Source organism: Ruditapes philippinarum, unplaced genomic scaffold (genome assembly GCF_026571515.1).
Source record: "Ruditapes philippinarum isolate M1 unplaced genomic scaffold, ASM2657151v2 ctg286_1_1_1_1, whole genome shotgun sequence".
Lineage (NCBI taxonomy): Eukaryota > Metazoa > Mollusca > Bivalvia > Venerida > Veneridae > Ruditapes > Ruditapes philippinarum.
This window is the reverse complement of record NW_026854585.1, coordinates 19504-91592: the sequence shown is the minus strand read 5'-3', so window position 1 is coordinate 91592 and position 72089 is coordinate 19504. Positions and strand designations below refer to the sequence as shown.

Genomic DNA, 72089 nt, shown 5'->3' with positions numbered 1-72089 from the left:
GAAATTAAGAAAGTATGATTATTTTGCAGTTTTATTTAATGAAATTTATGTAGCATAAGGGAGGTAATAACAACATATTATGCAAAAACATGGACTAGTCCTGTTGTAGTTTGCTCCCTTATTCTTATTTTTTGCAATTTCTTAATATTGTTTTTCTGAAATGGTGAATTTGTCATTAACTCGTAGAAATTAACGGTCCTTTCATTGATTTCGTATCATATATTTTCAAATCTGCATCCAGACATTGGTTTAGTACCTTTGATCATCCGGAGGCAATGTTTTATTTCTTAAAAAAATGACCCATAACTCAATGTTTCTCTATGTTGTTGTTTTTACAGCTTGAGACAGCACAAAAAGTTTGTATTTTATCTAAATAAATGTATCAATTCATAGATATATATTTATTTTGTATTCAGTCACCAAAAGGATCCAGTCGGGGGAACCGACAGATGGGAGATATCCAGGTACATATTGCTACTATCTAAATAATGATGATGAAAAAATTAAAATTTGTAAATAAGGCCAGTGCCTATAGGTTTAACTACTATAACTTTTAACCACTGTTTAATAGTTTTCTTGTTCGTTAAGTCCTTAAAAGTACACATGGTGTAGATGCAATATGATACATAAATGACATAAATGACATATTACACACTGATAAAATGACGTAATGGATTATTAAGAGGCAAAAGAAAAAAAAACATTTGATTTTTTTGATTTTGATAATTTACTTTCATATACATGTAATTGTTATTCTGTGTTAATCAAATCAGTTTTATATTTCTAACAAAATTCACAAATATATAACATGCCTTTTATTTACGTTGTATTCATCATAGCTGAAGCTTCACCATGATGAACACAACAGCGAGTTCAAATGTCACGTGATTCAAGCTAGAAACCTACTACCGATGGATCTTAATGGATTATCGGATCCCTTTGTTAAACTCTACCTCTTACCCGGACGCTGGTAGGTACTCGTGCTCAAGTATGAGTATTAACTTTGTTAAGTGTCATTCATTTGGTCAATTTTTCTCAGTATTTATCCTTGATGTTTCCTAAACTGGCTGAAAGTGGTTGACCGATTACAATAAGCCTTTTTTGACAATATTTCCTGTTCTCCAAAACGTGTGGTTAGTTACGAATATTTCTGTTTACAAATTGGGAGTTAAACAATGAATTAAATCAAACTATTTATGTACACAATGGCTGATGCATATTTGATTATTATATTTTCATATTGCTGAGTAAAACATTCCTTTAATTGCAATAGCAAAGATTGTATATTGCAATCTACCGTTTTTTCTAAGACTATTAAACATGATAAGAATCTTATTTGAAACTACTTTACAATATAGCGCAATTCCTTAATTAGAGAAGAAAAAATTGCAGCATTCGCGAGTATAGAAAAATAAAAAACAATGCAAACCAATCAAAAGTGGTATTACAAACGTTCAGCATATAAATATCACGCTAATTATTGCCAAAATGGTGGACATGTATATTATAGGAATCCGAAATTGTCAATCTGCAAATTTACATACATACATAAGTATTTCAGCTTTATCATTGGAATGCAATTATAATATTATATTTTGAGTGAATGAAAATATCGAGAGTTTTGACGAATGTCCCGATCTGTGAATTACTGTTGTGTTAATATTTTGCCCTATTTGTATCTCCAAGAATGTTAGAGTAATTTCCCTTTGTTATGTAACACGCAGTCAAGGAGCTATTTGGTAAGAAACAATGGGAATTATCATTTGTGTAATCTCAAAAGCCATGTTATTGTACTTTCCGTGCAACAAAGCTTGTTCTGTTATCTAATGATTGTACGCTAATTCTCCCAACCTCAAATCTAAATATATACAGTTTCCTGCAATGTGATTGGATACTTATTTTCTCTGCTTGGCTGTTATCTTTCCATTTCACACACGTGATATGTTTCCAAAATGGCTATCTAATGTTTGAATGATCTTTCTTCTGAGCTAAACTTCGTGCAAATTGTGTCCTCTTTCTGTTTTCTATTTGTTCTTGCATAACCATTGCAGGCATGTTGATATGAAAAAGCAAAATTATAAATTGATATATAAGCACGCTATCAAATAATTCTAATGGTTTTAATCACTTCAGATCCAAAATCGACCATTGAGAAGTCATTATTTGCTTTTGGGCAACCTCTGCAAACTAGAAGGTGCAGATCTTAGGTTTTCATTTACCTCTTCCGTCCATGAAGAGGTCAAATCAAAATTAGCAACGTTTTCATTTGTCGAGCGACCTTTAAAAATCCCATGTTTCTTACATTGTATATTGTTAAAAATATCGTATTGAAGATTACTAGGCCAGTTGATGAAAGTGATAAACACAACTATTTGTTGCAAGGAACAGTGTAGATATGTGAATTGTCCGTCTTATATATATTTGCTATAAACAAGCAACTTTTAATCAACTGAAATCTTTCTACATGCAGAACATCTAATAGAACAATTAGCAATGTTAGATTAAGGACGATTATTATTTCACAATGACAACAAAGTTATTTAACTATTCTTAGTAACGCACTTAAGTTTTACCGAAAAAATCAACAAAGGGCAATATAGTTAACATTATTTATATTGGAATTCATGATTAAATACATACCTGTTGCATAAAAGTACAATAAATCATATGTTTGTAGAATAGAAGTTAAAAGTTAAAGTATTTAAATATCAATTTGTATACAGAAATACTATCTGCAAAAAAGAATGTAATATTCCTCTCTGTTGTAAAAAAATGATAAAAATGATCCACGAAAATGAAAATATCTTTTATCTCTTACTTGATATTTTGTTATAAATCCGAGGCAGAAATTATACCATTGAAAGTATCGGAGTTTCGTTGTAAAATCTGACCCGCATAGTGTTGATTATTCGTTGTTATTTTCTTCTTCTTTCTAGTGCGGACAATAAAAGACGAACAAAACATATAGCTCGAACTCTGAACCCTGAATGGAACGAGACGGTGGTGTTTCCTGATGTTCATATTGAAGAGCTCAGAAATAAAACTTTAGAAGTGACTGTTTGGGATTATGACAGATTTAAGGCCAATGACTTCCTTGGAGAAGTGGTTATAGATTTCTCAGGTACGATCAATTCAGTAAAACATCATTAGTGTTTTCATCCTATATGACATGTTCTGTTTGGGAAGACAATATTGCAGATAATATTTCGATCTTGATCAGTATATTCTATATATTAAATGGATTTACTAGTATTTGATTGACAATAAACAACTAAAGAAAGTCCTTTCTGGTCTAACAGTATATTAACTTAGGCTTAATAGTCTTGATAGACTACGATCATTTGATTGTGCTAAGGTGCTTTATTTGCTTTATATTCTATATCTTAAGATAATTTACTTTTTATACAAAAAAAATTAAGTTGTCTGAAACATGGTCTAGCTTGTAGAAGCTTTTACTAGTATTTCGTTTTGCTATTTCCTTCTTTTTCTAATAGAAACTCGCGTATTTGTGATAATGAACATCATAAAAAGATTCATTTTCTATTGCCAATATGTGGTACACCTTTAGAAGAATTTTCATCCATCTATAACCGAGAAAAAAGCCGGCGATAATCATCAATTAAGTTCTTGAATGCTTCATTCATCAGAACTAATGATAAAATAGTAGTACAAACAATATTGAAATAATTCTAATAATAAAGAGAAGATTTAAAGTCTAGTAGAACTCGAAAGAACAATCACAGGGAATATATAGATACTTAGTTATCAGTAAAAAAATGAAGTGAATCAAAGATAAAATAATTCTTCCAATATCTCCATTATTATTATCAATATAGATCAGAATGTACAAATCATAGGCTATGTTTGTTATCACGCTATTTCAATGTGGTAAAAGATTTTTGAAAAATCATTGTTTCTTCGAATTTCAGAGGAAGCATTTTTAGATAACATGCCCCACTGGTATCCCCTCTGTGGACACGAAGATGTTAAAGGTTTAGATATACCTCAGCCGACTGTTCTGCCGCCAAAACATAGCCGTGCTAACAGTGTCTCTCCACGGTCTGTGGCTGGCGATAAACAATCTGTAAGGAAATCATTTATTACAATTTTTTAAAATATTTTTGATATTTTTACTTTTATAACTGATAAGAGTAATAAATATTGCAAAAGAGAACACAACAACAACAACAACCAAATTTCATCGAAATGGTTTTTTTCAACAAATTTAAATATCTTATGGTTGCAAAATAGTCACAAGTTTTTTGTTTGTTTACTTTTAAGCTTTGGAAAGAATCAGAAATCTATCTTTTCTTAAGTTTTAAATATGAAGGTACAGTTACACATTACGAGTAAACTTTGTGCTAAAATTGTTCTACTGATGGAAATCAAAATGTTAAGATATATGACACGTACAAATAAACTTGTGTTGTTGTTTTTAAGTAGGTAACGTTACATAATAGTTAACACTAAGATTAATAGATTTTGTACTTATTCAGCAAAATTGACTTGTGTATTACAGGGTGGAGGAAGAGGTGAAAGAGGAAGGCCAGGTTTGGGAAGACGAAGGCGATCGTTTGACACTCTTCAAGATGTTGACAGTAAGTAGTTGATTTCTTAAGTTTGGTATCAAAGGGTAATGTAAGGAGTACGGTAGGTAATATAATTATCTTTTGTTCTGCTTGTATTTAATCTACATGGTAATTATATAATGCAAACGACCAAGATCTGGTTGGAATGGGAACTTTTATGGTTATTATCAATTTTTTAGACACAATTGGACATGCTGCCGTCCTCTCTTTCCTTTAATCGTCGACCGAAGCAGAATTTCAACATTTAAATACGAAGGTTGTAATGCACATCTGTAGTTGTGTTGTTATGTCGAGTATCATGAAACGTTCACTTTTAAATATTATTCAATAGATATTTACTAAAGTTGTACATGTACTATGCTTAAGCTTGAGTTAAGTATTCTAATCACAGAAATATATTGAAATCTATGAAATTCTTACTGAATTACTGTCTAATTTTGAATAACAGAATGAATAAACTATGTATTGGAAGCTGCGTTTCCTATTTCAGGTTAAATAGTAAAGTTGGCCCCTTCTTTAAAAAAAAAAGGCTGCCAGTTTTTTCATGACACTATATGTTCATTTTGTTAACACCTATAGTTTGTAGAATTTTAAACATAACATATACACTTTTCGTGAAGTCAAAACATGTTTATTTTATATTAAAAAAGAGGAAAAATGTGTTACATTTATCAATATTTTCTAATATCAAATTTGAGCATAGTATTTCTCTAAGCAGAAGTTTCCCGTCGGTTGTCAGATATAATATGTTTTCTTTGAAATCAAGACAATAATAAATAGTACATTTCTGAAAATACCGGTCTGCACAAGAACCGTTAATTATACTACAGTCTTAATTACACTCAATTATGATTAACGACGTTGCAATTTCTTCAGTTGTAATTGCATTAATTTCCCTTACTCATTATTCAAACGTCTTAACGATAGAACTAACATTCTAATTAGACTAATTACTGAACATGGAACTGCATTTGAAGAAAGTGCCCCTCAGAACATTTACAAATCTGTTTAATACTTTAATTTTGGTATTTTACCAACATAACTTAAATATTTCAAATATATGCACGCCCAAATATGAAAATAAAGTGCGCCGCCTAAAACAAATTCTTTCAATGCTTGGATTAAACATGTATTTTAAAATATCAATGCTACGTATAATTAATGAAACAGTTTAAAACAATATGGTACATTATTTTAAATAATATTTAATAATATTTAAATATTTCGGCTCAAAGGCCGAAATACATAGGGTAACTAGTGAACTAAAAATGGAAATTGTGCAAATGATAAAGAAATATGCTCAGATTTAAATTGAAGATAGATTTTTTTGTGATTCATAATAGTTAAAAGCCTCAAATCAATTTTCATTTTTGGATAATTTTTCACAATTCAGATGATTATTCGAGAAAAATAAAGTAACCAAAGGATATATGGAAGTTTGCACACAATTATTTGGCCTATATCTACATAAAAAATACAAAACTCTGTAGAAAAACACCCTAAGTGGAGTCCGTTTAAGTTCTTGCATAAGTTTCTGGTGCTTGAGCGGAAGCCAGGTCTGTTTTAGCCTCTGTACATAAGGTATAGCCTTTTACTGAATGGATTAAGGGTGTTGAAAATATTTGAATATATAAAGCTTTAATCTATAATGCAATACATTATTTTTATCTAAGTAATGCTGGTAACGAAATGTTTATTTTGAAACTTTAATATTGATTCACTTAATTGAACAAAATTGCCATTTATCAGAAAGCTATGAAGGTAATGGGCATGAACACTAGACAATGTTATAGATTGAGCAAACAACTTTTTTTCAATTATAATTTAAATAACTTCAGTTTTAAGCGAAAGAAAGTTCATACAATACATTTAAAATCATACATATATATGAGCTATTCTAAATGCTAACTAACTAACTAAAATACTAACTAACTAACTGACTGACTGACTGACTGACTGACTGACTGAATGACGGACGGAAGGACGGACGGACCGTAGTATTATTTGTTTAAACATACAATGTACTAAGTTTTTCATTTCACAGGACAAAAATAATATTAGTACAGTGCAATGATACAATGTTGCCAAAATCAATCGAAACAGAGTTAGTTTCAATCATATTAAAATGTACTACATCTCTTTGTCACAAACAATTATCTAATGTAAAAAGAGGTATTGTAAAACTTAAGCTTATACGAGGAATAAGAGTGTAAATATAATTTTAAAGATAAGGTTGCCGATAGGATATTGTTTCAAACATTATAAAGCTAAAGATCTAATTAAGTTGATAAACTGCAACGTGCCCACGTCAAAGATCTAGTTCCTGCCATCCATCTACTATATCTAATAACCCATTGCAAGCGGTTTTTACATGATTGCGCATAATAGATATAAATATCGCTTAAGGCGTTAATTGCAAAATACTGCACACGATGACGTGAATTATTAGAGAAGAACGGAAACGATCGATTCTAATTATCCAGATTTATTAAATTCGCACACAAGATTCTGACTATACAACTATCGTGCATAAAATGTATGTGCATGATCTAATATAACTCTTAAAACAAATGTCAACATATTGCATTAAATTTGAGGTAGTATGCGAAAACACGTTTAAATGTTTCGTCTGCTGAAATTATACTTTTATTTTTATGACGAAATTGCGTAATTTCTAATTGTCATTTAAAAATCGAAACTTTAATGTTACATTGCACACTTTGAGCAAGATATTAGAATGTCAATGAAAAACGTGTAATCATGATGCCAATAAAAAGCTTATTGACGAACAAAAAGTAAGTGTTTGCGTGGTGTAAATCAATCACTTTGTGTTATATACATTATCTATACATGTCCGGTGCTAACTTAGTTTTCTTTTCTTTTCAGAAGTATGACGTCGATACGTAAACAGTCACACTGGCTAGATATATCTGTGTATGTATTCTAAGTAAATTATAGATACATGTACTAACAAATTAAAATTGGTTTTTTGCGCAAGTATTGATACTTAGTAATGCAAAAAATTTCCAATATTAGAATAGTTCTTTGCATGATTAGACTTCTTATATTAATATGCAGTTATTTTCAACACAAATGGTATTCTATTATACAAAAGAGTAGATTGTCTTTGAATAAAAAATCTTTGTGAAAGTTCTGACAAACTCAAACTGACTAGTATACTATTTAACGATTCCTGACAATATATCGTTCGTATATTGATAACCTTTGCAATACTGTTTCAGGATTTTATACTGCTGTGATCATTTAAAGCGACATCAACCCGTGAAGTTGGCAATAGACAAAGGGTATGCGCATGCGTAACACGTTAGAGGCATCAGTGAAGCGTAAACGGATTTGCTAGAAATAAAGATTTTATGTTTAAAATAAACCTCTACAGTTCTCCGATTTGTCCACAGTTAAAATTGTAAATGATTTATAGCACATAAATAATGTTGTGCAATTCTATAAAATCAACTTAATTAATTATTACTGCCAATTGATATATCCGAACTCTGGCCTTTTGATTTGAATAAAAAAAGGTTTAACCACAAACATTGACACGTGTTCTTTTAACAAAAACGTTGTAGATATTTCCTTATATAATCCATTGTTATATTGATCTGAATTTGACAAATAAGGGTCATGTAGTGTAGGAAGTTACACAATTTCGAATATTAGAACTCAACAATTGTTTTAACATGAAAGCAAGACTGGTTTGCTAGAAATAACGGAATAAAAATTAAATAAATGATTCTAACGTTTCGATCAAAGATTTCATCGATAATTTCTAGATAAACTTACATAATGTGTTGCCAAAGAAAGCCCTGAAATCGCCCTTTAATGACAAAGTGAGTATTGCCATACTTTATGTCTGTAGGAAACCTTATTATTATCCAATCATAAGGATTGCAAACTATTTACCAATTATAAATGTAAATGTTCAAAATTCGTAGTCTGCGTGTATTTGTGAATACATTGTATGCTATTTCTTATTCTTATTATTTTATCTCTGCACAATTCCCGTGAAAGAAAAAAAACAGAATCAAAGAAGTATACGACGTATTTGTTCAAAAGGTGGTTTTACAATTGGAGCAAAGAACGTTTTCCTGATATACACATCTTCACCCAAAACTTAGCCCAGGGCAACTTTGTAAAAGCGTACTGTGTGTAAAAGTACTGTGTACTGTATAAATCTTCCATGTTAACAGGGTTCTGAATATAACTTTTAATCGTCTTCATATACGAGTTAAGCGTTCATTAATAAAAAAATTGTTAACATCATTTTTGAAATACTTTCAAAGGTGCTCCTCATTTTACTTATTTTTAGATTGATTTAGTTTATATCGTGTTTTGTTCGCATCAGCTTATTAATAAAATTGTTTGTATTTTTGTCTTGACAATTGAAATTTTACTTATCCTAAGAAGCACTTGATATTGAAAATAATGGAAATTTTAATAAACCTTTATACTTATTTTGAAGAAAAATATTGTTTTATCATTTTTGCTCCATCCGGAAAGTATTTGAGTCTGTAACGCATACTTTTTTTGTTTTACATGTATTTAACACAAGTCTTTTTTTTATAAAAATGATAGACTTACATATTATATATTATATAAGACCGTATTAGGGATTCATAAATTTATAATTATTATACTTCATTTTGAGATAGTTTTTAACTTGTATCATTAAATCATTTGAATTAACAGTAAACCCGCTGACATTCTAAAATGGACATTTCAAACATCCGTTTCTGGACCTGTCCGATCTTAAAATCAAAGGTAAGCCAGCAAACAGTATAGGGCCTGGTCAGACAACATGTACGTGTAGGTTGGACTGGCTCTATACTGGTTACAAAGGCTTATCATTTTCTTGTACGACAAGACAAGTTAAAGAGTTAAAGTTTCAAATCCGGTTTTGAAAACACCAGTTTATACAAAATAAGTAGTATAATTATCATATGTTAGTTTGATTTGAATAAATTTTCTTTGCAGTTTTATAAAGAATATTGTTTATATAATAATAAATACACATGACTTTTTCTTATTGGATGATGTTTGACTTGCTTCAAACCAATATGATATGCTTAGAAAAACGGAAATTATGATAAAGTGTTTGTACGCATTTAAAATATATGACAATACTAGATATTCAATAAAAGCATCATGATGTGTTATTTGTGTGTTACTACTAACCGTTGAACTTGTAGCAAAATGTTTGTAGTTTATATTGTAGCAATTTATGACACTGTTATGAGCTATTGTTACAAACATTGGGTTGGCTTTGAGCATAAATGTATCAAACAGTAGCTCTGTAATTATCTAACATGTTAAATCTGTTATATATTATGACAATGTATATTAAACTTTTACCAGTTTTACATCATTATTGTTCATAGATTATAATAGTTTTTGTTGAAAATATTGTGGCTGATAAGCTGGGGGACATGGAAGATCTCCATTCCTTTGCAAACAGCTATCATATAAATGTTACAAAGTTATATATAAAACAATGCATAATTATTAACCATTCCATTTTATCTCAGCGTTCATTTGATTAAAACATTGAAACGAGATTTGTCTTTTTATTTTTCATCAGTCAGCCAGAGGATTTGTAGTTGTAATTTTACGAGGCATAATCGGTAGGATCGTTTCCTCTACATGATTTTGTTCCCATTTATGGCAATTTTGTATAAAACAAATGAAAAAAACAAAACAAAAACATCCTATGGAAGCACTTTTTGTTCTCTTGTCCAGTATCATCTCCTAAGATTTCAGACATTGAAATGCATCTTTTTTTCAACTCTATTTATCAAACGATGTAAACCAAAGAATTTTTATTATTTTAATTTGGTAATCTAAGAGCCATCTAAGCCATTTCTTTTGATATTTCGATACACAGACTGGACGTTATTGATTTGTTCTTTTTCTGATGCCCTAGACAAAGACCATTTATTTATCACATTTGTCAGACATGAGACAAAAGAGATAGTAATAAAAGGAATACGATATTAATACATTTATGAACGCTTCATAGAAGATTTAAATAGCTTGTTACGAAGATGCTAATACACAATGAGTAGCAACCGTGAAACGACAGATTGAATAAAACAGGATCAGTATCCCTGTCCAATATGTATTTTCCCATCTATCGTTGGTTATAATGGAAATATACGAGATACTGACCTTCATAGCTATCAGGTATAAGGCAACTTAAAAGAGTTGTATAAACTCGATATATAGAGAACTGTCAAGTAGATCCTTCTTAAGAACATTTGTTATCACGAGTTTAGTTACATTCTGAGGTATTGAGTATCTTCTTGTTAACAAGATGTTTGTCAGACATCTCTAACCATTCTCTAATGGTTTATATTATCAATTAACAAGAAATGCATTAAATATAATAGCTAAAATATTAATTAACTTAATCTTGAATTTTATTGGTAAAAATGCACTATTACAGATCTCTTTGTGATTTGGAAAACTCATTATCCAAAGAAGAAGATGGTTTTTTCTATTACTTTTATTTAAATTTATCTTTGATTTTGGCTCGAAATTATGCTGGAAGAGAAACATAATGATTTATTAAAGAAGGAAAATCTTTTGTGTCCTTAGATCGAAACAAATCACAATTTTCTATACCGAGAGCACTTCCAGAGAGCATTAGTTGGTCCTCAATGAAGAATGCGGTCCTCTAGCTATATTTTATTTCAAAATTGAATTCGTCCACCAGAAAAAAAATGTATCATAATTCTAAGAAATCAGATGTGGATTATACAATAACAGAACTTTAAAAACACTTTTTAAGGACTTAGAAATTGTATTATACAATAATATCATTTAACTGCATTAACATTCAATATGTACTCAGTTTGTTTAGAACAGAAACAAATACAATGCTTGTTAATTCACCTTGGTCCCCAATTATCAAGCTAAAACATGTTTTAAAGTTTCTAGCAAATATGAGCCGCGTCACTACAAAACCAACATAGTGCGTTTGCGACCAGCATGGATCCAGACCAGCCTGCGCATCCGCGCAGTCTGATCAGGATCCATACTGTTCGCTTACCAACTCTATTACAAGTAGAGAAACTGATAGCGAACAGCATGGATCCTAATCAGATTGCGCGGATGCGCAGGCAGGTCTGGATCCATGCTGGTCGCAAACCCATTATGTTGTTTTTGTCGTGACGCGGCTCATATATTGTTGCTGGTGACACTGATGACGATACATATGCGTTTAATACATCAAAGATTGCACATACAATATCACTTCTTGAGTTAATCAAATAACATAATTGTAATAGAAGGTAATTTTCATGAATACATGTCTCTACTAAAAACTTGTTCAAATGTCAATTATTTTTAATGCTTAAGTGGATTATAGCTCGCTTAAAAGAATAAAGCACAGAGTAAAATTGAAACATTGAATAATATGAACATTTCTAAATTACACAGCACAGTCATATATGATTTAAAAAAAAACTCGTTCAAAACACACACGATCAGAAAAAAATTCACCTATCGGATATAAACATACATAATTGTGAAAAATGAAAAGAAAATCTTCGAACTAAACATGGATATAATAAATTGACATACCAGCATTGAAATACTTTAGTTTATGATATATCCGGAAGAGACCAACGTTGAGGTACTTCCAAAGATCTAAGGCGGAATTCATGCCATACCAACGCTAAGGGTCTGTCTTAAAACATATATACGACCGAAATCATGGAATACTTACATTGAAATACTTCAAAAGATGTCCGGTTGAAACCGTTACATACAAACATTAAAATTATTTTAAACAAATCTGACAGAAAACATAATGAAAATAAAATATTATATTCACTTCAACTGTAATTGCGGAAACCAATTGTGTACTTAACGACGACCAACTGGATGTTATTCGTGTACGGACGTTCATACATTATGTGACATTTGTTCAACATAAACCAGTGAAAATTTCTAATCAAAATGTCTTGTTTAATTTAGATAAAAGATTGAAAGAAGATCATTAACCATTGGATGTTTGCCCGAACAGACAGACGGACATCATCATACCTTACAAAGACCCAAATATACTTTTTCATGCGTATGAATATGTAAAAACAATAAATCTTACAAAGAAATGTGGTAATGGGTAAAGTAAAATCATTATCCCTTACGTTTCATTTCTTCAAATCATTAATTTTGTTTCTATTAAAAATATAATGAAACCTCGGGCAAATGCAATAATTTTTCAATTTGAAAAACGATGAGCAGATAACAGGACAAAAATCCATATATAATTAAGATTGTAACAAGGATGTTATTACATAAAATGTGCACTGTTTCTTCAATGGTTTGAATTAAATACTTTAAAATTTAACCGAGTACCTAGTAGTTATGTAGTTATCTTCAAGCCTTTTTTAACTAACGATACTTTTGCCTTGCCTTTTATTTCCATTAATATAATTGCGACTTCAGTTATATTTGCGACTCAATCTTAAGTTTTCAGTTATCTTATCAGACTTTACCCTTCAACAACATAGACTAGTCTCTTTTTTAAATGTATGTGTTAAAATACATATGTTTAGTAGTAGTGCTTGAGATAGAAATATTTATTATCTTATTCCATATTTATTAAAAATATAAGGTACGTGTATAATTGTAAATGTCCGCTTAAGAAAACAATTAAAATAGAAAAAGAAAAAAAGAAACTAGCAAACAAAACATTGGACAAAGGATATTTTATGAACACTTATATTTTAATTTGACATCAGTGCTTATTTTTTGAAATCACATGTTACTTGTATCTATCTTTTTTATTCAAACATCTGCTCCTGGCTAAACTTTATTGCACATGTTAAACCATGTGTGTAGCCGAAGACACCAAGTGTTGCACGAAATCATGCTTATCTCATTTTTGTTAACTTGCACTTAAAAGCATAATTAAGTAAGAAAACAATCTCCGCATATCAAGTCATTTTCCTTTACAATATCAAAAAAAAGAAAAAAGTAATAATGCTAAGATGTTTTGTTGAGCTGTTGATTGCACATATCACATACATAATGGCTTTCATCTTTTTTCTAATATTATAACCTGCTGAACATAGTGTTTTATCCATATTAATGAGATAAACGTAGCTTAAGGCATTTGAAGATTCCATAGCAAATCAATGCTCAGAATGATTTTAAGATTTGAAAAAAAAATGTTGCAAGAATAACATTTATTCCATTAAATTTTGAATTCAAAACAGATTTGTGTCAGAAACTCTGCAATTTAAGGCCTTGAAAGTATTAAGATATTAAATACGTTGATGATTCACTGAAAGAAGATTTTCAATACTTTGTTGATTGTCATCAAGTTATAAATACAGTTTACAAATAACAGATAGAATAATACTTTGTCTAAGAAATATATTATTTCGACGAATACCAAAGCTTTGATATTATTAGTAAATGCGCTGCTTTTTGGTCGACAAAATACACAACACTTACATTACTGTTATGTAGTGACTCGGATAAATCCCATATTAAACTACATTTGTCAGACAACCAGACTAAAAAGATAGCAATACAATGATCTCAAACTAATGCGTTTTAGATTATCCTTACTTTTGTCTGGTTGCACTTTACAAAGATAGAAAATTCTATGTGAAATAAGCAATTAAATGTCTTTGTCACGGCATAAGTCTTTTGTTCGGACATTTCGTTCTCCTTGATATATATGGATTAAACGATTAACAGGTTTAAATTTGAATAAAAAAGATAGATACAAATTTCGGTGAAGTACGTTACACCTTTATTCTTCCTTAATAGTTTCCATTACAATCTCAAAACAAATAAAACATATGATCGTTCATATATTTTTAAAAACAACAGGAAAGATTGTTTTCCAGATCGCAAGATCTTTACTTTTGTTGAATAAAATGAATAATGAATATGTGACTTCAAATTTTATTTTGATAATTCCAAGAACATTCCGTCTGTTATCATCCTGGTTTTATCATACAATTGATTATCTTATGTTAAGAATTTGGGCTCTATATATGTCTAAAATCTTTACTAGACAGGTCAGATTTGACTTTTATACAATTATTTGCCCAATGAAATTTATCTAATTTAGATAAATGGAACTTTCAGCATGCATCTATTGCATTCCGTATGCAGACTTATAGCAAATTGGCACCCATTGAATGCCGTCTAAGTAAAGAAATAGGTTACAAGCTCAGTTTTAGAAAGCCTTTTTAAGAACGGTGGTTATAAATTGATTTATCAATAAACCTGATAGATTACTGCACTTTTCATTTATTCAACATCACATTTATAAAAAGGCTAGCAAACATTCAACTTGAAGTCCATTTTCACAAGCCTTTGAATTTAGTAACAGTTTTTACATTACCAAGATTAGCCATAATAAAATGAGAACTACATGTATTTATAACTATCTTTTCACATAAGTTGTTTTTTTCCTGGTTAATCATTATACTATGCATGTTCACTAGCATTCAAATACAGCGAAAGATAAATAAAGGTCTTTGAAATTGAAATTCTTTATTATCCTACGCTTGTGAAATGAAATAAGATACAGTTGCTTCCAAAAACGCTTGCAAAGGTTTTACATCAGTACTTACTGAATTGGCAAAACAATGCATACCAACTAATTATGTAACTATTCGTCAACATGATCGACCTTGGTACGACTCGCAAATACAGCGAATTTCAAGAAAAAAGAGATACATTGTATAACGAAAAAAATGATCTTAAGAAAATATCAATACTGTTCACACGCAATATTCACGTGTTGGCTGATCATTATCTCTTACATTTTATTATTGCACCTTCTTTGACAGATCATTTAATTCGTGTAATGATAATGGAAGTTCATGGGAATGTTATAATCATTTCATGAATATTTTTTTCTTAAGACCTTTGTTATTGCAATTCAGTACAAAAATCAAATGTCTTTTGATCAATATCCGCCAAAACATCGAACATTAAACAAAGATTCGGTTATTCGTTATAATTTGATTTCCAATTCGTCGTGGCATCGAACATTTTTCGTGGTTTCTACTTTTAAATGCTATATAAAGACGTTAAACTACGCGTGATAATCGTGCAAAAATCAGATGGAGGTATGTTTAAAACCTTTATAATGAAATGTGCATTAATGTGCTCAGTTTGACATGCATATACATTTTAATTACTTTTGTTTTGTTCATATTGTAAGTATAATATGATATTCAATATCAAAAAGGGAGCTCAATATGGAACGCAGTCTGCACACTATTTACACACAGGCAGGTAGCACGCATACTACAAAAACCTTTGTTATTTTCAGATTCAAATTAATTTATTGATTTGTAAATATAGATTATTTTATTGTATGACTAGCAAATAGTGAAATCAATAATGCATTTAAGGGACTTAATGCATTTTATGAATTTATAAAATCTGGCCCAATACTAATGAAGGAAATTTATGTAAATTGCCTACACGATTTTAGTAAAAGATTAAAATTATTACTGTTCAGGTTCAATTAAATAAGATTTGCAGTATTTTTATTTATACCTAATTTAGCGATAGCGGAAAAAATGTATTTAGTCGATTCTTTATCATAATTGTCAAATATTGTATCACGATTTTTTGAGAAACTGTAAAACAATAGAAAAGTCTTCATTTATTATCAAAACACGATCAGTCATCATACATCTTATTTTCTTAATATTCTTTAAAAGAATAATATAGGAAAGATATCAGTCCAGACAATTTGCCAGCTCAGCCATTATAAAAGTTTGAAAGAGAAACAGAATATTGCAACTTAGATATAAAATTTGTTAATGTTCATTATAAATACTTTCAGACATAAAATCCCTTCACTGTCAAACAATGACCTTCGTTGAAGGATAAATAAATCATTATCAAAATATCAGCTGTCGTTATTCTCAGACAAATTTGCAATAACGGCAAATAAGTGAACCTTCAGGTGAACTAAGCATCTTTTGGGTTTGGCATTTTCAAACGAAAGTAATAATAAGGAATAATGTACTGATTAAATGGCGTATCAGAAAATAAGCGCATAAAATAGTTTATTGCAGAACACAAAATATCGAAGCTGTTGGCCTTGTACATTTAAAGAAGAAGATATTTAAGACATTCGTTCTATACAAGTCGATATAATCCTAGTGACCTAATAAAGGACCCGCCAGATTTGACCAAAGGGGCGTGTCTTAGATAACTTTTGTAGATGTCTACTCTGTTTTAATATATGCAAAGTATATAAGCTCTAGGACTTTTTATGACAGTTTACTATCCAATGTCTATGAAAACTAAGTGACACCCAGGATTTGGTCCCATTTTACCGCAGGGGCTTGACTCACAAAACATTTGTAGAGGTCCACTAGGCAATGCCAAATGCAAGACGAGATTGAATATACTTTCATAAACAAGTCCATATAAAATAAGTGATCCCCAGGATGGGGTAATTAAACCCCTTAGGCATCATTTAATATATAACTTTGAATGAGGTTCAAAAGGTGATGCTACATGTCAGATATCTTATCATTAGACATTGTAGTTTCTGGAAAGAAATGTTAAATATCATGTGCAATACAGCTCTATATAAACTAAGTGACCCCCGGGGCAGGGTATATTTTAATCCAGGGGCATTATTTATATAACTTTTGTAGAACTCCACTTGGCACTGCTTTGTGTCATATATTTGAGCTATTGCGGTATTGCAGTTTCACAGGAGAAGACTTAAATGTATTTAACTATATTAGCCTACGAAACTAAGATACCCCTTAGACCGGGCAATGTGTGACAACAGGGGCATAATTTGAATTTTGTAGAGACCACAAGGTGATGGTACATGTCAAAAATCTAAGCTTTAGGCATTGTAACTTATGTATCAAGCTATATAACTTTAGTAGAGAGCCACCAAAGGATCATAAATAAAATCTATTGAATAGTTAAGGGGGAGGTGTTGTTCAAAGAAACTGTGGACAACGTCGATCGACGGATACACTACCTTAAAGATAACTAAAGCTCACATCTGAGTACTTGGTGTTCAGGTGAGCTAAAACGATAAGGTAAGTTTAGGATGTGATGTATTGTGGTCACATTCAGCTCTCTCTGTATACTCTTCTTATTCTTCTTCTTCTTCTTCTTATTATTATTATTATAAATATTATTATAATTATTATTATTATTATTATTATTATTATTATACAGAACTGATGGCATTTTGTTTCCTGTACGCTAATTTTAAAACTATCTGACAAAAACCTCGCAAACAAAATATCAAATAAAAACGGCCATGCTTTAATAAACCTCAAAATATGAAAAATAGAAATCGTCATTCATGAAATGATTAAATTCAAGAACTGGCCAACATTTATGCGAAAATGGTAATTTAATAACATACTTTTCACGAGACAGAGTAAATAATGTTGAGGGAATATCAAGAATAAAATAGCCTTTTTTCAATATAACATTATTTTCAAAACATACAAAAGCAACGATTTCTTGGGAAAATTTTTACGGTCACACAAAAAAATGACAGTTATGATGTGAAAGATTATCACCTTTATAAGGTGCATTGTACACTGTATTAGGGGGTAGGAAATTAGATGCCACTATGGTTCAATTATAACGATTATAAATGACCTGATCACCGATGAAAAAAAACGATGTGAAAGATAAACGCAGTCTCCTTTAAAAAACAAAACAAACAAAAAAAAACAAAACAAAACAAAAACAATCCTGTCAGAAAAACTAACCAAATGTTATCTTGTTTTGTAGTTAATAATGAAATATTTCAAACATCTATTTATCAACTCGATTCTTATTTTGTTATTTAATTAATCCAAGAATTTCGATGTGATCAAGATAATGAAGACGATTTCATGTTACTTAAACTGGTTCTGTCGGATCCGATATGTCCGTGAATAAAATAATTTCTGCCGGAGAGTCTCCCATACGCCTCTTACCCACAAAAGTCACTACTACACAAAAACATTTTATTGCCCAGCAAAAAATTCATGGTAGCCCAGTGTGGCAGTCTGAATCACATATATTTGTCTGGTAAATATACGCAATGACATGTAATATTGAATACACATTTTGGTCATAAGTGTTGAATAGATGTTAATCAAACACAATTTCTTTTGTTTTGTAATAAATATTATGTTCAAACAATTACTTTACCTACCATTCTACCCTTCTCAAATTGTAATGGGTCATGGGAAGCGGAATTATAATGATATTTTTCTTACTGATATGATGAATTTTTTTAGATGCGTATAGTTAACCTACTTTTGATATTTTTTCTTAATATCCATTATTTTGATATTTGTTTCTTATTGCACTATTTAGACCTTTCTTCTAATCATGTGTTGTAATTATAAGGCAAGTTGAAAAATCACACACCATGACCATTACGCTAATAGTTAATGAGGTGTTTCCAATTAACACAGATTAAGAATGATCTTAGCCTAGAAGCGTAAGCTATCCAAGACGAAAACAACAATTAACAAAAACCGAAATGGCTAAAAAACACATTTATAATTTATTATATTCCAACTTTGATCTTTACAATGTCTATTAGTTTCAATACAAAGACTCTACATTTTGGAGATTTAGAAGGAAATTAATGAAACGCGAACAATGTTTTACATTTTTTTACAGAGATGTGAACACTTAAAGACAAGTAAACACACTTTAAGTCATAATTTGTTTACACTAATTCAAGCTATTTTTATTTGATTGTGTTGAAAGCCATAAAAGTATTGAAACATTCTGGATATATTATAAATCGGATTTACTGAACAACAGCACGTTATGCGGTATATAAATGCGGTATCTTATGCCGAAATATAAAATGTGTGCATTTAAAAAGAATTTGAGAAAATCTAAATGACATTTTAAGTACGATACAAAAAGAAGATAAAGTGAAATTTTGATGTAACATAGCATACTTTGTGCAATATTAGGACGCCCATAACAGCCTTGTATAGAAAAAGCTCATTAACGGACAAAACGTATGTAAAGTGTTTGTATAATGAAATCTAACATTATTCTGTTATAAATATCAGCTCTGCATAATCCTTGATAATTATATTTAATTTATTTTCAGAGGTATGGCACCCATACTTAAACAGGCACACTGACTTGATATGTATGTTTTTGTTAACTAAGCAAACTACATACTTTACAAATTCAAAATGCATTTTCACCTAATTACAGATACAAAATAATGAAAATAGTTTCATCATCAGAAAAACGTTTTTTTTTTATAAGTTCCGATTTCAAATTTTATACTACAGTTAATTTCAACCCAAAAGGTATACTATTATAAAAGCAGAATAGGTTGTTCAAAATCGGACAAACTTAAATAGAATATTATACTCTTCAACTTTTCTTCACACTATGTCAACAAACGATATAATCGTCGTGTCTAAACTATTTTGCAGTAAATTTTCAGGAGTTCATACTGCTTTAATCATTTAAACTTGAAAGCAACATCAATCCATGAAATTGGCAGTATACATAGAATATCTGCATGTACGTTATAAAAAAATAGTAAAAGTGATTAATTGCACATGGACTTTAGAGCTATACATATGTTATGTGAAAAAATATACCTCTACAAATCTCCGATATTTTTAAATTATTATCCCGGTCATAAACATTGCAAAGTATTGTCCGAAACGCAGACAAGTATTTGTGAATATATTGTAAACACTTACTTATTTATAATTTTATCCCGACAAAAATAAAAAGTATATTTCTTTTCTGAAAAAAGTCTTTTTACAATTGGGTCAATGGTACTGGTTTTCCTGGCATGCACATGTTAACGTAAACCTAGTCCTAGCCAACTCTGACAACTGTTAAACAACACCGTGTAAAAGAGAAACCGATAATTCTTCCATGTTAATAGTTGCTGAATATCATTTATAATTTTCCTCATCTACGAGCCAATGATATTAAGATGAAAATTGAAAGTAAGTTAGTGCTGTGCAGGTAAGCGTGTTAATTGTCTTCTCTTGAAGCATTTGTTTTGTTCTCCTGTCCAGTAACGCAAATGACGGTTCCGCCCAATTTTTCAAACGGTGTCAATCATTGAACAGTGATCATCATAGCGTTGGCAATATTAAGAGTTACTTTAGACATTTTTACCGCTATAAAGACTAGACGTTATTGATATATTTCTTGTTCTGATGCCCTAGACGAATATCATTTCTTTATCACATTTGTCAGACAAGAGACAAAAGAGATAGTTATAAAAGGAATAAAATAACAATACATTTCGTACGCTTCATTTAACATTTAGAGAGTTTGTTACGTAGATGGTAATTCACAGTGAATTGCAAGCGTGAAAGGACATACTAAAACAGTCAGGATGAGTCTTTCTGTCCAATATGTTTGTTGTTATCTGTCGTTAAAAATACTAGTGATATAATACATATATCGTATTTTTCTAACATATTAATATACAGGTCAAATTGAAATAGTTTTATATAGTCATGTATGATCGAAATTTCTGAGAACAGTCATTTGAGATCAGAGGGGTTGGTTACATTCTCAATTTCTTGTTCCCTTTTTGAAAATTGATCATATGGGCTTTTAAACATCATATCGGGCGTTTTAAAAATTCTCAAAGATAACAAAACTCAGTATTCTGAATTGTGTGGGTAACAACAAAATACACTTTATTAGAACTCTTGTTGATTGAAAATAATTATTTCATAATATAATAAAGAAAAATGTCTCTACCCAATTCTTATCGAAATAGGCTCGAAATTATAACAAATTGTTGTAATTTGAAGAGAAACTTACAATTCAAAATACCAAACATTTCTAGGAGTTATCATTCATAAATGAGTTCCCCTGTTCATCTGTTTATAAAATGAATAATGTTCAGTATATATTTACAATCCATATTTATAACGTCAAGGCTTTCGTTGAAGAAATCACTTGATTGCAATTCTGATTTGCGTTATTTTAGCACAAGAAATAACCGTGGTGGCCCTAAATCAGATCAATTATATATTTTCGTTACAAAGAAAACTAGTTAGAAGTTCTTCATATGGATATGAAGGAAAGATCCTTTTGATAATGACACAGTCATGAAATGCTGTTTATATACTTTTCATAATTAATAACATTAAGAATTGCTTTTGTCAGTGTAAACTTACGAAAATAGATCATTTTAAAAAAAAAGATACAACCCCCGCCCCCCCCAAAAAAAACAAAAAAAAAAAACAACACAACAACAAAAAAACAACAAATTAACAAACAAACAACAGAAAAAAAAAAACACAAAAAGACAACAACACATTTTTATTGAACCATTATTATATAAGAACCTTCATTTGTCATTGGAACTTTTAGCTTGAATTTGAATTTAGTCATTGTCCCGAACAATATGGGAATAAATATGCACTAATGCTGTTATTTTATAATAAACTCTGGATTACTCATATCACAGATATAATTTCCTTTATCTATTTTTGTTCTTTTACATAACCTATTGGAGATTGCGTGATTCGTTATTGCAAACGTAGCTAAAGGCATCTGAAAATTCCATAGCAAATTATTGCTTAAGTTGACACAAAACTTTGAACAAAGAAAATATGTTGAAATAAGAAAATATGTTGAAGTTGTTCTGTTTTAATTAAGTCAGCCTTTGAAAGAATTTATATTCAGTACGTTGATGTTTAAATGAATGTCGTACTTTCTCTAAATATGTATTATTTAGATGTTAACCGCATCTCGAATAAAAATGCACGTGTGTTACCTTAACGATCGGACATACATGTACGTACAGAAATTTGATAACGGCCATGACTAATATAAAAATTATAATGACTCGGAAAAGTCTCATTATTTTACCACATTTTTTCAGACCACCAGACTGAAAAAGATAGCAAAACAATGACATAAAACTAATAGACTGGTTTGATTTTGGGAAAATGTTCATTCTAACGGCATTTTTTAGTACAAGCAGGTAGTTTGGCTTACTTACCTATTTCGAGTACGCTGAATTCATTTTTTGCTCTACCACGGCTGTATTTTTAGTCCTTGACCTTTAAAAATCAAATTCAAAATGGCCGCTATTGAATTTTTTAATTTAACTTTTATTTTCCTATGGGCGAGATATATACATATTTTTTGGCATTTTAATTTAAGGTTTTGTTAATTTTAGTCTGCTGAAGTGTGAACGAGAAGAATAGATGCAAAAAAAATAAAATTTATTGCGGCAGCCATCTTGGAATTCAAAATGGCTAAAAATTTCCTATGTTTTATACACTGTATTATATTTAAAGTTAAGAAGCATAAGAAGGCATTTAACCAGGCATGTTTTCTTTTATAAGAAGTGCAGTGATACTTATTAAGACTTCCAAGTGCAGATTTTGAAAAACATCCATTAAAACTACAAACTTTATGGTGCAAAAAGGTCACAATTTATACCCTAATACAACCTAAATGAGAGTCATATTTGCGTTCATTTTGTCATGATGTTATTTTTATACTTCTTAGAATACAATGCATGTTCTTCAAATTATTGCGATGTTTTTTTAAATTGGATTTGTATCGCCCTGAGGGGGGACCCGCTCAAATGTATGTTCGTCTGTCTATCTGTCCGAGCGTCCTATTGTGTCAGTTACGGGTATTTGCGATCACAATTATGCGTTTAGATTATTTTAGTATACCCCCAACCTATAGGATGAATCATTGGTTATGGGAAGCAAAAGGCTGCTTTTGGAGTAAGAAACAAACATGAAGATACAGACATCTTCACAAATCTTTCAGTAAGAGCTTGTCCCTGTCTGTCCATTTTTAATCCCGTCCATATCTGTCATTTTTGGATAGATTTTGAAATAAATTGCATTAATGTGTGGCACATGGATACAATGTCATAAGAAAGACCCAGGTTTGAACCTCAACCCCTCAAGTAAGACTTGATAGTGCTTGAAAAAAGATGTGCATTTTAGTATTCTGTCATTAAGAGATGGATTTTGAAAAAGTTGAGCATAAATATACAGCCTATAATGAATTGGGAAATGATGTACTTTATATTATTACTTAATCATTAAACAGGGATACCATGAAAATTGTTTGGTTATTTCTTATGTCAATGTCAATTGCGCAAGAACATGTACTGGGACGTGTAGTGATTAAGAGCCAATTCAACAGTCCAAAGATCAGGGTCATGTCTAGCAAGAAAGACAAGTTTGTAAAAGTTCATTAGTGGGGAACCTGGTCAACAATTTTTCATGCACGACATGATATTTAAAAAAAGTCTTAGTATTTCCAAAAGTAAAATTATTATATAGGAATCGCCATCAAGGCTGGCATTTGAAAAATATTTTTTTTCATGAAATAGACTACTTTCCTGAATAATAGAGTTAATGTTTCTTCTTGTAAGAGAAATATTCCATATGGTGTTTATCCCATGGAAGCCCCTACATACTAGTTCCGAGGTTCGTGCATGAGGATAGTATTTCATTTGCTTATATAGGTAACCCGACAAGAACATGGTGGTTGAGGCCTCTGTGTTAGGACTTTTGTCGTCTATTTTGTTATCATGTGGTATTAAATTATCTTTTTGATTGACCTAGAGCAGGCGGTGTACAGGTAAAAATATTTAAATGTTGTTAATTGTATAGGCCGCCGTCCTGGAAACACAATAACTGCGTAAAGGTGAAATTTGAAAAGGTCGTGTCATGCACAAGCAGGGTTATGTCTACAGTTAAACCTCTATATCATAAATCATGATATAAACGTAACAAGATGGTTGTGTCCGATCTATAACTTTCTCCTTAATAGATGCCTTTTGAAATAATAATTCTGCATAAATATATGGCACATTGGGACAATGAGTCACATGTTAACCCATCTGATGATGTAAATCAAAGATCAAAATCATACTTTCACTTCGAACAAAACATTTCCTTAAAGTGTCTAAAAAGTCTGGTTAACGATTTTGTCATTCATGGATGAATTAAAAATCATTTGGGATAAATATGGTGCATCTTCGTAAGACAACATGTAGCGGACAAATGTTTCAAGGTCACACTTGTATTTCAAAAGTCATGGTATGAGAGTGCATTTGGGGCCATGTCCAGTCCATATATGTGTTATCCAGCAAGATCTAAGAATAAATATGTTGTACTTTGAAGCAATTTGTCTTGAGTGAGAAAAGAATTATCGCATAAAGTAAGAATTCAGACATTAAAGGTCATATTTCATTTCATATAAATATTTTGAAGGTCATTTCCGGTCATAAATTCTGTCATTCATTAGATGGATATTGGCATAACTGGGCATACATTTGTGGCATATTAGGACTACCTGTAATGCTTAAACACTAGGATGTAAAACAAGATTAACGAGGAAAGTGGCACACCCTTGTTTATCTTTGTTTTACATAATTGTCAGGATAGTGCAAAAATAAGTTTTTAGTGACTAAAATTACACTAAGAAATACCAAACTAATTTTATGGAGTGATAGTAGAAAAAATATGAGATTAAATAATTATATCGTTGCAAATGACATCAAAATAATTATGTTATATCAAAATGTAATAAGATACTCGTCAATTTCTTGAAAGATAGCCAATACGAGAACATAATCAGTATGAAGATTTGAATATATCTTAGTCACTTGAATGATTTTAAAACATAATATAGAATAAGGCGCAGCGTCCTTGGCAAAGTGACATAATTATAATGAAGACGTTGATATTAACAAAAACAATGAATGAATAAATATCAATGAATTCAGACAAAACGCACAAAATCTCGTATTATCAGTTAAGTTAATAAAATTTAAAGACATAGGCTTCGACGGCATATGTTACATGATTTAGTAGCAAAAAATCCAAAATGCTCTATCAAATCGTTCTGTGTTAATAAAAAAGGGTACACAGCAGTGAATCGTCAATATATTACTTGCAGAATTGGTATCAATTATCTGTCTAATCTTCTATGCATGTACCATCATCAAATACCCGCGGTAGACCTATAATGTTTTAATCTATATTATTCATTAACCGTAAGACAGTGCAAGCTCGTAGACCAATATTGTTCATGTTTGCGAGACTTTTTTACTCAAAGTGAAAGATAATAAAGATTAAAATAACTTTACCATTTATTTGAGTTTATTTCAATTTATAAATAGATGATCTGTTTTTAACCATGTCTAGGCATGTTTAAAGTTTGATTGATAAATAAGACCCTTTATAAAGTAGCTATATCAATACAACAATAAAAATATCGTATAAACACATCTGCGGATGTTTCTAAATTCCAAATTTCGAAATTCCCCGTTTGATATATGAATTTTGTGTAGGCCGGTGCTAGGGTACTTGGACGGTACCTTGCAATTTCAAGTAACGTCCATGTAAAGGCTCAGTCAAATCGAGCCTACATCATTTCAATTTTGCCATTTTGATTGTTTTTAGGGATTCTGTTGTTGTTGTTGTTTTTTTTCTATTTTAAATCGGGTCGTACAATATATATTGTTGCAAGGACATGCGGGCCCAGAGACATAGTTGCTGACCTGTGAAGATGACAGGCAATATTTAAAATATTTACATTTAGCATGTATAATTATCAGCCAATTATTGCTAAAAGTAATTGAAACTTTATTCCATGTAGATTAAAGGACATACGATACGATATGTACCAGAAATAATATTTTTTTAAGTAGATGGTAAAGCACAATGGCGGTCATTTTGTTTTGACCTTTAGAAGGTCAAGGACTTTGAGTACAGCCGTGGTAGAGCAAAAAATGGATTCAGCGTACCCGAATTATGTAAAAACGATTGACTACCTGCTTGTACTAAAAAATGCCGTTAGACTCTTAACGGAGGGTCTTTTCTGAAAATCAAACCCGTCTATAATGCGTTTTAGATTCCCCTTACTTTCATCTCGTTGCACATTACAAAAATACAAACATGCATGTGAAATGAACCATTAAAATGTCTTTCTCACGGTATTAGTCTTTTGTTCGGACACTTTATTCTCCTCAACATCTATTAATCGATCGATTGATAGGTTTCAACTGAAATAAATAAGATTGATAAAATTTCCCCTGAAATATGTAAACGTGTAATTTTCTTTAAAAGATTTAATAACACTTCAACACCAAAGAAAACATATGATGTGCACATTTTCCATGTTGCATTTTTTTTACTCAATATGGTATGTCGAGAAATGTGGATATTAAAGATTTATTAGTATCATTCCAAGAAGACGCCTCGGTTCTCACACTGGTTATCTTATACAATTGATTCTTATGTCAAGATTTTGGGCTGTAGATATTTCTAAAATATTACTGGAAATTTGGATGTGATTTTATACAATTATTTGTCTAAGATGTCTACCCAATGAAATTATACTTAATTGAGATAAATCGGATTTTCAGCATGCATATAATGCATAACATATGCATAGGAGCCACCTCAAACGCAAACTACTTCGTACGATTTGTTTCATTGCTACTAAAAATATTGAAATCACAGGAACTGTTTCCCTTTCATTGTTTAAACGTAACAATAATTTCGAAAAAATGAATCAAAATTATATATAGAAAAAATTATTGAAAGTTGTCTCAGTAAAACAAAAATAAAAAAAAGGTTGCAGGCTCAATTTTAGCGAGCCTTTCAAGAATAGTGGTGATAAAATTATACACCAATAAATCTGCTAAAGAAATACACTGTTCAGTTATCGTAAACGGCTAGCAAACCTGATGTCTCATTTTACAACCATTTGAACTATGTAAATTACAAATAATCATCACATCAAAAAAGATTGTGAGAGCTATTTCTTTTCAATTCTAATTGAATTTTAGTCAAATAAACGCACGCAAATCTCTATAGACAAGAAACACAATACTTTATCGAACCTATAAACCTTAATAAGCTATAATGTTACTGAAAAATAACATTGTGTGCTTTAGGATTCTTTGCAAATTGGTTGATATGCATAATTATACAAGGCTGACTAACGAGAGTGTTACAATGAATTTCGATATGCTTTATTGACTGAAACGAACTGCTTTTTCCTTAAAAGAAATGTAGTATCATGTGTATGACGAACATTATCTCTAACATTTCATTATTGCGCCTTCTCTGACAGATCTTTTATTTCTTGTAATGATAATGGTAGCTCATGGAAATGATCTCATCATTCCGTTCAAACATTTTCCTAAAAATTGTGTAATAACGTATTGCAATTCAATAAAGAACTTAAAGGAAATATCAAAAGAAAATATCAACCATGTGACGTTTCATTTAAATAAAATTAGCCGAAAATTTTTATATGAAATATCGATTTGAATAATTGAAGCTTGTATCAATTCGATTTGAATTGTTGAAATTGAACAATCTTCGCAGTTTTTAAAAATTGTATTTAAAGACGCTGATCTACGCATGATAATCATGCAAAATTAACTCGTTACAGCACACTTGTCAGTGATGAAACGAGTGAATGCACTCGCTTTACTTACATAATTATATGTTAAAAGTACAACAGTTTTGTTCTGATTGTAAGTATATTAAATATATAAATATGCTATTAAAACTGAAAAAGATAGATCAACGTTTATGGGACGTAGTCGCTACAATATTAACACACAATAAGGAGGGACACTACATGGATAATTTCAATGTGGAAGGTGCATAATAAATATACACAAGGTACAATGTTAGTGTATTATTTCCAGTGCTCTAAGTTCAGATGAACAGCACACATTAACGATTATTAATTTATATTTTTTTATGTAAATAAATAGACTATTAATAAAAATTATTTAAAATACATTAACAAAAGCCATCCTTTTAGGAAAATGTATGTATGTCACATTAACTGGCTAGACATAATGTACAGGTTCAATTAGACCAACTTTGCATCATTTTCATTATACATAACTGAGCGAGCGTTTAACATGTATTCAGTCTTTTCCTCATAATAAATGTAAAATGTTTTACGAGATTTAGAAATATAATTGGAAGTCCTTCCACAATTGGACACTCATATATATTTATTGTACAATTTATTATATAGACCTTCAATGTCATACCGGACTCAATTATAACTATAATATATTGATAAACCTCATATAATTTGCTATACCTGAGTAAAAACAGTTATCTGTCCTTCTGTCTGTCTGTCTGTTTGTCTGAAAGGTATCCTAAGGATATATAAAACTGATCAGTCATCTTAATCCAACAACATGATATCATATTACCTAAATATATTTAACATAAATTCTCAAGGAAAAATATCAATCCACATAATTTGCTAGTCTAGCCGTTATTAAATTTTGATAGAGAAACATAGACACAACGCTTGGTTAACACTTGATTAATGCTTGGTTAATGTTCATTACCAATTCTTTCAGACATAAAAAGTTGTTGAGGGATAAAAATCAAATTCAAAATATCAGTTGTTGTTAATCTCAGACACATTAATAATGACAGCAAAATAAATGGAACTTCAAGTAAAGTAAGCATTTTCGGGTCAGGAATTTCATCATGAAAGACATAATAAGGAATAATGTAATAATGATTCTACTGAAAAATAGTTCAATATTGGTTTATGAACGGACAAGATAAGGTTTTGAATAATATTTCTTTGCAAAACACACAGTATTATATATATATATAAAGAAGTTATTTTGTTTGTGATTATTTTTCCAAATACAAATAAATACATTGTACCATACAGTTCTGAACCATACCGTACCGTAGAGTACTGTACGGTACGTATCGTACACAAACCATACCATTATATTTTTTTGCCATGTAATAACATATATTTTTATTGTAATTAGGTTGACTGAATCCTGGTTATAATATATATATTTGTTAGTGGAGTGAATTTGAAATTAATGGTTTCGTTTAATAAATGCATTTCAGTAATTTAACAAAAGATTTGTTTAACTTACAATTTGCGAAGAGGCCGAAAAAAAAATAAGAACATTTAATTTTATCTTTTGATACTAACTTTTAAAATGGATTATGTAATCCTAAACTATAAAACCATCAAAACAAATAGTCTTGGAGAAAATAATTCGTTTTGATGGAAATATTGGCTTTGGAAATTGTTTGGTCTTTATGTGTTGACGAAAGTCCAGATGAGCCAAACTATTTCACAAAACTGAAACTTGAGAAATGTGTACTTAGATTTTAAGAAAAGTAAAGATTGTGCGATTTATGACTTATTTTGCTGTATTTATCGCCATATTTCTACTTCGTGACTAACGCGGTAAGGGATATTTTTTGCATATTCTAAACTCATTTTGGAAATTGACGTAGATTGTAAGTGACATTTGCATTATGTAAATTACTTAATTTGTTCACTCACAATAGCTTACATTAAAATTCATCAAATCATTCAATTCTCATGAACATTAGCCTGAATCTGGTGGCATGCTGTTTTAAATTGTTGTAAACATGATTTTACTTTAACTTTACAAACTATATTATATTGTAACGTAATTATTCTATGGAACCTATTGAAATTTTAGGGAACGAATAATGTTAATTTAAGGTAAATGAAAGAATAAATGAGCCGTGTCACGACAAAAACAGTGTTTAAAGACATTTTCTACAGTTTTATGAAAAAATAATCCTTTCATAGAATTTTCTAAATTTTTTGTATGATGAGTAAAATTTAATGACGAATTTAAAAATAAAAAGAAAAATATATGTTGACGTGTTGGATTTCTTGTAAAATGGCAGTTTCCATGGTAACCGTATATCTAAAAACTGTCAAAATAGCCTAACTGTGTTATAACGAATAGAAAATGTATAAGATAGCTTAAAACACACAACGAGCATTGTTTTATGCAAAGATAACCTTATCTAATGATTCTGTATGAAACATTAATGATAATCTGAACATATTTCTTTAAAAAATGAGTTTTCCGTGTTCCTCAACCGGACAAAAAATGAGAAAAATGAACATGAATTCTCAGAATAATTAGAGATATTGAAAAAAGTGTTTCATAGAATATTCTAATTTTTTTGTATATTGTGTAAAATTTAATGACAAATTCAAAAAGAAAAAGAAAAATATATGTTGGCGTGTTGGATTTTTTGAAAAATGGCAGTTTCCATGATAACCGTATATCTCAAAATGGTCAAAATATCCAATTTGTATTATAATAATGTATAAAATAGCTTATTACACTCACAATAAACATAGTTTTATACAAAGCTTGCTTTATCTTAGGGTCCTGTATAAAAACAAACGATAATTTGGACATATTTCTTTAAAAAATGAGTTTTCATGCTTTTTAACTAAACAAAAAATGAGAAAAATAAACATGAAAATTTTCTGTAAAATATTAAAGCTATCAAGAAATTTCTTTTATAGAATTTTCTACATTATTGATATATCAAGTAATATTTGATTCTGGATTCAAAAATAGAAATAAAATATATATGTTGAAGTGTTAGTTTTTTGTAAACGGGCAGTTTCCATGGTTACCGCATATGCCAACTGTCAAAATTACCACGCTTTCTTAAGAAATATCAGTGTTATACTAAATGTATTGTCAAATATAAAACATGTTGTAATAAGAATTTCTTTTTCTTTTGATGTTATATTAAGTAAATGATACTGAATATTTTTTTTTAACATATCTAGGGCCATAATATTTTTTTCACTCGACTAACATACCCGAACATTAAGCAAGTATTCAGAAATTTCCAAAGAAAATAATGAAATTCTGAACATTTCTTGGATATTAATTTTGTTTTTTTATTCAACACTTTTAAAATATATCATTTTAAACTTCTTTGCCCAGTTGTCTGCCAGTAATCAAGTCGCGACGCACTTTTGTCACTATACCACAAGTGGGTGGGGTAACGCGCGCAGAATTATCATCAATGCTGTCGTACTAATGCTTGGAGAAATACGTTATGTGATGTTGTCTAAACGACATTCTTATTCTTTTGAACCAATCTCCTTTTGAACATTTAGAAATATCTATTCTGTATTATTTACTCATTATTTGCTTATAGCCGAAATTTAAACACTTATCCGAATACTATTCAACTTTACCTTCATTTGAAGAGTAATTATCCGTGATTATCTTTCTTGGATGCGCATAACGATGCGCACAGAAAACTACCGAAAACGTCTTTAAAGTACAAATCACAAAATGATATATCGATTATCTTATTTTAGTTCATACAAACAGATGACACTCAACATTAAAAAATAATTGTTAAATAAAAACAAAACACATTTTCTATGTTAATGTAAATTGGAATAAAATAAACAGATAAAAACACACTTGAAATAGTTGTGTTTCTATTTCTCAAAAAAAAGTACATGTAAATCAAATTACTATAACTTCTATATCAAGAATGTGATATTGCGTGTGTTCCGATCATTACCTCTTACATTTCATTTTAACCCGCGTCTTGGAAAACTTTTGTTTCGCGAAAAGATAATGAAATCTCAGAAATAGTGATAGCCCGTGTTCTTTATGTTTTTCAAGCTGACGTAATATTGATAAAAAATTATTAGAAATAACAAAAACGAGAAGGTCGTTAATCATATTGACATGAAGATTCAGAAAATGCAATGTGACTGGTGACAATATAGCCGTTTTTATAGAATTGATTAAGAAATTACTCATGACAAGAGAAATAAGAACTTAGATTTGTTTGGAGGAAGACAAAATATGTATCTTTTAAGACATGATTATGGCAAGTCAAATAATTAGAAACAAATGCTTTGAATCGCTCTTGTTGTCTTTGGATTATAATGATTACATATTTCTTTAAAATATAATAACATAATGCTTAATCTTAATAATGTGCTTATATAAGTGTATTATTTTCAAACGTTCATGAAGTTGTAAAAAATATTAAATTTTTGAAACAAGTCAAATGTTTAAAAGATTAAACCAATTCAAAAGACGCATATCAATTTAAATTGCAACAAAGAGCAAAACATTATAAGCGGATTATAAACAAAATATCCTATTATATTGCATCGAAATTATTTACAATTTCTAAATAATCATAATTAGAAACAAAAACTATAATGAAACGAACATGAAACTAAATGAAACATTTATGTTAAACATGGATCCGTGTAACATACATGTTTACAGATATTTTACGGTCGTTTAAAGTTACGATACAAGAAAATGATGAACAGACCTAGCAGGTTCTGTTTAATATAATCGAAACACGTGATGATCAAACATATTTTGTTTTTTTTTCTATAATGTCTCACTCAATTAATCCCTAAAGCTAAACTATCCTGTACGATGTTTCTTTTACGATAATTAATGAATGAATGAAGACCTTGGGAAACATTCTGCTTTCGGAATACTTCTGCAAAATGTTTAGTTTTACAATTTGATAAACAATAAACAACTGAAAAAGGGGTTAATTTAGTAGGCGAGGTAAATGTTTTTAAGTTGCCAGGTTGAACCGTAATAAATTGAAAGCAAACATACCGATACAATTTTAATTTTGTTCCAAGTTTTAGATATTTACAATGGTTTTACATTATATGCCAAATACCTCAGAAATGTAAAATGCTATTTACAAAATTGAATTCCAGAGTTCATCTTTGCATTCCTAAAACAATGTTTACAATGTATCCATAGGAAAAATTTAACATTACTCTTCAAAGCGATTAATATATATTAAGAGGATTTGTTTACCTCTCCTTGTTTGCATTACAAGTCAAGAACCTTAAGGCCATTCTTTCGCACATAAATGGCAGTTTTTAATTAGAAATGTTATCATCTTTTCCAGCTGCATTACACACTTTATAAGGGGGTAGGAAATTAGATGCCAACTTCTTTAGATTCTGCTTAAATAGTTCGCCTATAGTGAGCGCATAATTACTTAATCATTCATAAAGCAGAAGGCTGCATTCCCCAAAACGAATTGTCAGAAGATAAAATGAAAAGATGAAGCTTCTTTTGAAACTGGCAATCAAAAACATGTATATCAGATATGTTTATAAACTTGCCTTTTTATTCTGCCGCACTTTTTGTTTGCTTTTGATTAGTAGATTTAATCAAAATTATTTGGATATTTTCATATTTGTAATGTAACAAAACTATTTTCTTATTATTCTCCGCGGATTCTTCCGTATCATAATTATTTACAAATTATTTATATATTTTCTTCAAGGCAAAACATCCGGCATTACATTGAGACTTGTTTAAGAATAATTTTATCCACTGATTGTTGATAAAGTTTTAATATTGTTTCCAGTTCGTTTAGATAACACTGGCAAAGATTATCCGAGCCGAAGACATCAATAATAACAGCCATGATTCATTTGAGCTTCATTCAAATTACGATGTATCAAATTGTTGTATTCCTATTTTGACATTCTGAAAAAAAAATCTTTACAATAGCTGTTAGATAGATTGAACAGAATTTAGATTTGTAAGCTATGAAAGTAAATAAGATAAACGATTGACAATTTATTAAATAAAGCATCATATTACAAAGATTTCACGCACTGAAAAATTGATCCTTCGTCTTTTCATTTGTATGTTTTTATTTTAAGTCAAGACCCCTTAAGATCAATATTGTTTTAGCAAATAAATGGCTGTAATTATAAACAAAATACTTCGTTAAATTTTTTATTTTCATCAACCATTATCCAAGGGAGAAGGGAGACAGATACCACCTGCTTTAAATACCGCATCAGTGGATCATATATAATGACAAAAACGTTGAGCTTGAATAAAGCAACTGATGAGAACGCAGTCAAATATGAATTTAATAGTCCATAAGAAACTAATAACCACTTGTCGCGAACAGTGTAAAGGAAGTCGGAAATAGTGATGTTATGTTTTTGTAATTGAAGATTTATACATCAACCTTTTACCTCCTGTATTATGTAATGAATTAGCCCTTCGTTTCGTTTGGAATAGTCCATTTTAGGTCTAAGGACTTAAATATCTCAATTCGAAAACTGAGCAACAAACTATATTATTAGTGTACAAAGTAGCCAAAATAAATTTTTGAAATTTGAAAAAGAAAATACTTCAAAATACCTTCCTCAAAAATATGTTGCTTTATTCCCTTAAGAGCATATGAGGCATGCATGAAATCATTGCTAAACGATAAAAGAAACGTGCTTAAAAAGCATACCATTTTGTTCCGGAATATCTCATTCTGCTACTTACACAATTCGTATATGTTAGAAAACAGAAATATTCTATAACTCTTTCATGAGCCGGTCATAACATTATTATAACACGAAACATGCATAACATTTCATTACATATAACTTTATACCCTTAAGGCCGCTTATTTTATCACTGTACCAACTTATTAACATTTGCACTGAAAGTACCACTCTTCTACCACAAAATTTCGTAAGAGTGTCGGTGCTGCACGAAATAATCCCCACCTAAAAATTCAAGTAAATGAACGACATGGTACAGAACGCATGAATTTTACATTTCAAAAATATTACGAAAGAAAGTATCTGTTTCTGTGTTCATTGTTTGAAATATGTGAACTTATGTTTCCTGTACAAAAAGAGGTTTATAGATTGTTTTCTGTATCATGCAATAATTAATGAAATACAAGAGGTTGATTTATATTCACTTGAGATATTATTTTCAATCTGATGAGGACACCTATAATGTTAATACACTAATTTATTTCCAACTTAAGTACATGTATGAATGTTAGTTATCTAAGTGGAATATTGAAGTGCCCCCTTACCTAAAGTCATATTTAACTGTTAAAGATATAGACTATACAGTTTTTATCAAATGAAAAAAGCATGTAACAGTTAAACGCAATTGATGAATAAGACATCATCAATAGGTCGGTAATAAATAATAGAAACTTCAATCTTGAATAGAGTAAAGAGAGTAACTCTTAAAGAACGAAAATCAGTACTTACAATCACACAATCACTATAGCAGATATACACTTTGCAAAAATATTTTGCTTTAAAAATAAAGAGCTTTGCTTTTACCCCATACAATTGTATAAATGCGTATATTACCTTAGTTCTTTTTGTTCTAGTCATACCATAAGAGCGTAATAGTGCACTATTTGAGACAAATAGTCAGACCGACGATTAAATAATAAAACACTTTGCAAGCAATTGGAATTATATCATTTCTATTTTCAATAGGAAGCAAAAAGGAGTTTGCTCTTAAACAATATATATGTAGCACGGCAACAAATCTAAGAAATTGTGCTGTAACATGACATATGTTTTAACATGATTGTTTAAATGTGTTTTAATGATTCTCGACAACATCTTATGGCGTAATGACACGGGGGAGAAAGTGTTACACGAAGGATGGAGTTCTTATGATAACTTGTTCAGGAGTTCTTGTGATAACTGTCACGGAGTTCGTAGGAAAACATCTGTATATACTACAAAAATACTCGTTAAAATGGTTATTTTCATCTTTCCAAAATGAGTTTTAGGTGCTAAATTAAACTTTAATGATTAAACTTGTCTTACATCTTGTATTATGTGTCAAAAACTAATTCACAGGCTAATTTTCATCGCCTCTTGCTTCAAATCTAGTAGTTTTGAGTAAAATTTCCAAATTATTTGCCAATTCACAAGTATTGATCTGTTTATTTCTGGTCTTCATCCTTTCCATACATAATTACGTATTTATAATGCAAAATTGCAAACATAAAGCACCGGCTAACAGATTTATAGCCGAATTTTCAAATGTCCCGGAGTTCTTGTGATAACTCTGAAGATGTCACAGAGTTCTTATGATAACTTTTGTTATTGCAAGTGTGTTCCTTGAGCTAAATCACGGCACGTTTTAGCGTTTTTAATTATTCATTGAGATTGTAAATCATTATGACATGAAGTACGCTCATCCTTTGCCCAAAAAATGGGATAATGGGATATATAACGTTGGTTTTGAGTGAATTTTAGTTCAAGAGATATTTTTGTTTCCCCCTGTTTCTTTTTCATAGTATTCCTTTTTGTTTGACTAAGATTTCGTAGACTTGAAAAATGATTTTTGTACTGGTTTCCTAGCAGTTTCCGGCCCCTAGCAGGTTTCTGGCCCTTTATCATTTTCATCCAGGCATACAGTCTATTTTTTCTCGGTGCAGCATCTATGTTACTGCATCAATCAGAGAAACATTTGTTTTCTATATAATACAGCAGTTATAATAGTACAGCGATTAATAAGTTTCAGAGTTTTGTCTGTTGTTTTAAGTTACATTAGAGGACTTGCGACACTTACAAGCAACACCTGGGGAATTATTCAAACTACTGGGGAATTATAGTTTGAATGCTCATGCACAATAACTGAAATCCCATTCTAGTTAAATCTGGAACCTGGAGGGACAGTTCAAATTTTTTCGAGAGATTGGTAGTTAGAGCCAACCGCAGTTGAGTTTTTATCATGTATCGTACTTTTTTTAAGACAGAGGTGTGGAAATTATCCTTGTTATACACTTATTTATTATGGTATAAAATGATACAAATTATTTAGCCTTTAGGTAAGGGAAGCATGCCTATATATTGTCTGCTTAAGAAAGGAGGTTGCTTAAAACATGTGAAACTGAGAACAACGTGTACGTTTTGAGACATTTTTGTTTTGTGGTTTAAGCCATTATACTGCTGAATATCAGTGGCTGCTGGTTCAATTTTACTGTAGATGATAGCCTATCACCAATTTATCCTTTGCAGACACTTGAGACCAACGTTTTATCCACATTTTTTGTGCAAAGGATGATCGTACTGCATTTCATAATGATTTACAATCTTATTGAATGATAATAAACGCCAAAACGTGCCGTAATTTAGCCAAAGAAACACACTAGCAATAACAAAAGTTATCATAAGAACTCTGTGACATCTTCAGAGTTATCACAAGAACTCCGGGACATTTGAAAAATCGGCTATAAATCTGTTAGCCGGTGCTTTATGTTTGCAATTTTGCATTATAAATAGGTAATTATGTATGGAAAGGATGAAGACCAGAAATAAACCGGTTAAAACTTGTGAATTGGCAGGTAACTTGGAAATTTTACTCAAAACTACCAGATTTGAAGCAAGAGGCGATGAAAATTAGCCTGTGGATTAGTTTTTGACACATAAAACAAGATGTAAGACAAGTTTAATCATTAAAGTGTAATTTAGCACCTAAAACTCATTTTGAAAAGATGAAAATAACCATTTTTGACGAGTGTTTTTGTAGTATATACAGATGTTTTCCGACGAACTCCGTGACAGTTATCACAAGAACTCCTGAACAAGTTATCATAAGAACTCCATCCTTCGTGTAACACTTTCTCCCCCGTGAATGATGCGCAAGGAAAAATGAGATTACCGGAACTAATGGTACATTATTGTTGTATCGTTCTCTAATTGATTAAGTGCTTTGCAAGTAAGTTTATATACCATGTATATACACTGTTGCTTTTCAATTATTTGAAAAAAGTATCCTATAAATATAAAACTGTTATTATTATTATAAAGACTGTGTTGAATTAATCCTTATTACACTATAAAGAAATGGACGTTATATGCAAATGTGTATTCTGGCATATTCTTCAACACCTCTTGCATGCTATTCAGTATGTTACGGAAAGTCGGTTGTTTAATTGAAGTACCCGTTCTCCTATTATGTAACTGAATTTTGTTACAAAATAAGAAGGGTCTTGAAATAATTGTGCCAATTGACTTGCATTTACTACTATAAAACCAAATAAACAGACGGGCAGATGATGATTCTCTCAACACTAAATTTATCCAGTATTTTCAAAAGTAAAATTAAATTTATTTTTATAGCATTTCAAGTTTCTCCTACGCTTTAAAAGAGATGACAAAGAGAGATAAAAAAAAGAAAGAAAGAAAAAGAAGAAATAGTAAATCTTGCCTTTATAGAGAGCAAACAGCTAAAATGTGCTACCTTTATAAAGCTTCAAAATGTTTATCTTTTTCATTATATGTTCTGTAGAAACATTTCAATATCAATGAACAGCCCCTTCATAAACATGTATCCGGTTTATTCATTAAGCTAACTTTACACATCATTTTTTTTTAAAATTACATTTTAAATACCTGAACAAAACATGTATAAGAAAATGAGTGAATGAAAGAGTATTTTGTCACCTTTTACAAGGAACTATGAACGTTAAATTATGAAGTTTGTATGTGTTTAAAAATATTGCTTTCATGCATTTACTACGTCTATTACTTTTGATTAATTGTAATATCTCAGACATTTGTCAATGACAATTATTTTTACAGTTTATTCCACCTATAACTGCACCTTGTATGAAAATGTTGTCAGGAATAAGTACCGAAATTCAATTTCTAACATGAATTTGTTAATTAAAAATAATTCGAGATAAACAAATATCTGAAGTCTTTTGAAAAAGGGAAACTACAATATACCAATCCTTCTCTCGAATGTTTAAATGAGACAGAATGACGTCAGAATGTCGTATCACAACTAAGATAACGGAATAAATAATGATATAATTTCTCTTTATCCAGCTTTATTTCTTATTATTGCTAATTTCTAATGGCAATGTATGGAAAATGTCTTTACTACGGACACTAATGGCATTGTATCTGAATTCAATAAGCACTATTCAACCATATTACTTGCTTTTAGATTTCTTCTGATTCGCAGATCTGATGAGAAATCAAATCCGAGTATTTGTAGATGACACTGCTGTCTACCTAACCATCATTTCCTCCTCAGACCACCAAGACTCCAACATAATCTAGACAATACGGTTCTGTGAGAGAAGTAGTTGGAGATGGAGTTTAACCTTTCAAAGTCTCAAGTCATTCATATCACCAAAAACAACACTATTATTAAACACCAATATATGCTATATGGCCAGGTTCTAGAATCGGTCTCGAATGCTAAATTTCCCGGTCTTGATCTGTCTGCTGACCTTATATATAATACACATATATCTAGAATAACATCCAGTGTTTACAGATCAATCGTAAAAGGGAAAACGAGAAAGTGAAAGAATAGCATATCCATATTTTCAGTGCCTAATGTGCAGGAAGAACTTGGCAATCGCTTCCTTGAACTTCGCTGACTGGACTGTAGACTCATCATGTTTTATAAGATTTACCATTATATGGTTGCAATTTATCGCCCACCATGTTTCCAAGCCCAAAATAGGTAACCATACTTATCACCCCCTTATCCCTACGTCAAATACGTGTTTCCTCCGATTACCATAAGTACTCTTTGTTATATCCTACCTTGTACTATGGAATAAACTAGCTACATTGCCAACCTGCTAAACCCAATTGTACTAGGGTTGCAGTATTGGTCTTGCTCCCAGTGTTTCACAATTGCCAGTTGCAATTATGGCATGACTAGAATACAATTTTAGTCTCATCTTCCTGGCATGTTTATAATGCATGGCATGTTTTGCCTTTCTTTACCTTAAACTAACAATCCGATGCGAGCTGAACTCTCCTGCCAATAGCACTCGCGAGATGCTGGTCAGTACAGAGATAGATGGAAAGGTATTTTGATTTTTAAATATAATACTGTGACTGACCGAGGCTGTAATGTGTTAACCTTGATGTTCTACAATAGTAGTCATTTGTAGTAGAACATTATGTTTTGTTACCGGAAATATCGCTGCTAGGAAATATTTTTGCTTCCCTCTTTGAAATGAATCTAATAATATTTCATTTTGCTTTCAAATATAAATCATTCATTATAATAAGAAGCAATTTGTTCTAGACGAATACTTTTTCATACAACATGAGATTTGTATCGTTTAGATAATAAAATCACCCAAAACACGAAATTATTGGTCTTTATGTGACCTTCTGTAAACATAGTATTGGTCCGACTTCCATACAAATGCATACTAACTTTAACTGTTACAGTACTAATTGATTAAATGAAATTGTATGCAAACGGTCTGGTAGAATCTCAATGCAATGTTTAAGAGTATGCTATTTATAACACTTTAGCTTAAAAAAGGGGTTGACTGACAATCATCACCACCATCATCATCATCTTTATCATTATCATGATCATTTTTAATCACTATCATAATACATGAGGATTTTCATTTTAGTCTCCAACAAAATATTGTAATATCTGATTAAAGGCATTTGTGTGGAAAAATACAGGAATCAGAAAACGACATTTATACTAATCTTTATTTATTTATTTGTTTTTGAAAATAGATATAAACCTTGATTTCTAGCGCGGATACGAAATATAACAAGCAATTGATGGTATATCTGATGCAATTACCTTGTTGTAGAAAAGAACATTATAGTCAATGCTAATTTGTTAGTCATTCTATCTGTTGTTTCATTAATTTTTTTAACATGCCTCAAAACCCTCGTTCCATTTCTGCAATTCATTAAACTGAGGTTTATCTAATTAACTTGAAAGCATCTTTACATCGCTTGGTTGTTTACTTTCTGACCGAAAAAGAAGGTAAAAACAGTCTGTTTACCATCTATTAACGTTTAAAGTTTACAATTTTGTTGTTATTCTCATCAAGGTTACTTAATCATTACATTAGTAGACTGCGCAGGATGTGTAAAATAAAATCTAGTTTAATTTTAATCTGATATTTAAAAAGAAAAATGAGTGTATAAATTCTATCATGTATAAAATTAAGTTGACTGTTAGAATACACCATCATGTTTTAACTAAATAAAAAATATATAAGAAAATGCAATTAAAGCTTCTATCTCACACATTGTAGTGTTGGCATTTTTGAAATAAAATGTAATAAAAAAATACATGTATTGTCCGACGAAAAAACATCTAAGTAAAGTTTTTACAAAGTTTTATCATGCTGTGATTTCAAACCGTTGTATCGTTTTATTTTGTAAATATTAAATTATAAAGACACTTGGAACTTGTCGAAAATAGATCTGTACAGTTATGCGTTTGGTAAGTTTTATTTATCTTTATCCTGCAATCGATTGCTGCACAGTATATCTTAGAACATTTTGTCTATAAAAGAGACAACAAAGAACACCATATATCCGGTTTAAACCGATTTAAAACTGACATTTATATAGTAAGTTCTACCTGCATCAAACTGTCCTATTTGCTACATATTAACGGGTGTGATATTAGGGGTGTTTATTTTTGTGTCGAGTGAAACATAAGAATCGTAAGGTCAGAGTTTTCTCGTGAAAACTGCAAATTCTATAGCCTGATTTAATTGACATTTCAATAATGAATACATCATATAGCATTCATTTTAATATTCGAATATCCGTGCAGTTTTACTAGAATCAAAATATGAATTATATAACAAATATTTTGAAAAGTTACACAAGCTTTATGTATAGGTCGTCATCACAACCGCGATAGCCTAAGCGGTTTAGCGATTACCTTAGAAATGAGATGTCTCTAAATTGCAAATCCATTTATTTATTTATTTTTTATTTATTTATTTATATGTACGATAGATTGATCGTTCGTTCGTTTGTTTCGTACTAAGATTTCTTACCCCATGCTTGGAAACGCATGGTGTGATCATACTTATCATACTAATAACAGAATTTTGATCATGTGACAGCTTTCAATCTATGTCGTTCTTGCTGTTACTCAAGTGGATCATAAGGGAAATCATTGAATCACAAATTATGGGCTTCTATAAATCATAATTAAAGGATGTCTGTGTATTTTCTGGAATGAATTATGAATTATGGTTCTTTATAATGCACTTACGAAAACCGCACTTCTATCCCACAGGCTTAATGTATTGATATAATTCATTATAAGTTGATTTAAAACATATTTGTATTTTGTATCATTTTTAGTAGAATATGAATCCATACCTGCAGCCAACGATTGTTCAATTATTTCTGTAGTCATGTATTATTGTGAAGAACTCAAGATGTTTTGAAGTTACATAAAATGTACTAATATTTCAAATTTAATTTCCTTCCCTATTTTGCAGGATAAACAACAAAGATTTGGCGCGCCTAAAACCGGTTTAAACTCCCCAGTGGTTTAACTACCACTAACCGTTCCAAGGCGGTACCCCTCTGTGTTCCTTCACGCGTTTTTCATGTCTGTGTTGTTACTTGTTTTTGAATGTTGACCTTTTTTGTGATGTCTGTCTTGTTGGATTGTCGTTTACGGTAGGTATTTTCGCACCCCTCCAATTTTTTATCCCCCACCCTTTTCACCCTTACAGCCCTTATCCCTTTAATTCCAATATGGGCCCGTTTTAGTTTATATTATTTCACACATTACATGTCCTTCTCCTTTCACCGCCCTAATGTCCACTCCAGGTTTTGGTTTGGTGCCTTCTGGGTGCCCTACTTTGGTTTGTCGGGGGCTGCGTCCTGTGAACGTTGCCTATGCCTTGCGAATCTTAATTCTTGTCTTTTGTTATTCCTTACTTTATCAAGACCATAAAAGACATGTCGAGGAAGACGAAAATAATAATTAGATACATGCTTCTGAAGATGAAAATAATAATATCAAAAAACAACCTGCCCAGCCAACATTTACAGCTGTGACTGTTAACCCTGTGCCTTATTATTAAAGTTGATAGTTGGAAAAGCCCTGTAAAAAATCAACACTTCATTGAATTTGCCAGATCACTAGATCAAAGATAACTTGACATAATAGCGATTTCTATGTTTTAAACATCAATTGTAGAACAATTTAATACATTTATAAGTTATCAATGTACTATACAAATGTGCATTTAAATGAAATATGTAATGAGCCCGAGTGAAATTCACCTTTGAATGAAGTTGAAAACAGAAATGATGTAACTAGTTCTTGTACAGAAGGTAGTTAAAATGCAATATTCCTTAAAGTAATTACATTGGATTTTTCATGTAGATATTTTCTACTTGAAAGGTCTGACGTTTTCAACTGCTGTTACTTATCCAAAGAATATGAAGGCTGTCAATTTTATTGTTCATAAATTTTCTGTTTTTTAATCAAGGTACATGTTACCGTCTCAGCAGGATGTTGTGAAGCATTCAAACGTAAAGGAAGACCAGATGAGTAAAACCCTTCTGATTGACCTTGAATCTGTATCAGATGTTGCTATTACCCATGACGGCTGGACAAGCTGTGCTACTGAGTTACTCAGCAGTTACAGCACATTTTATTGATGATAAATGGGACCTCAAATCAGCCGTACTGCAAATTAAGAAGGTGGAGGGTTCACACACTTCTGAGAAAATAGCTAAAGGTTTGAAAGGTAGTATTTCTTTAAAAATCACCTTCATTTTGTATGAATATTGCAGCTACCTAGAATTTTTTTTAATTCTACTCTCCTATTACACGTTAAAAGAGCAATAATAGTATACCTAAAGTGTTTGCTAGCATAACTTATTTGATTTTGAGCAAAGTCAAAGATAAGCTTGTAGACCCTTCCAATCTCTTAATTGTCCGCTTGGTATTTTCAGTCGGTAAATATTTTGTAAATTTCACCAGAAAATGCTTAAATAGTTTTGTCCAAAAATGAAAAAAGGGCAAGTCCATTTTAAATATTTAACTTAAGTATAATAACGCTTAAAATGTTGTAGTCTGATTTTTTAATTTTATTTAGGTTTGAATCATAATTTACAGTTCAACTTTTTAAAATTTAGGTAATTCAAATATAAGAAAGCCGCCTGAATGAGAAACAACACAGTTTCAAAATTTGTGAAAGTAAATGTTTATCTAAAAATTTCTGAATGTATAAACTGAGGAAGGTTATTTATTAGTTTTTTTAGAAGCACAAACTAAATGGAAACTTCCGACGTGATTTACATTAGTAACTGATAATGATGCTAACGAACGAAAGGCTGCTGAACTCCTTGGATGGACATGATTAAGGTGCTACGGTCACCGTATTAACTTAGTGGTAAAGCATGCTTTTGAGGTAACTGAGTTGTGCAAGATTTTAGGCAAATCAAGACGACCTGTAACACAATGGAATAGTACACTGGCAATGCTTGGCAGAACAACTTTCTGCTATTATGAGTATTATCTTTGACATAAGACTAAACAAAACTGCAATGAGCACTGTAAAAACTACTGTCTAACATCTGAAGAACATTCGGTGGTGCAGGAACTCATTTCTGTTTTGAAACACTTTGACAATGCAACAACAATTTTGTGTACATAATCCAGTCCCACTATGCATAAAGTGCTTCCTTGTATGGTAATAATAACTAGCCTTGTGAACAATATAGTTTAGGAGAAATGGCCAGGACAAAAATGAAATACGAAAACTAACAAAGGGCAATAACTCAAAATATAATAAGTGCAGAGAAGCAGTTTCTGTGCACTGCACTTCTTATCAATAAGATTTATCTTTCTATGAAGTTTCAAGTCCATAGCTTTTATAATTTATGAGAAAAAGACTGGACAAAAATAAAGTATGAAAATTAATAAAGGGTGATAACTCACAAATAAGAAGTGCAGAGTACCGCTTCTTGTACACTGCACTTTTTCTTAATGAGATCTATCATCCTATGAAGTTTCATGTCCATAGCTTTCATACTTGAGGAGAAATAACCAGGACAAAATTAAAGTATGAAAATTAACAAAGGGCAATAATTCAAAAAATAAGAAGTGCAGAGTACCAGTTCTTGTGCACTGCACTTCTTCATAATGAGATCAATCATCCTATGAAGTTTCAAGTCCATAGCTTTTATACTTTTGGAGAAATGGCCTGGACAAAAATTAAGTATGAAAATTAACAAAGGGCAATAACGCAAAAAATAAGAAATGCAGAGTACCAGTTCTTGTGCACTGCACTTCTTCTTAATGAGATCTATCATCCTATGAAGTTTCAAGTCCATAGCTTTTATACTTTAGGAGAAATGGCCATGACAAAAATAAAGTATGAAAATTAACAAAGGGCAATAACTCAAAAAATAAAAAATGCAGAGTACCGGTTCTTGTGCACTGCACTTCTTCTTAATGAGATCTATCATCCAATGAAGTTTCAAGTCCATGGCTTTTATACATTGGGAGAAATGGCCCGGACAAAAATAATGTATGAAAATTAACAAATGGCAATAACTCAAAAAATAGGAAATGCAGAGTACCGGTTCTTGTGCACTGCACTTCTTCTTAATGAGATCTATCATCCTATGAAGTTTCGAGTCCATAGATTTTATAGTTGAAGAGAAATGGCCCGGACAAAATTAAAGTATGAAAATTAACAAAGGGCAATAACTCAAAAATTAAGAACTGCAAAGTACCGGTCCTTGTGCACTGAACTTCGGGTTATTGAAAGAAGCATGCATACCAAGTTTGAAGTCAATCAGACTTATAGTGACTGAGTTATGCTCCGATCAAGCTTTAGGGGACGCCGACGCCGACAACGACGCCGCCGACGCTGCCGACAAAAGTAACCCCTATATGTCGCCTTTTAAGGTGACACAAAAAAGAAGCTAGAAGATGATGAATGTAATCCCTTAACAGTTTCTATTATTAAGAAAGTTATTTTGAAAACTAAAGGGGTACTGTTGAAAAGGACTCGGCTGGAGGATGTACCCCTCCTAGCAGCTCTGTTAAATCCAGATACCAAGAGTCTCAATTTCTTGACAGCAGAGGAACAAGTGTATGGTCGTCAGTTGCTGATGGATACTGCATTGAAGGTTGAAAATGCTGCCCTTCCAACTGTTTAAGTAAAGCAAGAAGAGGCTCTTAAAGCCAATTGACCTGACCTACCAGAGTTCCCTGACGTAGACTGGCCCTTGTTGCTGGATCGTGTGAGGGTTGCGTTCATTGAACGCCGCCTTTCCTTGTTGATCTTGTTTATCATACTTAACCATACTCCGCTTTTAATGGAATGGCAAGAAAGTGTCACATAGAAGGTTCAATGATATCCGCCGTATGAACACATCTGCGGATGTTTCTTAATGCAAAATTTCCTCTTTGAGGGATCACTTTGTTTCCAGATTTGTATGCAGCTGTAAAAAGTTGCCCAGTGTTTATTTTATTTCTTTTTCCAATCTTTTTCTGGTCGTTCGGGATCATTGATGCCAGCACTATTAAGTGTTGAGAATTGAGTAACCACTCAAGCCGGTGCTAGGAGGCGTGAGGGATGTTGCACGTATTCGTTATCCCTCATGTACAGACTCAATCAAACCGAGTCTGCAATTCTCTTGTTATTTTGTTGTCATTAATGCTTCCAAGGGATCACTTTCTTTCCAGATTTTTTAAGTTTCAGTTAATGTACAATACCTATGGACTTCCAACATTAACAAGTTTTGAACGGGTTAATGCATTACCACCGTTTGATGTAATATGCTCATATTTAATGCATGGAATATAAATAATTGCTACATAGTCCCTTTGTTTACTTAAAATAAACAAGTTTAGTATAAACATTGAGGGTTCCATGATAACTGCCGTATGAACACAACTGTGGATGTTTTTAAATTCAAATTTCACATTACCATCATTAAATGTTGAATTTTGCTTAAGCCGGTGCTAAGGGGCGTGGCCGGTAATTTGCACTTTCTATTTCCGTCCATGAACAGGCTCAATCAAACCGAGCCAACAACATTTTCAATTTTGTCTTGTTGGGCTTACTTTAGGGATTCTTTGTTTCTTGTAATATTGTATATCTGTAAAGAATGTTCAAGTAGACTAGAATAACTGATAAATGCATTGAAACAATGGCCTCGGGGTTCAAACCCCAGAAGGATCAACTCTTTCTTTTACATCATTTTTATATCTCTTATACCCTTTTGGAAAGAGAAGTTTAAAATTTTAATTATCTAATTATACCCCCGCACAACGAAGTTGTAAGGAAGGTATACTGGAATCATCTTGTCCGTCCGGCCGTCCGGACTTGCCTTGTGCCCTGTCCTGTTTTTGTTTGGGGTCCTCCTGCGCTCCTTTACGGGTGGGGGTTGCGTCCATTGAACGCCGCCAATCTTTGTTGATCTTGTTTATCATATTGTATGAAATTAAAACTACGTGGTAAAAGTATTTAATATTTTACAAAACCAACCAATATACTTTCGAAAATAATAGCGGAACAGTCCCTATTTTTAGTAAATTTTATAGATTTTTCAAATTAGGCTCTCTAAGTAATGAAAATGGTTAAACATAGGGTTTGTACAATGACATGGTTTGAAATTGTGTTTTTACACGTAGAAAATCGAGTGGGGGACAGGTTACGCGGTCGTGTCCGACCAAGCAAAAATACGATATTCTATCCGAAATATCGGTTTGTTGTTCATAAACGGTAAGTGGGGACAATTATGTTATTGTCAACGTCTAGTGATGTCACTTAGCTGCAATTTGATATATAGCTTTATATGATTTACGTAAAAATGACTGCAATTTTGACTTGTACTGTACTAGTGACATTCGGCCGATTTGGCGAGTTCAACCCCTTGTCTATATATATTATATATAGAGTATATATTTTTCTAGAATTACTTTTTTTACACTATCCCAACACTGTGCTGAGTCCCTGTGGTGATAATCACGTGATGTAATATCTTCCTTATTCTATTTGTATTAAAGTGTTTATTCTGATTTATATAATGTATATTAGCCCCTGCATGTTACTATAAATATGGACAACGAGAAATACTTGGAAAACATCTTGACACTGGAAATGAAATTACAATCGAAAGAATACATGAGATGATTGTTTAATTACTTAAAATAATTAAGTCCCGAAAGTGTATCGAGTGTCGTTAGAACAGATGAAATTAGATTTGTCAACTCATAAATTTCCTTGAAATTCTCTTTCTTATACTCGTACACAAGCGAGTGTCTGTAAGAGGTTGAAGGTTATCTCAGCGCAGTTGCTACTTAAAAAATGAATTTAACTGCGGAATTACGTCATCATTGCGGTGTGTATTCCGATATGAACCGCAACATATGACAGATATAATTAATCTCAAATAACAACCAAACTTATGACACAATAAAAGATACGCTTAGTATCTTGTCGTTAAGCAACAGTTATGCCTGAAACGGTTGGCTCTGGATTAGAGAGGTTGTACGTTCGATTCTTAATTTATTTAACATATGTTATACAGTATCTCTGAGATGCGTTGTATATCTTTATACAAATAAAGAAATATTTGAATGTACAAGTACATTGCCATTTGAACATGGTACAGACGCTTGCATAATTATATCTTAGACTATGGATGTTGACAATGTTCTGTTCACTGTCGTTATTTTCAGTATGCAATTGACATGCTAATAAATACATATACTACATCGATTTAAAACTAATTCGGGCGAATGTCTGAAGAATGATAGATAAGATTATTTTTCCCTGAAAACTGCCTTGACTTCGCGTTACAAAGATTACGTCGTTTGACCAATATGTTGGAAATGTCATGTCACGCCCCAAATATAGTCAATAAATTGAAATAATGAAACCGACAGAACAACACCAATGGGTTACCGTGCAATTACTTAGTGAGTAGTCTAGACGGAGAGTAAAAAAAGACGGACGGAAACATAATAAAATATAATATTATGGAAATATTAGTTAGTTTAAACATGTTTTATTTCAAACATTTTGCAAAAAGAACATTTACATAGTTACAATAATGAATACAATTTTCAACCGATATTCAATCAACATTTATAGATTTCTAAATATTAACTATTTCACACTATTTGGAACATTGAACTTGATTGTTTTAACTATTATTTTTTGTGATACCTGTATTAATCTTAGTTCTTTTTTTGCAAAGAAATGCGAACGGTTTACCTCCAAATCTAGTCATGTTAACGTAATCGAATAAGATTCAAGATCTTTTAAATAACATTTTTGACAAGAATGTATGAACAGCTAAACTAATAAGTAAAATATTTTTATTTATCTCGTGGCCACGAGATACTATGTCATGGCCACGAGATAGCTATGTCGTGGTCACAAGATACTTTGTCGTGGCCACGAGTTACTAAGACGTGGCCACGAGATACTATGTCGTGGCCACGAGATACTGTGTCGTGGCCACGAGTTACTAAGTCGTGGCCACGAGATAGCTAAGTCGTGGCTACGAGATACTATGTCGTGGCCACGAGATACTATGTCATGACCACGAGTTACTAAATCGTGGCCACGAGATAGCTAATTTAGGGGCGTCCGTGGCCGAGTGGTTAAGGTCATTTCAAATCACTTGCCCCTAACCGCTGTGGGTTCGAATCCCGAAAGGGACTTTGGATTCTTTCATGTGAGGAAGCTATCAAGCTAGCTTACGGAACGTCGGTGGTTCTACTCAGGTGCCCATTCGTGCCTGAAATAATGCACGGAAGGGCATCTGAGGTCTTCCTCCACCAGTAAAGCTGGAACGTCGCGATATGGCCTATACTGTGTCGATGTGACGTAAAACTCAAAACAAAGAAAAAGAAAGAGATAGCTAAGTCGTGGCCATGAGATACTATGTCGTGGCCACGAGTTACTAATTCGTGGCCGCGAGATAAATAACCAATCAGATTACACCATTTATATAAATTTAACCCTAATTAACCTAGACATGTGCTTACAAGGATACCCCTACTTCACCAGTCTGTAAAAGTGCCATTTACACAACTTGTTGACTGGTCAAAAATTATACATTTAGCGTCATTGTGACCCTGATTTTTGACCCAATGACCTCGAAATTATTAGATATCATCTACTGATTAGGTGCAATGATCTGTCTGGGTTATTTAAACCATGGCTTATCCCTTCTAAATTATTTATCTGACAAGGATTTACCTTATAGGCTATCTCCTGTCCATGGGCAGTGTCCCTTTCAAATAAAATAAACCAGGATTTATTCCTTCTCATGTTATCGTATAAACAAGGTTAACAGGCCGTAGTGCGTACAAACTGACCAATTCGATCACAAAACTGTCCCAACAAAGGGCTATAGTCAAAATTAATGTCTGATAGGCCTTGGAAGGTGACTTTCTAATATGATGATAAAGACAAGTTCAAAGTGAATTTCTTCAGTATTTTCAAAGATCAATGTTACATGTAAAAGTAAGTTGTTAAGTTTAAAAAAATCATAATATATATAGTTTATTCTGATTGGTTAATTATCTCGTTGCCACGACTTAGCTAAATCGTGGCCACGACTTAGTAACTCGTGGCCACGACATTGTATCTCGTGGCAACCACTTAGCTATCTCGTGGCCACGACTTAGTAACTCTTGGCCACGACATAGAATCTCGTCGTCACGACTTAGCTATCTCGTGGCCACGACTTAGTAACTTGTGGCGACGACTTAGTATCTCGTGGCAACGACTCATCTATCTCGTGGCCACGACTTACAAGCTCGTGGCCACGAGATAGTATCTCGTGGTCGCAAGATAATTAAAAAAAACACACACATCCGCACCCATACACCTACATTTCCAATTCATGAATACCAACAAGATCTTTAAACTATACATATTGCGAATCTTTCGAGTAGAAATATTGTTATTTGCAAGTTTGTAATACGTTTTATTAAGTTATTATTATTTATCGTTAAGTATCATTTATGTGATTATCCTGTCCGTGCTCTGCCTTGCGCTCTGTCCTATTTTTGTCGGTGTCTTCCAGGGCTCGTTCTTGTTGATATGTCGTTTGGGTGGGGGGGGGGGTTACGTACGTTCATTGAACGCCGCCTTTCTTTGTTAATCTTGTTTATCATATTTTATTGTACCTAGTAAAAGTATGCGAGCTGTAGATTGGTTTTTAAATAATATCCACATACTTAGCATTTTGAAGTTCGCCACAGTGTATAAAAAGCGATCATTATGTTTTGGAAAAGGCTATTGCTACACGGACATTATTGCAGGTATGAGATTTTATCATATTAAATATTCAAGTTTAATAGATATCAATGTATCAGTATATATCTGACAAATAAAACAACAACATGAAAAAAAACCCCATGCAGATGCAGATTCAACCGCGTGACGTTGTTGTGTTTACAAACGAAACAACAATTAACTCTCTTTAACAATGCACGTCCAATTTCTATTCATAGTAGTTTGATAATTACTAGGATGGCCATATCGTATTTGACATTATACTTTCTTCAAAAAACAATCTTTTTTGAATCATTCAAGACGAATTTTATTATTTTCTGGACAAATAAAAAATGTTTTATAACGCTTTTGATCATTATTGGTCATTTGTTTTATTTAATCGTTGAATTTCAAAGTTAAATGAATACCATTAAATTAAAAAGTGCGTGTAAGTGTTTTATTAGAGATTTAGTTTGGACATTTCCAATCCTTTGGAAACATTCATCATATTTTTTCTTTTTTGGTCGTTTGCCCAATGTGGGAGGTAGCGTTAACTTACCAAAATACAATATTCAAAACATCGCTTTATCGAAGACCTTTTATCTCTTTGACACATCTCTTTGTTGTGCTGTTACTAGAATATATTTTTAGTTCATTACCCAGGTCAGATGAGTTAAAATATATTATTTTCCTGATCTCGAGCAACCTTTCCTCGATGTTATAATTTAAAACATTATGTATGTCAGACTTACCGCCAAAGCTTGAAGAATGTTGAACAGACTCAATCAGACCGGGTCTGCAATGTCATGTAATTTTGTTGTGATTTATGCTTCCGACGGAAAACCCTTTCTCCAGATCTCTTTACGATCAACATATTATTTAGTTTAAGATTTGAAAAGACAACAATTTAGAACATAATGACAAGTTTGATCATTTTCGATCTAACAGCTTGGAAGTAGGTTCAGCCAACTTATATTAACGTATGTTTTCAAAAAGTACTTTCGTATTTGGCATGAATCATATGATTCAGAAGCCACTTTGTTTGTGCTTTGATAATTATGACAATAATGTAAATGATAGTGTTTGTCGACATTTTAGGCAATAGATATTATTATATTCTTATTTATACGAATATTATAATAAATTGACGTTCATGCTAACAACATTATCACAGTAGCTGCTTTAAAACCTATCATAATCAATAACTAGATAAAATACCGCTTAAACTAAATGTAGGTATATATAATACTTTGATACTAAAATTGTTTTAATCCACATTTGAAATATTCTATACTTATCAATTTCTGTGGTTACACATTTTCATTTGGAATGTATTTGAATAAAAGCAGCAGACTGAGGTTTTGATAGATTCAATATAAAAGAAAAAACAACTTTTAATCCATTTCGACTATTGTAAACATTTTCAATGTTGGTGTAGTCAAAAGTACACAGTGTTATCCCTTCAATCATTAATTATTTGTATGTTTATTTTCTAAATATTTTGTTCAGCTGCTTAGTCATTCTTATTCTGCAAAATACGGCACTATGATGCTTTGACCGTATCTTGCTCTTTCAAGTACTGATTTAGTCGTTCGTAAGGGATTCAGGTTTTATCTTTTTTATCCCCCACCGAAAGGCGGTGCGGGATATAGTAAATGTCTCCGTCTGTTTGTCATTCCATCCGACATTTTTGTCCGGAGCATATCTCAAAAAAGTATTTGAGGTATCAACTTGAAACTTCATTAGATGTGTAGAATATATTGAGGAGGAGTGCGGTGCACAAGATTGATATTCTGCATAAGCTTTCAGTTATTGTCCTTTGTTATTTTACAAACTTAATTTTTGACAAAAGACCTCTGAGATATCAACATGAATCTTCATAGTAGGATATATCTCACTCAGGAGGTGTGCAGTGCACAAGATAACTACCCTTCCTAATTTATGAGTTATTGCCCTTTGTTATTTTTCATACTTAATTTTTCATCTGAGTGGAGCATAACTAAAGGTATCAACTTTAAACTTCATAGGTGGATAGATCTCATAATGGAGGATTGCAGCACACAAGAATGATAACCTACCCTATTTTATTTTTCAGTTATTGTGTCAGTCCTTTGTTATTTTCAGCCATCAGTATTCACATAGGTTTCAAATCTGTAATCACTTCAGCCACCAGTTTTCATGACGGAAAGACCTCTTAAAATTGAATTATTCTGATGTACTACATATACTTTCTTCCAATGAGCAAACACATTCGGAGGGGGTGGCCATGTTAACATGGCTCTTAATACTACATTCTGATACTGAATATTTTAATGATGAAATAAAAGATTTATGATATATTTTCAGAAGTGAGAGTACAATCTGAACGATTGTCTTATGCAAATAAGTCAAATGTTTGACAATGGATGACAAACATAAAACCGATAAAAACATGCATGATATTCTCAACGACCTCGGCTTTTCAAAGGTTAAGTCTGAACAGAGAGTAAAAATATATGACAATGCAAGTAGGTGCATGGAGCGTATAACGCTTAGAAATTGGTTTGAATATTTTGAAGTTTTTGTTCTTGGAAGTCGTGGAGAAGGAATAGCTGTTGCCTTAGGTAGTGATATGGACATATTGAAACTCCAGCCAGCTGTAATGTGTTTTCAAACGTTTCCTGCAGAACATAAAGAGAAAATAGACAAATATGTTGCTACGTTTGGACTACACTTTAATGATGTTCCTGAGGGTTATGTTAAGTTGCATTTAGAAACTATAAAAAACATTCAAAAGCCCGACAAATACTATAAATTAGTTAATAGAATCAACAGCGCATTAACAAGTGACAGATATTTGAAAAATAACGAACGAATCATTGAGGCTGTAGAATATAAAGGTGAACAAGATAATGTGGAAATTACAGGTTGGATCAGTGAACACTTTCAACAAGAACAAGCCCATGGGCCTGCACAGCCGCTTCAATTTCCAATACCAATGTCTGGTCGTTATTTGTCGGTAGATAACGTACCAGCCTTTCCCTGTGAAATACCGTCATTTTTTGATGAGTGGTTAAAAAGGGTTCAAGATAAGTCCTGGCCTAGTGAAGAGACATCGATGGAAGTAAAGGAATCACCATTATTTGTTGTACCTGTTGGTTTAGCAGGAAGTCAGGAAGAAGAATTGCAATGGAGGGTATCTTGTACACTTGCAGAAAGATTGTTGGTAAGGTCCTTCAACGATGCACAGATTAAAGCATATACTGCAATGAAAATGATTTTGAAACATGTACTGAAACCTGATTGTGAATATATCACTTCCTACCAAGTAAAGAATGTTATGTTCTGGGTATCCGAGAAGAACAACAATATCCTGAAAATTACCAATTTTATTGAAATTTTGCTTGAAGCAATTGACTTTTTAAAACAAAGTCTTGAAGTTAGGTGTCTTCAGCATTACTTTGTACTTTCAAAGAATCTGATGTCTGGGACTTTGTCAGATAAAGATTGTAGATGTTTAATTGATCACTTCAATGAAATTTCAAAGGACCCAACAGGAGTTCTACGACGATGTCCGTTGATACACTTAATGTGCTCTCTACCGAAAGAAGAGGTTCAGAAACGGTTGCTGTTTAGAAATCTGCTTGTCGAAGTCGCTTCAGCAGGTTTGTCTATTGAAGATCCTGTAAAATTTGACAGAATTGAACGCTTATTTCATCTTGTAAAATCCGAAAACGATTTCTTTGAGTTCGCTAAAAGAGAAGTGCTTTCTGTTGTAAGGCAAAACAATCCGTACGGATACTTCGATCTTTTGTCATCAAAAAGTAACGAAGAGATTTTGGGTATTCTTTTGCTGGGGAAATTATTTGGTTACGACAAAGAATGGCTCGATTGAGGTGTGGGTATGTGTGTTTCACACAATGGCGACATTGAACAGTTAAAAGTACAAAACCAAGAAGCAGATTGAACTGTCGTCATTCAAATTTATATTCAGTACTTTATTACACCTTATATATTAAACCTTTTTTATCCTTAGTTGCGATTAAAAAAAACCCAGAGAATATTCTTAACTTGGATTTGTTTTTTAATTACTTTCGAGGAGACGCAGATTATATAGAATGACAGGTACAAAAGACTTGGATCAAATATCTTAGAAATCGGCATATAAACTAGTATATCAAATATTATCTTACCATTCGTAGCATCTAAATGCTTGTATCATCGGAGTAATTGACACGACTGATTTTGAGAAATTAACCTTCTTTTAAGATGTTCTTTAGGGTCATTTGGTAGTACAAGTGGTATATTGATTTATTTCACATAGTTTGGTATAAGGTGGATACCAAAGTGCAGAACTTGATCTTGACCATTGAAATGGTCATCTTAAGTGACCACTATAAGACGATACTATTGACAACACTCATGGAATCTTTCTACACGAACTTAAAAATATTAAACTATACCTGTTTCATAAGACATATAATTCTCATTTTATTAAAGGCTTTGTAACAAACTTTTTTTTCTTGTCAGACATGTTATAAGATACTTTTTGTGAGAAACATTATGCTATTATAGTTTATTACAGCTAGTTTATCTTTTTCTAAATTGTAATTCTTGATTTATATCATATTTGATATGTTCAAATGTACTAACATTACAAATATTACATGCAAATGTTTTTTAAGAGATAAAAGAGTTATAATTGTTTTAAGTCAACTGTACTCTGAAGCTTTGTTCTGAATATATATAAAAATAGTTATAATTGAGCCGTGACATGACATTTCCAACATAGTGTTGAAATTCGACATTTTACCTTTTTAAAGATTAAGTTAATACTGATCTTGTATTTCGAGTCTGCATGTTTTCGGCCAGATGAGTTTTGATATCTTAACAATTAAACATTAAACTAATCGAAAAATATTGTACAACATTAGAATCAGTACTCAATTTAATCAGGTTTAATAATCTTATAAAAAAGAACAATAAAAAGGGTTTTTCTAATTGAGGTTTCTTGTTAACTTTCATTTCGGACAAGATTTCTCACATATAGAAAGGATGTTTAATGATTTCTTAAGATATATCATATATTTTTGATTATTTAGCATTAATGTCAAGAGCAAGACTGTTAATTATCATCTGTACTCCTCAGAATAATTACAAACATTATGACAAATTCTTTAAAGCTGTAATACAGAGCTGACATTATGATACATTTCTATTCTTTATTCAATCAATATTTATTTATTTATTTGTGTATTTCTTTACTTATTTATTTATTTACTTTTAATATGAGTATGCTCCTAGAAATATTGTAAATATTGAATTCTGGATTGCTATCTTTTGTAAATTGAGATTGCTTAATGTTTACAAATATTTGAATACATGTTGTATTTAGCTGTGTTTTTACTGTTTTGTTAAGTTCACATTGATATGCTTGTATATATGTTCAGCTCTTCATGTATATAGAAGGAAATAAAGTATCTATCTGTCTATCTTAAAATGCATTCTTTTCTAAATCATTCAAAAGAAAAAGTTTCATTCTTGGATAATGAAACTTGATTTATAACAATATTGAACAATATTGGCGACGTCGTTTTCTTTGACATTAGCGACAACGTATCAATTGTAATCCATTTAAAGTTGTGTGATCATATACATGTAAAGCATATTCACGTAAAAACATTAACAACAACAAGATCTAAAGCATGATTGATATTTGTATTAAGGCATTGGAAACAGACCCGCGTAAAGAAAATGACGTCAGACGTTCAACGGCTACGCGTACGTACACTGCGCTAAACAAAAGAAGTTACAGCTTAGAGTTATAATTGCAATGAATTGTTTTATTATTTTAGCACAGTTATTTTCTTGGAACATGAAAATATGCTTTTTTATTTAAAGAACAAGATACACATTTTTAGGACATTTAGGGAATCATAAAATAATATGTAGTCACAAAAAGTTCGACAAGCTTTGTTCACGACTCAATGAGTGATATACTTGGAGTGACATCAAGTGTGTCTCACAAAATATTTAAAACCCAGACTTTCACTTTTAAGCATAAACTATTACAACGACTTTACAGAGAACACCTTTTGTCTTCTGCTTGACTGATGCAGTATGGGCCATTTTGCCTATTTTGACATCTGTTTTGTAATTTACTGGATTGTAAGTGCCGCATGCAATGTGTACTTTCTTTGTACACTTCACAATGTTTTACTTCAATACACATGTAAACATTTTCCTAATTGTTATGAAAATGTTGAAAATGTGTATGGATCTTGAGGCATGCTGCTACCATTATGTTTGATTATGTAATTTTTGTTTTCCCTTTTATTCAATATAAAGCAGGACGGGATCTCAACAACTTCAAGCGTCTTACGCACTTTACAATTGTAATATAATTATATACTCTTGTTTTTTAGTGTCCGTTATATAAAAACAATGATATCCATGTGATGTGATATTTTTCTTGTTCTTTTTACAATAAATTGTTTATTCCAATTTATATACATAACAGCCACGGCATACTGTAATGAAGAGAAATACTTGGAAAACATCTAAGTAAGTAAGCCCCGAAAGTGTTTTATGTTACAAGGACAATATGTCAAGTGTAGTTTGAATAGATGAAATAAGATTTCTCAACGTGTATTTTCCTTGAAATGTTCTTCCACGGTACTAAAGATCACGATTCAGCGAGTGGTTTATAAGCGCAGTATGTACATAATTTTTACGCTGTAAAAAAGAGCCATTTATACCTATTTCTTTAAACTACATGTACATGTATATCGGAAAACCTGTAAAAGAATTATTATATTAATGCAATAACGAATTGTGTTCATGCTGAAATACAATTTTTTTACGCGCCCTGTTTAAAACTTGCACAGTTTTGATTGGAAAAAGCGCGTGTCATATTATAAAAAATGACGACAACTTTGACTTAACGTTTCTACGATTACGTCATTTGAATGTTGTAAATATCATGTCAAGGCACATTTTTTTTACTGTTCACCTTCGAAAATTGTACAAACCATCCACTGATTGTGGTTTGTATGCGTGTAAACATGGTATAGGTTATAAATATCAACTAATAGATGTACTTTCTTTACTTCGAGATTAACGTTATGTTATTTTCTTAAAAAAAAAACAACAACATTATAGACCGCAGTTGAAGTTGCCATCCAAATTGAGTGTCCATTAAACAGAACAAAATATTTGTTTCATTAATTGTATAGTGTATTTGGGGTGTACAGGAGTTTACAGTAAATCAAGTAAATCAACAGAACAGTCGTTTGCTTGACTAATCCAAACACACATTACTTAGTGTCGCACAGACCCTTGAAATATATGGCGACAATTAAGAAGAATAACAAATTTAAGAACTATGTTTTTTATTTGGGGGGGGGGGGGGTCGAAAAATTAAAACATCAGATAAAAAATGTTACGATAATAGTTCTGCTTTGTTTTTTAAAACATTGTTGTTTTTTCTAAGATTTATTAAAAAATGAAGAAAAAAAAACAGCTCATATAAATCTGTTATTTCATAGAACAAAATTTGATCAATTAGCACTGATGTTATTTCATTTTTACTTTTTGGTTGGTTTGTTTATTTTTTTTTAACTCGCTGACTGATGCATTTCAAACAATCGCTATAAGGCACACTTACTAAAGAATCGGAAGATTGTTTGTTAACATGAAAATACAGATTGAAAAATGTGCATTATTTTACTAAAGGTTTGCTTATAATAATATCTTGTTTAGCAACCATAGCATAAAAAAACGACATAAAACACATTGGCGAAGTTGGCCCATTTCTGTCTCCGTAGATTCAATATTATGCCTCACCCAATTATTGAAACACGAATGGCGCAAAATACAGGTTGTCACGTGATACAGGTAAACACGGTTTTGTCCATGTAAAAACCTGCGCATTTGACAAAATTGAATATTTGAGTTTATCCGCGAAGGTACGTGTCACGTGACTGTTCCTGCTTAAATGTTCTGTTTTTATGTTCATACCTTAGGAGGTCACCTCTTTAACAGTCTTTATGTATCAATTGGATCTTTTTCAGATAATATAATAATTATGTAATAATAAATATGTAATTATAAAGGTATTCATTTGCTAAATAATACTAGATTCATTTATAAATTTGGAACGTGATATCTTTAAAGTCTTATAATTAAAAAATCAAAGTACATGGTAATATGATTAAAATTTGACAAGATCAACGAGTAAACTTCACAAAAAATATATGACCAACCTTGAAACTCAACTCAACTATTTATTTTTATAATTAAAGGCCTCCCATCCAAAATATATACCAAACAACAGAGAAAGCAAATGGTTATGTCAATATAATAGTAATATTTATATGTTGTTACCTACTACATTCTTATCTATAAGACGGTAGACACATGTAGATAACTTTCGAAAAAATTCATCATATTCATCATTCAAAGTTTATAAAAATTAACGAAGTGTTCTACATTAGTTCATGAATTATTCCAGCTAAATAGATATAAATTTCTAACATCGGTAAATTGACATTACTAATATCTGTTTCGTAAATTATGTCTTTTATTGCATTTACTCGCAATAGACCCTGTTTCCATTAAAAGTTCTTTAAACGTGTTCTTACCGTCATAAATCCAGATAAACACCCGGGCGATTCGTCTCTAAAAGCTAAATTAATCCAGTATAGACTTTCTAAACATATTTGTATGATGGAGCCAGAGATGACATTTCAAGAAAACATAAAGCTTAATAAAGAATTATAACTCAAAGACGATCTGCATCGTTTCATCATGCTAAATTTTTATTTCAGGCACAAGTTCAACGTCACATTTAGAGGTCAAAAGATAACATAGTATGTTTAAGGGTATACTTTGTATCCGATCTAGAACTTCTTCGGGATTTTGAAATAACTAGGCACAAATAGTCACAATAATAAGACGATATGTCAAGTACAACAAGTCAATATGTCAAGGTCAAGGTCACACTTAGGGGTCAAAGGTTAACAGAGTCTGTTATATGGTTTATTTTGTGTCCCGTCCATAACTTCTTCATAGATCAAGGGATTTTAAAAATGCTTGGCACAAATAGTCACAATGATAGGATGATATGTCATGCGTAACACATGTGTCCCTACCTCCAAGGTCAAGGTCACACGTAGAGTTCAAAGATTTAGATAGTCTGTTATAGGGTATATTTTTGTCCAGTCCATAACATTTTCATAGATCAATGGGTTTTAAAGATACTGTAAACAAATAATCACAAAAATAAGACGATATATCAGGCACAAAACAGGGTCCCTACCTCCAAGGTCACACTTAGGGGTCAAAGATTAATATAGCCTGTTATAGAGTAAATTTTGTGTCCGATCTATAACTTTTTCATAGTTCAAGGGATTTTGAAAATACTTGAAAGAAATAGATACAATAATAAGACGATATGTCATGCACAACAACTGCACCCCTACCTCCAAGGTCAAGGTCAAAGCTAAACATGATAGTTTTTTTAAATTCCGTGTTTCATTTTACTAGTATTTCTTTAATTAATTTAATGTATGTTGCATTTTCAGATCTAGCATTGATCATAATTTTGGACTGAAAAGCCAGAGATATCTCCATATCTGAATCTTTTGAAATAGCACAATTTTATGCTTCATATAAAACGTCCCCGAGAGACGGGGGACGTTGGTTACTCTGTTACAAATTCTTGTTGTAAAAGTAAAGTAACTTTGCAATAACGCCGTGCACACATTATTTTCAGAGTAATTCTAATATTGCTATTTCAGTTGCCTTTTGTCAACAGGGAAACGTAAAAGTGATTGGCCAGTACACTCAGAATGAATTATGCCATCGTGCTATATCAAAATATAAATAACGGTATCATTAAGGATACTGTTTGTCAATTAATCGGCATTATATCATATTGTTTCTAATTTCTAAAAAGATTGTATTGCTAATTTCCCAAATATTGACATTAATGGCGTTGTTTTTAAATATGATACACACTAGTACACTAGATGCATTTACAAGTTTTTATTTATTTATGCCTTTCCCATAAACAGATCTGAAGCAAACCGTGTATGGAAAATGAAAATTTACCAATAGCTGATATTTTCAGGGTTTTATATCATTTATATTCTGTTTTTGTTCGAATTTCAAACTCAATACAACCTATTCTTATAGTTTGAGATCATTAAGATAATAAAGAATACATAACTTGATCATACATGTACGTACATATTTGGTTTATACCAAATCTGTTTTAGTTTGTGTAGGTTCTTACAGACACACTCTAGAAATTCCTTTCTAGAACCAACCAGTACTGAAAAATGAGCGTAATATTTTTTGCTCAAGGAAACAACGACTCGTTCCTGAGAGGGTTTGAACCCATGCAAACAGCGATCTAAGATTACAAGTTCGACGCGAGAATGGCGTCAGTTTAAAGAGGTTTAAATTTAGATTTGACACTGGGGAGTTCAAACTGCCGTCAGTCATTTAATGTTTCCGAGTACTAATTTAAAGGTGAATGTTTCGAAAGCGTTAATCTAAATTATTTTCTTCTACTGAAATATCGAACAATTTATATGGATTATGGAATATAAACTCAAATGTGCATCGGGGACTTTTTGACCTTTGGGATCTTGCAATATAGGGAGACCTTTATTTTTTGTGCTCTTTTAAGTTATTTTAAGTAATTTTGGTTTTGTATTCTTTCTCCAGTTCTTGAAAATCTTATAGAAGTTTTTTCCGACTCTCTCCAAAAAATCAAAATCCTTTTGGTTAATTGCTTAGCGGAACATACTTCAGTTTGTTAGGCTGTTTTATTTATTACGGAAATGTCTCCGTCCGTCTGTCTCTAGAAAGTAACTTTCTTCTGTCACCATATATCTGTATAAACAGACAATCAGGCGGTCTCTAGGAATTAACTTTCTTCTGTCACCATATATCTGTATAAACAGACAATCAGGCGAAACATCTCATACACAAAGATTTGGCCAGTGTTAAGATGAAAGCTTCTTAACCTATAGACATCAATAGAAACAGAAAAGAAACACTGCATGCAAAAAAAAAAAAACATCCACAAACATTGATGACAGAACTGTTTTAAATACAAATTTTCAATAATAAAATCTGTCATATTTTGCGGTTCGGATCGGAATATCCGTCCTTCGTAGACCCGCCCATTGTGCGGTAACGAGGTTTGCCGAGTTACCGCCCATGGGCGGGTGACCGAGGGACGGATATTCCGATCCGAACCGCAAACATATGTCAGATATTTTTTCTTGCATATTCTACCATATTCATGTATTTTCCCGCGTTTGAGCGTAACGAATTAGCGGGAAAATAATTTCTCCTCATTGGTTAAGAACGGTAACAATTTATGTTACGGTTAGTTGAATCGACATGAGTCGATTTTATCTCTGGGCGGTCATTCAGCGTTAGGACAGCACATGTACAAATCATATGAAGGTTAAATTTTTTATGCAATGTCGTCGGAGGATAGAAATAGAGACACGCCAGAAAATTCCAACGCGGCGTTTAATGAAATTCTTGACCAAATTCGTGAGCAGAGACAGGAGTTAAATTCTTTGAGGGAAGATGTGCGTGGAAGTAATTTGAGTGTTGCTAACGAAGTGAAAAAGTTGAAAGACAGAGAAATACAGTGGAAAAACAAAGGGAATAAAGTGCAGTACGAATTTAATAGTGATTTGTCGGATACTTGCCAGCAAGTTTCGTGGGCTATAAGCCATCATAAGTTAGAATATGCAGACGAACTTTTGACTGAAGTGGGAGAAAAAGTCAAAAAGAGAAATAAGCTCATACGGATTGCGGATACATCAGAAGGAGGTTGGCAGACTGTACAACAATATGAGAGCAATCCCATTGCATCAGATAGTGATGATGAGTCTAAGATTTCTAAGGCGGAGAATAGGGCCCTACGGAAGAGAAAGCGTACACGTGGGTCAAAATCTTCGAACTTTGTTCCTGTTTATCCTGGTACTTCTCAATCAAGCGCACTCAATCCGAGGAGCAGTCCATTTCCATCATTGGGATCAGCCGGTACATTTGGAAACTTCTCAGGCCCAGTCTCGGGGCTTGGACGGAATAATTTTCGTGGCTACACAGCATACCAGCGTAAAGGGGCCGGAAGTTGCTTCGCATGTGGCGAGTTCAACCATTGGAGGCGAGACTGTCCGAATATGGCGGGAGGAAGGCTACAACAACAACAACCCAACTTCCCGAGTAAACAGTGAGACCGTTCATCATGTACAAGAAGATGAGTATATTTTTAGTAACTGTTCAATACACAATAATGTCAATGAACAATTTACAGAAGATTATTTCGAATATGAGCAGGGTTCTAAGCATATTCTGGTTAAAAATAGATTGAGGGAACATGTACATTTTTGGAGAGAGATAGGTGCAAGTGAGTTTGTTTTAGATACTATTGTTAATGGGTACAAAATTCCATTTTTCTCCATGCCAGAAAATGTTGTTTTGGAAAATAATATGTCTGCCAAAAAAGAAAAAGTTTTTGTTTTTGAAGCAATTCAAGACTTATTGTTAAGAGGCTTAATTGAAAAATGTGAAAGCTTGCCTGCTGTAGTAAATCCTCTTACTGTTTCAATACAGAGTAATGGTAAAAAGAGGTTGATTTTGGATTTGAGACATGTAAATAAACATCTATGGAAGCAGTCTGTTAAATATGATGATTTGAAAACTGTTTTAAGTTATTATCAAAAGGGGTGTTTTATGTTTAAATTTGACATTCATTCTGCATATCATTTTGTAAATATTTTTCCGGCACACACAACATTTTTGGGGTTTTCATGGGTGGACGAGAATGGCCATAGAAATTACTATAAGTTCTTAGTTATGGCATTCGGTTTGAGGACAGCGCCTTATTTGTTCACAAAATTAACAAGGCCTTTGATTAAAAAATGGCGTGATGAGGGAAAAAGAACATTAATGTTCCTTGATGATGGTTTTGGTTGTGCAGGTACATATGATAAGGCTAGTTCATTAGCTGGGGACATTAAATCAGATTTGATTCTTTCTGGGTTTGTTCCTAAAGTAGAAAAATCATGTTGGGTGCCTGTACAGAAATTAGAGATATTTGGTGCTTGTTTGGATTCAGACAAAAACTGTATTTTTATCCCAGAGAGACGTTTGATTAAGACAATTAATACAGTTGATGATATAGAACATGATTTAAGGGTACACCGAAGGGTACATGTGAAAAAAGTGGCCAAATTTGTGGGACAAATTATTTCAATGTCTATAGTCATTGGTCAAGTTTCACAAATTATGACAAGATACTTGAGTATGGATATCGTGAAGGCACCATCATGGTTTTCATATATCAAGTTAAGTCCTGAAAGTAGAGAGCAAATAACATTTTGGAAGCAGAATTTATCTTTTGTTAATTATAAATTTTTAAATGAAAATGTTAGTTTTTCCAAAATTGTTTACAGTGATGCAAGTAATACTTCATTTGCTGGTTATGAAGTTAGTACACTTAATGGGGTAGCACATGATATGTGGTCTGAATCTGAGGCTCTAAAGTCATCATGTTGGAGGGAAATGACTGCAATTTATAGGGTTTTAGTGTCTTTAGTTCATTTATTAAGATACCAGAAAGTAAAATGGTTTTCAGATTGTCAGTCTGCATGTATAATTGTTAATAAAGGGTCTATGAAAGCAGAATTACAAAAAATTGCATTCCAAATTTTTACAGTTTGTTTACAGAATTCCATTAATTTAAAAATTGAATGGATTCCTAGGGAATTAAATGAAAAGGCTGATTATTTGTCAAAAATAGTAGACTGGGATGACTGGGGAGTTTCCAAAGGAATAATGGATATTGTGACAGAAAAATGGGGGCAGTTGGAAATAGACTGGTTTGCATCTAGTTATAATGCAAAATTACCTAGATTTTTTTTCTAGATTTTGGAATGAAACATGCATAGGGGTAGATGCTTTTACTGAAAATTGGGGAGCTTATTATGGGTTTTTTGTGCCTCCGATAAGTATTCTTTGTAAAGTGCTGAGAAAAATGGAATTTGATAAGGCAAGAGGTGTACTTATTATACCTTTATGGAGATCAGCTAGTTATTGGCCCTTGTTATGGCAAGGGAACAGATTTATTGATAATATTGTCGATGTCATTGAGTTGCCAACTCAGAAAGAGTATTATGTTCCCTGCAGAAATGGGATCAGCCGGTACATTTGGAAACTTCTCAGGTATTTTTGGGAATGAACATTTGAAGTTCAAAATGTTGGCTCTAAGAGTACAATATTGAAATTATGCTCAGATAAGCACTGACTAGTTAAATATATAAGTGCAGATAAGTTGATTCTGGTATTCTATCAGTTGGTGTTTAAAATTATTTTATACAGAGGAGTTATGCCTGTATAATGTTTGATATTTAAGTTGAAAGTTAAATTTAAATATATATAAACTTTCATATAAGTGTATGATATAGTTGTTTGATATTGATGCATGTGACAGAAGAGTTTATGCCTGTCAATTAGAGTATAGCGGAGGAGGTTATGCCCGTTGAAGAAATATGCATTTATTAGTATATTGAATATTTGTAATGTTTTTACAATATATTCTAATAGATTGTTTTTTATAAATCTTTTTCTTCAGTTGTATAAAGATGATATTGAGGAGTTGCCGCCAGTTTTGGTTAAGAAGGCCAGTTTGATCCCAGAAGTGTTGCAGAATGCAAGGGCAGATTCTACCACTAAAGCATACAATAATGGTTTCATGCGTTGGAAGAATTGGGCTCTAACTAATTCATTAGAGGACAAAGACGTTTTACCAGCAAAACCTTTTCATTTTGCAATATACTTGTGTTCTTTAATTCAGTCGGCTAATACAGTTTGTCCTGTGTCCAAAGCTTTTTATAGTGTTAAGTTTATTCATGAAATTTACGGTAAAATTTCTCCAACTGAGTCTTTTCTAGTTAAAAATATTTTAGAAGCCGCAAAAAGGAAGTTAGCTAAATCTACTATAAAGAAAGAACCAATTACTGCTGAAATTTTAGAAAAAATGTATGAAAATCTATATGAAGTAGGAAATATTAAGAATCAAAGGATCATCTGTGCATGCTTATTAGCTTTTGCAGGTTTCATGAGAAGTAGTGAACTTTTAAATATCAAAAGGTCAGATATTGTTTTTGATATAGATTTTTTGAGTATTTTCATAGAATCAAGTAAAACTGATCAGTATAGGGATGGTGCATGGTTGGTAATTGCTAAAACTGGTACAAAATTATGTCCAGTGGTTAATTTGCAGAAATTTTTGTCATGGGCTAAGATAAGTGATAACTCGGAAATGTTTATTTTTTGTCGTTTGTTAAAAACTGCAAAAGGCTATCAGCTACGAAATCTCGAAAAACATATATCGTATACTACATTGAGGGAGTTATTTTTTGAAGCTTTTAAAAAACATGTAAAAGACATACATAATTATGGTTTACATAGTTTAAGGTCGGGGGGGGGGGGGCGCAACTGCAGCAGCTAATTGTGGCATTAGAGATAGACTGTTCAAGAGGCATGGCCGATGGGTTAGTGAGAAGGCCAAAGATGGCTATATAAAAGATACCTTATATGAAAGGTTAGAAGTATCTAAGAATTTGGGTTTGTAATTTAACGGAGGAGGGTATGCCCGTTAGATTGATCAGTTCTATTTTAGACAGATGAGTTTATGCCTGTCTAATGCATTAGAGGCGAAAAGGTTGATTTGATTAAGATGTGTAAGCACACATAAGTATGTTATGTTTAATATGTTTGAGTATTTTAAAATCTGTTATGATACATAAGCATATGTTTAGAAAAATTATAATTTGTGAAGAAATATAATTTGTAATGTATGCATATTACTTTAGTCAGTGTGAGCATTTAATTTAGGACCCGTTCTTTTGATTCAGCATACCTAAACGCTTGCAAAAATTAAACTATGTTAATTAGTTGGTTTTATGTTGTGATTTTCTTTATTTGATACAAAAATGGTACACATAGATATAATCTATATCTTTGTGTTTGTGATGCATTTTGTTCGTAGGGGTAGGTTATGGGTAAAGTAGGGGAAATGTATTTTCCCGCGTTTGAGCGTAACGAATTAGCGGGAAAATAATTTCTCCTCATTGGTTAAGAACGGTAACAATTTATGTTACGGTTAATTGATTCGACATGAGTCGATTTTATCTGTGGGCGGTCATTCAGCGTTAGGACAGCACATGTACAAGTCATATGAAGGTTAAATTTTTTAAATTTAATTAATGGGTTGAATGCTAAGAATGTTAGTATGTTCACACTGACTAAGGTAATGGCTTATATATAAGGGTACAAAATATTTTTGGTGTTGATAAAATTATTGTCTTGCGAAAGGACAATGCCATACTTTTAATGTATTAAATAAGTTTGTTTGAATATTGAACGGTGCATTATTGAATGAATCAGAATAAGTTTGTTTTTCATACTTAATATTGAATTGTATACTGTAATGTATTTGATAATTCATTCATGGATAAAGGATTGTGGGTAATGGAACTTTGAAATAGTGATATATGTTTATAAAGTGTATGAGACAGTAACATTTTATTCAGGACAATCATTTTGTGGAGTTATGAAATGAGACATTAAGTGATGATGTTTTGAATGGATTAATTTTGAGGAGTAATGAAATAAGACATTAAGTGATGATGTTTTGAATGATTTTATGAATGAGTTGTATTAATTGTGCATACCTAAACGCTTGCAACAAATTAAACTATGTTAATTAGTTGGTTTTATGTTGTGATTTTCTTTATTTGATACAAAAATGGTACACATAGATATAATCTATATCTTTGTGTTTGTGATGCATTTTGTTCGTAGGGTTACGTTATGGGTAAAGTAGGGGAACATTATATATTGAATTCTTTATCTTTTTTTCAATGAAAGTTTATATCATTACAACCGTAACTACTTTCTTACAACAGCGTATGAATTACAACTTTATGCATAACGGCAAAATGACGTCATCCTAACCGTGCCATTGTACAGCACGCGACTCATCTGGAACCCCCCATGCCAGATGAAATTTCCGGCATGGGTAAAACTCACGGAAACGCCAGTCTGATATGCAAGAATGTATAAGATAAAATGTTTAAGATGTATTTATAACATTCCAAAGAGTGATTAGTTTAGTCTGAAAATCAAAAAAAAAAAAAATCTGAACCAGCATTTTGTTTTAATCTCGTTTTGTCATTTTTTATCAAAAACTTTGTTGAAAAAATCGTTAGCGTACTTGTAAGCAAAGTGATTTAACATAGGATAAGACATAAGTTTTTTAAGAAACAACTTATTTTTCATCCAAATATGCAGAAATGCCTCTTGATTCGTGGCGTAATTTTAATGATGAAATACATAGGAAGTTTACTTTGATACAATTGAATGTAGTTCCTGAAAATCTCATAGAGGTCTATCCGACTTTTTCCAAAGAATCAAAATCTTTTTGGTTAATTGTTTAGGGGAACATAATTTAGTTCGTTAGGCTGGGAAATGTATCGGTCAGCATTCCTTAAAGTTTCTAGGAACTAACTTTAATCTGTCACCATATATTATATCTATATAAACAGACAATCAGGCGATATCATACACAAAGATTGGGCCAGTGTTAAGATGAAATATATACAAGCTCCTTAACCTATATTCATAGATAAAAGCATGCAAATACATCTTCAGAGGAGGGAAAAATCTTCAACAAACATTGGTGACAGAACTGTTTTAAATACAAATTTTCAATGTATAAGATAAAATGTTTAAGATGTATTTATAACATTCAAAAGGGTGATTAGTTTGGACTGAAAATCAAAAAAAAAAAAAAACAAAAAAAAAACTGAACCAGCATTTTGTTTTAATCTCGGGTTTTCATTTTTTATCAAAAACTTTATTGTAAAAATCGTTATCACTGTTCTAATGCGTACTTGTAAGCAAAGTGATTTAGGATAAGACATAAGTTTTTTAAGAAATAACTTATTTTTCATCCAAATATGCAGAAATGCCTCTTGATTCGTGGCGTAATTTTAATGATGAAATGCATTGGAAGTTTACTTTGATACAATCTAATTCATATCAATATGAAATATAAAATATTAAAAATATACGCATGTATATAAAAATCGGGAAACAAACTGATCCCTCGGAATCATTCAACACACCAAATTACATGAAAATTGCAGACTCGGTTTGATTGAGTCTGTATATAAGGGTTAATGAATAGGTGCAACGTCCCTCACGTCCCCTAGCAACGACTTGAGCTATAAGTTTTTTTAAAACAATACATGGTCTGTTTAGAATCATCTCAAGGTTGCAATACGTAAGTATTGAACACTGTTGTTTGAATAAATACGATACTTTGGCAATATTTGCAAATCAATGTCTACAAAATAATTAATGTCAAAAGAGATGTAAAGCGATAAACGAACATATTCATGTTTTGAGATATGTTAAATATGACCTCCTCTTGGCTGATGGATTGCCTTTAAGGGCTGAGGTACCAGAATTATCCCTGCATGATCGCAGAAGGCGACGCAATGGGTTCGAATTACTTGAATTTATACATCTCTTAGTACCAGAAGGTAAGGTGAATGATATCTTCTGTGCTGCTTTTAGTTTGTAACACACGAGGTAGCCATTACCATGTTTCTTGCGCAATATGACCTACATTGTTGTACCTTGTGCCGATGATTCGTAAACCGTACAAAATAAGCACATGACAATCACAATGTGTATGAATAATTAAGTAAGTTATTATCATACAATATTTTCACCTTTGTCAAAATATGCAAGGAGTGTCTCTTAAAAAGATACTCGGATAATGCAAAATTGCTTTTACTTGCATAATTTTTTTCGGAGTTTTGTCATAGCATCTAGAAAACATAACAATATGTTTCTTAATGAAGGTGTCGTGTTTTGGTTTGTGTGCAATAATATATGTTTTATAAATTTGCAAAAATGTAAGGAATTTTCAAATTTACTGAGACTACCAGAAAAAGTTTTATTTGCTGTCATTCGGTATGCTCAAGGGTTTACGTTATGCTATATGTTACGGGATAACAATATCAAAATTAAAAACAAATACAGCTACCAACAGTGAAGTGTGTGTGAGATTTCATGGATGTGCAAAGTAGCACGGTTCTACATTAATCTTTAAACGTTTTTTTTTATAAATAACTTGGCGCAAGTGATCATAATTATATAACAATGTGAAGAGCGCAATAATTGGGTTGCTGACCCCAAGGTCAAGATCAAACTTAAAGGTCAAGTGTTAAAATGTCTTTTCGTGTCTGCTCCTTAATATATAAACCACTGCAATGTTTTTAGGAAAACTTGGCAGAAATGATCAACATTAGGACCCCATTGGCAGAGCACAATAATCAAGTCTTAACCGTAAAGGTCAGGGTCACACTCAAAGATCCAATGTAAAACATTTATATTTCATGTACGATATAAAACGTTTTGACAATTCAAAAGTTTAAATTACTTGGCAAAAATGATCCCCATTATGACACAATCTGCAGAGCACAACATCCAGGTTGCTACCTCCAAAGTCAGGTTATATGTTGTCCTTTATTGAAGATTTTAAATAACTTGGCACAAATTCACTGCGGGAGGGGATTTTGCTGTCCTTCAGACTCCCTTGTTATATGTGTAATTATATATATTTAATTAGATAAATACATGTATAATCATAAAAAACTTTGTTTACTGAATCACCGCAAACAAAATGTCTGATAAGTGCATAATTTATTAAATCTTCATACAGGAATTCGATCGCTTTTCATTGATGCAATAGATATAAACTAAATGTCGTAGTGTTTCCTTCTTGACAGAAGTGTATCTGTTACTTGTAAATTTTGAATAAGAATTTTATGATCATTTAAGAAAATTATTTAGAAATATAACTAACAAGTGTTACACAGTTGATCAGGTATGGTAATACATTTACTATGACAACTGAAGTGAAAACGTATATTCTATATATACATTATGGGGGTCATTCAACACGTAGCTGGAATTTTACTTTTACTGAAATTAGCCAATTTAGTCAGAATCACTCAATTTTTATTAAGTTTAACCTGATTATCATCCATTTCCCGCTTCTTTCAACAACTTAAAGCTACATTAAATAAATATGTAAAAAAAATTTGCAGTCGGTCTAAAACTCAAACATTGTACAGTTTCATTAACCTGTTTAACAGTATTGTTGTACATCTCATAAAAAAATGTTCATAAATTAGGATTTTAAACGGAAAACCCCATGGTAACACTAAAGTTCGTATACGAATTTTAACATGCAAATGAAGACTATACATTCAGCTCGTGTATGCGCTACGTCACAGTTTTATAGTTGGTATCCGGAGCACAGCAAATATGATATTTTCTTGTGCAAACACACTTTAACGGTTTCAACTTCACGGTGCAAAGTAGTCATCTCGTAAAAAGATTAAATTTGTATGAAAACATCCGTTACAATGCGGAAATATACCGTTAAATTAGGACTGATACTTATAGTCATGTTTGTTGATACGGATGATCCGAAGGCGGAGTTTCTCATGCAAACAGAAATTGTACATCCCATTTCGCCACAATGAGGTTACCCATTTTTATGCTAATAAAACTCATTTTGGTTGTCTGGACACCAAAATAAGACCTGGAGTCCATATAAAACCCAATTTATTAACGAAATGTCGCTATTTAATTTTTTATGAAATTTATTTAATGTAGCTTTAATATGTCATACACTCAGAGC

The 72089-nt window shown here is 31.7% G+C and overlaps 2 protein-coding genes across 6 annotated transcripts in view; both read left to right on the top strand.

The window, feature by feature from the left end:
• LOC132740518 (microtubule-associated protein futsch-like) overlaps positions 1-10162 on the top strand; it is a 148104-nt gene extending 137942 nt beyond the window's left edge. For 4 of the 5 annotated variants that reach the window (XM_060728439.1, XM_060728440.1, XM_060728437.1 and 1 more), the window contains 9 exons: positions 1-12; positions 417-464; positions 840-970; positions 1725-1739; positions 2937-3121; positions 3930-4084; positions 4520-4598; positions 7476-7523; positions 7832-10162. The exon at positions 1-12 is cut by the window's left edge and continues 698 nt beyond it. In XM_060728439.1, the coding sequence (XP_060584422.1) occupies positions 1-12; positions 417-464; positions 840-970; positions 1725-1739; positions 2937-3121; positions 3930-4084; positions 4520-4598; positions 7476-7483 (633 nt within the window). In that variant the 3' untranslated portion in view covers positions 7484-7523; positions 7832-10162. The remainder of the gene's footprint in view (positions 13-416; positions 465-839; positions 971-1724; positions 1740-2936; positions 3122-3929; positions 4085-4519; positions 4599-7475; positions 7524-7831) is intronic. The other variant, XM_060728438.1, reaches the window with a different exon arrangement.
• A 41066-nt stretch (positions 10163-51228) lies between these two features.
• On the top strand, positions 51229-56591 carry LOC132740516 (uncharacterized). The gene is made up of 2 exons (XM_060728435.1): positions 51229-51336; positions 53636-56591. The coding sequence occupies exon 2, from the start codon at positions 53691-53693 to the stop codon at positions 55161-55163; it is 1473 nt and encodes a 490-aa protein (XP_060584418.1). The 5' UTR covers positions 51229-51336; positions 53636-53690; the 3' UTR covers positions 55164-56591.
• The last annotated feature ends 15498 nt before the right edge of the window (positions 56592-72089 follow it).

Coding starts and splice junctions, on each gene's coding strand:
- LOC132740516 (XM_060728435.1), top strand. CDS start 53,691: ATGGATGACAAACATAAAACCGATAAAAACATGCATGATATTCTCAAC.